The following is a 72089-nucleotide window of genomic DNA, read 5'->3' on the forward strand; positions in this document are numbered from 1 at the left end:
AAGAGTTTCCTGATATCTAAGTGAAACTTCAGCGACAGTTGGCCCTAGAATCCCATTAATGTGTCTTCTCGCCACAGTGGTCACTGATCAGAGTTTGTTCACTTTCTCTCTCAAGGGTCTTGCACACTTTGCAAGACTGCTGCTATTCCCTCCTCAGTCTTGTCTTCTCCAGGCTGAACAACCCCTCCAATTCCTTCAACCTTTTCTTGCTAAAGACAGAAAAAAATCACTGGGGACTTTGCATCTGAAGAGCGAAACATGCCTGTAGGTTATCTGCCTAGTCTAAGTGTTACCAAACAAACTACCCAGCGCTCTCAGACTGACCCTTAAAAACAGCCCCTGGTGTTATGTGTGGCACGTACTGAAGCAAATGAGCTGGCAAACCGGCTTAGAGGCTTTTGGAACATTATATCAAGAGTAAAAGCAATGGTTAGGTCAAAATATATGTACCCAAATGAAACAGTGTTCCCCACAAGGGAAGACTGGCAACAGGTGTCCAGTCCCTGGTGTCCCTGGGCTCCCTGCCTCGTCAGGTGGTACCTGAGCCTTGGGACAGCAGTTCACTGCAGGTTTCCAGCTGAGATGCTTTGACACCTTCGGGTGTGGAGAAGCCTGTCTCCCTCCCTTAGTTCCACTGGGAGCACAGGGAGAGCTGCCTCCTGCTCCAGGCACTCAGCCATGTTCCCAGAGCTCAGGGCAGATCTCCTCCCTGGGGGCAGCATCGGCCTCTGTGGCATGACTGAATTGCACTCGCCCAGAGGATGTGATGAGGTGAACCAAGGCCACGGACCACTGTAAAGCCCCAAAGTCACGAAAGTCATGCCCTTCTCAGCCCTGATGGGAGAAGAAACTGCACTAGCCAAGCACTTGAGGCATTTTCTTTGCTACCTCAGAGCACGAGGTGAAGCTATGCCTCCAGCCACCACCAGCTGCCTGAAAAAAGTGGGAGAAAGCAAATGGACAAATACAAGAAAAAAAGAAAAGAGAGCAGAGGAAAAATTATGTGAGGAGGATCCCTCCTGTCCCATGCCCTCTTCTCCCAGTCCGGTCAGGCAGTAAAGGCCTTGAAAGATGAATTTTATTTCTGTATTTGTTCCAATACAAAGTTGAAGGAGTTATGGTTGCACTAAATTCAACACAAGCAATTCCATTCTCCCCCAGGGACAGTAATATTTACACACAGACAACTTAAAAAAATAAGAAGAGATAAATCTTGTATTCTGAGTTAATGAAATCTGTAGCTTCTGTAAAGATAATAGGGCTACAGACAATAAACCAAGAAAACCGGTAAGAATTTGCAATCACAAAAAAGTTGCTGCTATGGGGAGTAACAAGGAACGAGAATCTGCTCTTATTAAAGTCCTAGCAAGGGTTTTTTCTCAGTCGTTTCACTTTGAAAACACCCTGAGAAATAAGCTAAGGCATGTTCTGACATTGAAATTCGGCAAAATGAATAGAAATTCACAATACTTTTCAGCGTCACCCAATCTGTATTTTTATTCAAGTGATCTCACTGAATAAAAACAGACAAAAGAGGAACCAGGCCCAAAGTACTGAAGTGGATAAAATAATTTAAATGCAAAGTGTAGTTTGTTAAAAGTAGAGCGCACATTTATATGTTCAGAAATGTACTCATGCTTTCAATCTCTCTCACATATTACTGAAGTATGCACTATTTTATTCAAAATGCTGTAGTCTAATTCTTTTGTTAAACTCCATTGATTTTAATAGGATATTGCTATTGTAACCAAGTGCAGAATTAGAAAAAAAAAATGTTCTAATGCAGAAATTTGCTTTTACAGACCTCTTTCAGGTGTCCTTGATTATGCTTTGCTGTGATCTTTGAAATCACCTTCCAAGCCTGCTCTGTGGAGCCTACAGGGTTGTTCCCAAGCTCCTTAGAAAAAGCTGCTTCTGGGTGTTTCTTGAAACAGGCTCCTATGGCAGTTTGCAAAGTTTGCATTTCTCAGGATAGCGAGCAGATAGGCTTAACCTGTAGATATTTATGGGTACAACAGCAGGACAGGCTTCATGGCATAAAGTCCAAGTTTTAAGTAGAACTTCTTAGTTTCTGCTCTGACCTCTTATTATGAGACCTGACAATATAGATGCAAGATCACCTAGGAAAGCAAAAGACAAATAGACTTGATAGTCCATCAGAGTGAAAATTATTTGAGAAAGGTAAAGGGTTTGAGTTATATTTAAGATGTATGGGGTTTAAAGTTCTCTCTGGCAGAATGTCAATTGTAATACATTTATAACTTGACAAAAAAAAGCATAATATAATTTTTCAGTAGTTTGAAGAATGAGGCATTGGGGAAAAATGTTTCTCCTAGAACAGAAAAAACAAAAAGCTTCTGTTACAGACCATGGGCTTTTCAAACCACAGTCACCTCATTTGCAGGAACTGATGATATCAGTGCTCTAGCATAAAAACATATTTGGGACTAGCATCAGTTTAACTTTGCTTTCTTTTATCACTGTCTTACAAAACCCAGTGCTGGGTGAAGGTTAGAAAACAATTTTAATTAGTTGTTTCAATAAGGGTATTGAGCCCATGCTTTTTATTTGGCGTTCATATCTACTCTCTGCTTCTCTCAGCAGGCAGGAACTAAAAGAAATTAGCAAAGAATAGGTCTGGAAAAATAAGTGTTTGTATGGATAAGAATATTGAAACAGAGTTATAGGTCATGTTTTAAGTGAAAAAATGTAGAAAAATGGCTTGGGAAAAAAAAGGGAAACTAAAAAGATACTGAGAGATTTTGTGAGCTTTTCTTATTTTGCAGATTTGAAACAATAATCAAAACCATTTGTCACAATGGTTAATTTCAACATTTTTCAAAGTAAAATGCTTCACTTTCCAAATGGAAATGATTTTTTTCTCCTTTGATTTCATCAAAATCACTGCATAGTTTTAAATGGACAGCACTGAAAGCACATTGACTTATGATGTTTCTGTAAAAAGAAGAAAATATCCTGTTCAGCTAGAAATAATTCGACCCCTTGATTCTGCAACATTTTCAAAAGTTTCAGTTTTTAATCTGGCCAGAAAATACTACATTGTGTAGTTGCTAATGAATTAAAAAAGTAAAATATGCTATTTTCTTAGCTGCTCATGGTAGGTGGTAGCACTTCATATCATCATGAAGAATAAAACAGGCTACACTCAGACTTATAATTTGGAAGGGGAAAAGGCACATAAAATTTCAGCATAAACCCTGCTAGTAATCAAATGTGTGGTAGAAAAAACATTTGCACTGATTTTGAAGGTAACACAAACAAAGAGGAAGTAGTGATTCACTGATACAGTTGTAACATAAGCAGTCCTGTCTTCTTCAAGGGGGAAAAAAAAAGAATTTTTTACCAGTAATTGCTAACTTTCTCTAACAAGGTGGTTAGCAATTTTATCTTGAAGTTTTGGCTTAATTCGATTAATTTGTTTAGGATAGGACAGAGTCAGTCATCTTTCCAACTTTTGCAGGATTTGGGGTAGCACTGGGAGGGAAAAAAAAAACCCATCAAAATTTTATGACTACCCCCCCCCCCACCCATTTTATGAAAACTCTTCCTGAAACATACATATTTTTTTCCAACAGTTTTCCTGTCATCCTGGTTTGAGGAATTGCACTAGTACCTCTTGGTGTAGTGGGGACTTGCAGGCACTCCTGCCCTTTATTCAATTATGGAACAGAAACTCAACCAGCAGAGACCCCATTTCAGTAAATAGTGGCATTGACCCTGCTCTGATGTTCCCCAAGTTGAGTCCTCGAGACAACTGGTAGCTGCAAGGCATAGCAAGTAGTTTGCAGATAGTCTGGGAGTCTATATCACCTGAATAGATTTTAATGAAAGAGTGATGGTAGGAATGTGGAGTGCTTTGTGAGAAATGAGCAGTTCTCTGCAACTTTTTTTTTTTTTACTTTTCACAGTATGGGTCTTGTCTTTTTTGTACACCTAATTATCTGCTTTGCATTTTCATTCATTCGTTGTTTTATCATAATTGATTTTTTATCATTGACATACAATCAAACATACCACTTGCCACAGATTTCTGGCTCATTTCTTGACAATAAATCCTCATCTTGCCCCATCCTTTTCCATGGTGGGGAGGGGTCTGAAGCTAGAAGTGGGCTGTGAAGTTCCCTGCCACAGGGCTTGATGGCATCCCCACGGGGTGCCACCTCTGTGGATGGCACTGCACAGATGTCAGACAGCAGTGGTGCAAGGAGGGTCCCTCTAAGTCTTCTTCTGTTCTCATAAAAATATAGGGCAGTGGAGTAACTAGGATATTTTGATGGGACTTCTCCCCCCCCAAGGCTGGGAGGGGTGGTGAAGAGGGAAATGAAGGAGCAGCACTCCTAGGTCTCCTCTTGTGCTTTTCCTCTCCTCAGTGCTGGAAGCTGGAGTTATAGGAAGAAAAGATGCTCTAAGAGATCTTTGATGAATATCTAGAAACTTGTTTGACAGATGCAATTAAAGCTGAAAATGCAAGTAGTAGATTCTGAAAAGAGTAGGACCAATCTAGTTTAAAGAAGAGATTTGACAAAATTATGTAATGCATGATACAAGAATAGCACTTCTGTTCAATTCTATAGTAGAAGAACAAGGCAACTTACTGTGAAATTGAAAAAAAGCCATTTTAAAACCGATAAAAGAAAATGTGTTGTTACATAGCATGCTGTTAGTCTGGAACTCCTCACAGTTCCTACCACAGGCAGCTTTTGGCTGGGCTGACCATGGCTTGCTGGAATACTGAGACAGCTGATGGTAAAATGCTGCAATAAAATTAGCACTTAAATGTGCATAGACACACACATGAATATTAAATCATATATTCTTGTCTTTTGTGATCTCCTTATTAAGAAAGGTAAGTGGATTTTGCTTTCAATGAAATATGAAATAAATCAATAAGATATGCTGCCATTCAATGCAGCTAGTCTTTGTTTCTGTGAAATGCTTGCAGAAATAGTTATTTTTCCATTCTGCTCTAATTTCAGGCCTGTTGCTTAAAATATATGTCCAAACAATTGGACAAGATGACTCAAAAACACAACCCTAGTGTTTCAGATGACAATAATAAACTCTTACAATAACAACAGACTTTTCTCTATTATTTCCTTTTCTGTGCAGGAGGCATATTATGTTATACTTCTATTTCATGTTTCTAGACTTCTATATTCAAATTTTTTACTTTATTCAAGGTTTTTTATTTTGTATGTAAAGGTTGTAGTATACATTTAAACAAAATTTTTAGAGTGGAGGAAGCAGAAAGGTATAAATCTCCAACTACCTTGACTTTCCCATGGTTAAAGCACTCTATAAGAGAGTGGCAAATCCACAATGTTCATTTCCACCAATTTTTGTTTTACACTTGTTGTGTCTCTCTGCCATTCCCTATGTTTATCTGAAGTGTCTGAACAAGACACATTGGCAACCATCTGCCATCAATTTTATTTTCATTGCACTGCACTAATAGCAAAGTTGTTTATCTTTGAGGGCTTTATTCAATAAAAAATTTGCCTAGCCGTGATTGCATGTGGGGTGGCTGTCTCTGCTGCTGAAAAGAGCTCATAGAAATAGCTTGCATTTCCATCTAGCGTAATGAAATTAAAATCCATGTCCAGCTGACTCGCGAGCCATGTGAGGTAGCTGCATGTGTGTTGGCTGAGTGTGGACCACAAGGACAAATGGCTTTTCTGCCATCGGTGGGCAATGGAATGAAACTGAGGGGCAGAGCCACAGCTGAGGTCCACCCCTGGTGCTCACCACCACCCCTGTGCATGCAGCTGAAGGTGCAGGGGCAGGAACAGCACAACGGGGGCACTGGGAGATTGCTGGGAGGGAACCTCCATTTCAGCTGCCTTCTGCCCAACCTCTGGGCTTGGAGGAGGCTAGAAATGTTCCACTATGTCCTCAGAGAAAAAAAGCCTTTTCCTTCCAATCTCTCAAGTGCCCTGCCTCAGTGAATAGTTCAACAGCTAGATGTGGCTTTTTGCCTTCTTAGTTTGTTGGTGATGTTCTTTAATTAACAGGGTGGGGCTGATTTTTTGTCCATTTCTATAACTTTCTGTGATTCAGTGTAACCATTCTAGCTTATTTTATATATACTATTGTGCAATGTACACTTAGATATTTTATTTCATTCTATTTACCTTAAAATGGAAGTCAGTTCACAGTTATTCATATAGAGCTTAATCTTCTAGTAGGTGCACGAACAATTGGCTCAGTAGAAAGGGTACTTACAGAGCACTGAGAGGGATTAAATAGACCAGAAGGCGTTCAAAGGCATTTTCTCTCACCAAGTATTTCCAGTAAAACAAACATGAAAGATGCTTTGCAAAGAGTGCTCTCAGTAACAGAAGACCTTCCTAGATGTTACCCTTTCCCACTCTGGGCTTTTGATGGGCTCTTCCATCAGCCCAGATCTGTGTTGTTTGGCAGTGCAGATGCCTGACCTGCTCATTCAGTTTGCATGGGTGTTCCCTTCTCTGCTTTGCTGAGCTTCAGTGTTTCTAAAGTGTCATTTGTCTTGGCCTGACAGACCTCTCCTGGAGCAAAGAAATGAATTAGGAAATGCCTGGAATAAGAAGTGCTTCACATGAACTGCTCTGGCAGAACTCAGGAGGTGGTAATCGCCAGGCAGGAGGGACAATAAATTTGGCTCAGTCAGTGGTCTTTTCACCAGGCAGAACAGGAGGCAGAAGGTGATGCCTGACTGTAGGTTTAGCATGGCTTTGCTGGGAGAATGTCCTGGGGAGAGCAGCCCCAAGCCATGGCTACGCTGAGACGATGCCTCTGGCCACGCTCAGGGACCAGCTAGGACTGCGATGCGTGGTGCCTGGGTCACCTGACCATACAGACATCTAGGCTCAGCTCTGGTTCAGCAGGTGTTTACACCATATAAACTGTTTGGCTGGATGGTCCCCAAATAATTTGTCATTATTTCCAGGTACATTTGCTTAAATAGAGTGAAAGGTCTGACTTCAGTAGCCTGTTGGCCAGGGAATCCTACAGTTCCCATCCTAAAGCACTCAGTTGTTAAAAATAATAAGCAGATTTAAAAGGTACGGTACTGAACTCTAACAGCATAGTGAAATTTCCAGGAAATCACCAACTGAAATAATATTTGAAAAATATTTTTTAATTTATTTTGATTTTATCATTTTATTATTTATACACTGGTGTGCAGTTCTTGGGTGCAGTCCTGCATGTTTGAAAAAATATGATCAATGGACAGCAATGAGCTGGGTCTCAATCCTGAAGTAGTTACCTCCGTGTATTATTTCTACTCTGAAACCCATGTGTTAGATTTTAGGGGGTTTAATCTGAGGCATGATTAACTGCAGAGGATGAGGTAAAGTCTAGTAAGTGGAAATGCCCTATCTTTCCATATTAATGTGTATGAATGTATTTGCCTTTCAGAGTCTCGGTGAGCATGCACATTTTGAATAAAAAAGTATACAGAAGAAATATCTAAATAAAACCAGAAAAGGATTAAGGAAGATAGACTGGCTACTCCTGTGATGTGTCTGTGGGCCCAATGTGACCCAGCTGCGCCTTAGTACCCTCCTCACAGCCTGTACTGGCAGGAGACACCTCTTGGAGCACTGCCCCGTGGGGAGAGCCACCAGTGAAGTGCACTGACCTCTTGTCCTGCTCTCTCTGCACTCAGGGATTAGGAGGAGTGGTTTGACCAGAGGGACTTAGTGCACATTTTCCAAAGGGAGAAATGGTGCGGACCACGTTAAAGCTGATTCATATTTGCATCTCTTGTGACCTTTCAGTAAGACCACTGCACACATGCTTGACCTTTCCATGGTCCAGTTGCTGCAGAGTTTGCAAAGAACGTGTTTAACTCTGCTATTTGCAACAAGAGTTGTGTATTTATAATGCAAGGTAAGGTCTTGCACAAAGACCAGAGGGCCAAGTCATCCCATGTTTTCTAGACATAGGATTGCCTTAATCTGTTTTTATAGCTATGTCTCTTAAAGTAATGTAACAATTATTTTTCAAAAATGATTGCATTAGTTCCTAGTTTGAGTCAACATAGTTGTAAAGTTGTTCTGGGTAGAACTATCCAGGCATGCAAAAATCTCCACTGAGTGTTCTTTCCTATACTATTTGCATTAAATAGGAATGCCAATAAAGTTTAATTATTAATACAGTTGATTATTAGAATGGCAATATCATGTTATATATATTACTAATTATTGTTTATTAATTACTTGGAGGAAGTATTCGTTCAGCATAACAATGATGCTGTAGTGTCTCAGGGGACCCCTTCTCAGCAGGCTCTTTCCTTGCGTTGAGTGTATCTCCATCTCCATCCTAGCCGTCCCCAACATGACCCAGACCCTCCTGACACAGAAGCTGCCTGGACACAGGACATCATAGCACATTTTCTGCTGTTACAGGGAGCAGCAATGACATCAATCTCTCTTACTTTCCTTTTGTGCCACATTATTATTGTGGCTTTTAGGAGTCCAGTGTGTGGCAACGTTTTTGCTAGATGTGCTGTGTTCACAGGTCACCTGTGCATGTTGCTTGATGATTCAAGTATCCCCTTAGCTGTCTGGAGTGAAGACTGTGGCTGGAGAAGAGAACTGAGCTTTGGCCAGGCGCTGCTTTGGTGTCCTCTTCATCCCTTTTATGTTGAAGGGTTAGTACATAGAGGGATCTAGCAGGGATTCTTGCTACCTACATAGCTACAAATACCCCGTGTCCTACTCAATGGTGAAACTGGGAGCACTAGCCAAAAGAAAAGAAATCCTTGTAATAAATGGACTCTGGAAATAAATATACTATGAAACCTTTTCTTACATAACCATAGTCTGAATTCATGTTATTGGCGAAAGGAGCTGAATGAGGAAGAATGTGGCTAATTAGACTGATGGTGGTTCATTTTGGAGCCATTTTTCTGAACAGCTGTTTGCTCTGTATTTTCACTTGGCCTTCCTGTGAAAAGCTGGTTAATGCGTATTTTTGCTGTCTCTGTCTTAGAATCACAGAATACACCTCTGGACCTGACATGATTCTTTCTTTGTATCGTTTCACTAAGGTGGCACAGCTTTGAAACACCAATGTCAAGGTATGAATTACCCAAGCAACTCATGGCTTCAAATAATTAGGTTTAGAAGAAAATTGGAAAGAACTTATGTTACATGTGCTAATAATAACAGGTCACTGAATATAAGACCAAAAGGCAATTTAATGTTTTAGTATGGAATCTGTCTTGCCTAACTCTAGCTGTCAAAGCTAAATTAGGAACACACAGGGGAACTAGACTAACAAAGATAGTCATCTAGCTTCTTTCATATAAGGGGACAGAAACCCACACCTTCACAGAGCAAGTTTTTCAAGATACTTAGATACATATTTTAAATATACTTCACTAGTAATGGAAAAACCTACCTGAGTAGCTTAGACTAGATAGATGATGAACATTTAAATTACATGTGGCAAATCTTTGTCTCACTACTGTAGTAAAGCAGATCATGTGGTAAGACAACAGCAAGTTAGTAACAGCCATTGCTAGCAGTAATAACATTGAATCATTGAGATAAGAATAATATTAAATAATGAAAGAATCAACCCTGAGAAATCTGCACAAGTGTGTCATTAACTTATCTGTTTACAGTATCTCACTCTGCATCAATATTTACACCGGGGTTCACATTCACAAAGCCTAAATATCTCTTCTGTCCGTTGCACAGACGTTGTTCTTTGCCCTTCTTGTCTGGTCAGTAGGATACAGTAGACACAGGGTGGAGATGTGTGGAAATTAGGTTATTTGAATCTGGCCATGGTGTCTAAATTGACAGAGTTATACCTGAAACACATTTAATGTGAAAAGGGGGGGATCAATGTAAGTGAAGAGACATGGGTTTTTCTTGAGAACTGAGGAATGGTCAATTAGCAGTGACTGGAGGAAACATGAAAATGCTGATGCAGAACCCAAGAAGACTTTCAAATATTTGCTGTTTTCCTGCTTTTTATTTCAGTTCTGAATATTAGGTTGCTGCAAATGAGGCACGGTAGTCAAAGCATATTACTGGACATGACACAACAGCAGATGTTTCTAGCTGCAGTGAAATTAGAAATGCTTGTTTAAAAACCTTCTCCCAACATAAGATCTAGTACTACATAGATAAAATACTCATTTTCTGGTTTCAGAATCTAGGAGCTTGACTGAGTGAATATTTGTGATGAGTTATTCAAGAGCTATTAAAAAATGACACTTAGAAAATTCTGGTGCAACAACGGGGTTGCTCAGCTCCTAGGAAACAACATTTCACCAGCACTAGATCAGCAATATGCTCTGAGCATCAAGAAGGTATGTTGCTGGTTACTTTTGCTTAGTGACTGTTTTTTTCATTGAGAGTTGGAAAGAGAATTAATGAGCCCAACGTTATTCCTTCTTGTCTTTGTAGCTGGATAAGCAGAAGGTCCTGAGACTATGGGAAAGGTGACATTTCTGTGACTTCAATTCACGGCATGGGAAGGCTGAAAATCTTTGCTTTGAGAATGGGGAGGCTATTTAAAAGCATGGTACCCAGTGCAGCTGGAATATTAAACAGATCTTGGAGATTATTGAGGGGAAAAGAAAGAAACGACAAGAAATTCTTGTGGAATGATTCTAACTTGCCTATGGGTAAGAGATGTCATTGAATTAGATGTGAATCATACGAACTCGGCACTGCACCGCACCATGACTTTTGGCCTCTGTCAAATTGCAGTGCATGCCTTTGCATTTGGTGGCTATATTTTCATGTTCCCTCTAATCAGTTCTTGTATGTCAGTCATTTTGTTATTCTATTAGAGGCTAAGCTTGAAGAGCAAGCCGTATGCAAATCCTGTGACGTTGCTGACTTTCCATCTGTGCTAGAACTAACCGACAAAGCAAGTATAATGAGTGGGGTAACCCTGCCTACTGACGGTATCACATAGCTGGAAAACATTTCTATGGCAGCCATGAGATGCAGAAATAACTAGAAAAGAAGATAATCGTATCCTCAAAATAAACACAGAGTAGAAGTCAGTGTTTCCTCCCAAGTGCTAACCTGTGGCGATTTTTAAATCTAGATTTGTGGTCCATGTAGATGGCAATCCCAACCATTGGTAAGAGTGCCTCAAGGAGAGCATGTGAGGAGGCTGCTGGACAGCTCAGCATGCCACGCGCTGTGCTCCCAGCGGCAACTCTGCCAGTCTTTGAGGGTGCTGGAGATGCAACTGCTGTTTCCTCCAGAGCAGCACTTGAAAGAAGGGCTGATTACTTCCCTCCAGCAATTAGGAGTGTTTCTCCAGAGGGATCTGCACTGTGTCAAAAAGGAAGGTACACTTTCTTCAGTGGGTGTGCTGGGCCCTCCATACTCCTTTGCTATGGTCCCCTGAGGGTGGTGGTCTTGCAGTTAATGAAGATATCTGCTGCATTTCCCACCTTTCTGTGGCTGTTTATCTCTGCCTATAGACATTCCTGGTCAATTTTGTTAACTTTTCTGTTTTCAAGGAACTTTTTCTTTTTTAAATTAACAGAATACCCAGAAGCTGGGTTCTAGGAACTATGTGCTTCTAAAAATGGATTGCAGCCCAAGAGGGTCACCTATGCAAGTGGATGGGACTTGGGAATATGAACAGAGTGGCAGACTTCCAGTACCTGCCCACTTCATCCTTTGCCTATTCTGCTTCTCTGCCAAAAACTGATGAGTCTTTTATTATTTGAAGCTAAGATAAAGAACAGAAGTCAAATGCCTAACATATTAATTTCACTTAAAAGCATGAGATAGTTTTCTGGCTGTTAATTTCCTTGAAAGAAAGACACCACAAATTTTTTAGTACTTGTTTAAGAGCAAGTTACATATTGCTCATGGAAATGACCTCTAGCGGCAATTAGCCTTTATTCCTCCTCATTTAATTCTATTCTTCTGGAGGATTGTTTCAGATATATTTGGCTTGGAGATAACCCAAACTTGGGATTTCTTGTTCTGTTTGGTCTCTTCAGATCTTGCTCTTGATGGATGTGAAATAGAACAGGTTTTCCTCTTAAATTTTTTTCCACAAATAAAAAAAAAGAAATTATAATTGTTATTGTTGTAATTTAGAGGGCGGTAAAGCATTTCCACACAGCATGTATTTTCCCAGACTCTGGCAGCAACTGAAAGGAACTGACATTTTTGTCAGCTGCCTGCTTTGAGCAAAACAGATGAAAAGAGAAGTAGCAGAAATGTCAAGTTTAGGCAACAACTGAGCCTTTCAGGGCTCTACAGTTTAGGATATCCTCTACCATGAGAACTGCCCTTCAGCAGCTCTAAGATACTGAGGTTTCTCTGCAATCTAATGACCTTGTGTATTTCTGCAATATGATGTGATTGGTGAAACCATATTTTGTGATGAACATCTGTGGTTTTTAGTGTGAACACTTCCCTCTAGTATTATGCAATTATGAGTGACTGTACCCCATTAAAGTTCAATGCCAAAGTCTAATCCTGTGGACAAGCCTCAAATCAAGGAGCTATAGCTGTTGCAGCACAATTAAGCCTTCTCTTCCGTCTGTGAATAGGCCACACAGCCGATTTTGGCCATAATACTGTACACAGGATAAAAGAGGGACCAGATGTTTCTCACATAGGTAGTTTTGCCCCCTGGTGTCTTTGCACTGTCAGACATTTTCTCTGGGATAGGTTTCACTGAAGAGTAGATCTCTGTAGTACCGATATCTACATCTGAGCTAGTCATACGGATGTACTTTGTAGTCAGCAGAGCCATCTAGGGCACATAGCATATGACCTGTATCGGACAAGTGCTTCTGTTCAGTAGCTATAAAGGAAATCTAGATAACCAGCTGAGATGCAGACATCAGCCAAAGAGAGAGATATGGTTACCTGCTGAATCTCACTGTGGGTATGCTTCCCTGCTTCTCTATTGCTCGGCTTCTGCAATTGGGAACCCGCCACATGCCCCCATCAGGGACTGAGGCTAGGAGGGTCACTTTCCACAGCTTTGTTGCTGTCAGTTGTCCCATAGAGCACAAGCACCCCCTGGCCCTGAAGACATAGTGCCCTCGGCTCTTGTGTTGATCTCCTCACAGGCTGACTTCTTTGATGATTTGCCCAGGGTACATTTGACTATGTACTTACAGTGACAGTTTCTCTGTAGAGAGTTGTGCATGTCAGTAGCACTTTGACAGAGCTCATAACAGAGCGGATCTTACACAGTTCTCCCCATATTTATGGTTTCTTGTCTCATGGTGGAGAGATGTTATAATTTGTCACAAAAGTTTTTGTGAAGTGGGATTATTTTTAAGGTTTATGTCCAGGCCCAGTACAGATGGAAGTGTATCTGATCTGCTTGTCTGGCTGATTTGCTGAAACATATTCCACCACTAATCTGGAAAGCTGAGGCTTTTCTTTTGAAAAATTGGCATGCAGAGGCAAATCTGGCCCCATCACTGCAGATGTATAAAGCACTTTGGCAGAGGGATAAATGTGGTTCTGCTGCACAGACTGTGCTGCTTCTCTCTGCAAAACACAATCCTTCTCTCTGAGGATATCTGCAAGAAAGACGGAGTGGTGCTGATGGTGGGGGGGAATTTGCAGCTTTTCACATTCACCTCCGGGACTGATTCATTGCATGAGCCCAAAGCCTGCGAGGAGAACTCTCAAACCACTTTTGCATTTAATGAAGATGAAGGGCTATTTGGAGACTTCAGAAAGAGTCATATTGTTATTAGTCAAGGATTAGAAGAAACATCTGCTGTCATTGCCTTTTTTGTACAAGACAGCATTTTGATTTTTTTCATGCCTCTAAAACACATCTCTGAAACATACCTTTAAATGTATGGAGAGTGGAGAGGGAAATCTTGTCTGAAGGCATTAACATGAGATATAACTGAGCAATGGCATTTCAGATTCCTTCTGAACAAAGGGCTGAGCAATAGAGGACAAGGCCTAGGATAGGGACAGCATTATCTCTAAGTGTCTTCTCAAATTATTCGGGGTAGAAGTGGAACAAATGCTTTTCTAATGGTGGGCTGGGAATACATAACCATTATTTTGTCCTCATGCTATTATGACCGAGGCTTAATGATTCTTCAGATGAACTCCCTCAGCTGAGAATACATTAATAAAAATGTTCTGCTTATCCGCTTTGCTGGACTTTCTAGAGCAGAAAACTAGGAATAGCTTAGTTTTTCTATTTTCCATAAAAATAAGTGGAAATAAGTTAATGTTTCTTAGAATGGGCATTGGAATCAAATCAATGAATAAAACATTGCTGTTCCTACATGGTCATGTAACTGAAAAGAATTGTGTTTTGATAGTTAACATATAAATATAAAAACATTGGAAGACAGTGATATGCTCAGGCAAACTGAGGGAATTTGGTGGTTTATGTCAAGATCTGCATTAGTGAGAAGAAATATATACAAACTTGGACTGGATGTGAAAGCACTGCCCATTACTTTGGTTAGAGCTTCAAGAGTTATCAGGCTAGGAGAAACCATCTAGCGCAAGAATCATCTCACTCGGATAGGACGGCAAGAAGTTAAATGTCCTATGCCAGTGTGAATTGCCCAGTGTGCACTTCAGAAACAATGGAAAGAAGCAGGTGTCTCCGGTAAAAAATTTCTCTGCCCTGTTTCTAGGATTAAAGGTATCCCCCTCTGGAGGTGCCTATTGTTTGTGAGTAAGGAAAGCACCTCAGCCTGAGGTGCTGAGTTTTCACTGTAAATTATATTTTTTTAGATCCCTAACTTAGGACAGCTGAATCCTACTACTAAACTAATGTGAGACGTAGGACTTCTCTGAAATTGATTTTCTGAGCTAAAGCATGTCATGGAAAAACCCAACAAATCTTGGTTTTAAAATGATCAGTCATGAAGGATCTACTGCATTTTCTAGTAAATCGATCCATCTGTTAATTGTGTTTATAGTGTTTTTAAAGCTCTTTCCTTTATTTATAGCCTGAATTAGTCTAGCTTCAACTTTTAGCTGATAGATCTTGTTAAACCCTAGCCTGCTCCAGTGAGCTATTGCATAGCTTTGTTCCCATGCAGTGCATGTGGGGATTAATCTCTTCTTAATTCACTTGTCTCAGAATCAGGTGCCTAGTCTGAACAAATCATTTAGTTTCTCCCAGTAGCCCATGGACACAGAAAATGATTTATCCAAGCTGTTTGGGACATCTATTTTATGCTGGAGCAAAAGCACCCTGGGGTGATGATACTTTCTCTTTCCATCAGTTACAGAGGGGGCCTGAAAGAGGTGGCTTACACTAGATGACACTAGATCAGCTAAGATCAGGTGGAATAAATTCTTCTCTGACATGGGCTCATGACATTTCTGACCTTTGCTTCATTAAATTAAACATACTAAGCTGCTGGAATCAGCCTTTTAAGATTGTTTTCCATTCCTTCCCCCTCTTCCCTAGTCTGTTATGTTATTCTTCATTAAACTCCCCTGAGTTTCTTAACACTGCTCTCAAAGAGTGGACACCAGAAATGGACAGTCTTCCTGCAAAATAACATACTCTCCTGCCTCTGCTTGGGATTCCCATTTGAAAATGTAAGGATCACGTTAGCACATTGCTTTGGGACCTCAGCATGAGTAGTTTTCTCCACTGACCCTCAAATCCTTTCCAAATAATCACATCCCAGAGCATCGTTCTCCATCCTGTGCACATGGCCTACATTCTTTGAAAAGATAAATCTTTTGAGGGACTAAGCTAAGCCGATTTCTTTTTAAATTCCAGATCTCAAGACACATATGGCTGACACTTTTCAGAAGGGTAATACTTCATCTGTAAAATTTGACCTTAGCTGAAATCACAGGCATGTGTCTCAGAGAGGAGACAGTATTTTGCAAACCATATAATCTCCTCTCATCTCTCACATGTGCTTTTTCCCCTCTGGATTTTCAAAGAAAATGATTGATTTTTGCCGTAAGAGTCACAGCGCAGCCACAGAAAATAGTCACAAATTAGCTGTTTGAATGCCCAACACTCTGTGCTGCAGAGGAATCTTGCAGAATTAGCCTCACGTTCACACATTCTTCATATGTGCAATGGCAGCTCTTTGGAAGGAGATCTACATTTTCTGTGCACGTAGACATCGATTTGGCTGGAATTTGATCTCAGCTGAACCAGCCTGAATCTAAAGCAACATCACTGACTGTGCAGATGTTACTCTAGGTTTACACGCTTGTAGCTTAGCCCATTCTGAAATCTCAGTCAGTCTGCATCTTCATGAACAGAGCGTATTGTTTACTGGAAGTTTGTTTGCAGAGAGAGAAAATAATATATGGGGAACACTGAAAAGTTTCTCCATTTCAGGGATGTCTTCAGAATCTTAGAAAAAATGTGTAATGTTTTCAAAGAAAGGATAAAGAGACTAATTTGGCATGCTTTATCCCAGATTGTCTTACTAAAAGTGCATGGGTATTGCTGGGGAATGCCTACGTACCTGGTGGCAGACAGACGCAACCTTACTGTTCTTCAGCTCTGGGCCAGAAGCCAGTTGTCCATTACTGTTGCTTGTGCTCGAAATACCAGGTCTTGCCACGTATTTTTATTATCTGGAATGGGGTATAAGAATAAGGAGCCCACGCTGTGAGGAAGAGATTTCAATGTTTTAAAACCACATTTTTTTAAGGAGGTCTCAAATACTCAAATGTCACTGCTATTCAAATGGAAATATATAGCTAACATCAGTCCTTAAAACTAAAACTTGTAAACACATGAAATTGATTATTCAAACTCTCGGCACCTGTTTCTGTATCTGTTCCATACTAGTGCTCCTGGAGATCTTTTCTTTTTATGTCCTTTTTCTATTGTATTCACTAAAGCCTTCTGACTATGAACAACAAAAATGTTCATATAATTCAATATGGTAATTCAGATACCTGCTTTGTACAAAATAATTGTCCTAAAACTTTTATTTTGGTTTATTTATTCACCTTCCTTTCTCTTCTTCCCATATATGGGTCTTTTATTCATCGTGGAGGCAGATCAGTTAGAGATGAAATCAATATTAAGCATTTCATTTCTAATCCATATCCCTCACAGCTTCAGACTTACTCATTTAAGACTGTATTTTATTTTAGCCATTAAGTTTTGACTGCAGTTACAGGAGGCTAACCTTAATAAAGATGGCTGAAGAATTTTCTAAAGAATAATTTTCTTTTGGAAATGCTCCAAAGAACAGATCCTTCCCAAGAATGTATCAAATGGTGAATAAATTGTAAGAGGAGAAAAAAAACCCAAAACATTAAAACTGTCATGATAGTATCCAAATGTTTTCTGCTGGATATACAGAAATACAGATTCTGGGGTTTGTTTATTTTCATTTCAATTTGCTGTATGTTCAAAGCTTGTGTATAACAATGTAGCATGAAATCTGTATTTCCTATTATGTAGTATTATATATTTTCAAAAGTATTTTGGAATTATCACAATAAAGTGCTCTTAAATCAAAATAAATTATAATAACTATTTAAATTCCTGCAGAGTGCATCCAGACAACACAAGAATGGCTCTTTTTGGACACTGGTGTGTTGAGCGAGCCAGTGCAGCAGAACAAGACCCCAGCTCCAGTAGGCTTTCAGGTATCTTGAACAGTTTCTCTGGAGTTTCCACTGGCCCGGAGACAGCCTAGCTCCGACCTGAGCAATGCCCTTGCTAAGCACCTTTTCTGACCTCAGAGACTTGTGTTTATACATTTCCTCTCCTTGTCTCATGGTAGCTTTATTCTTGATTTCTTCATTTATTGCTCTCATTCCTTTTCCCATTCCTACCTCTTCGTCCCAACCTGTTCCTCTCCCACTCCTCCTGGTCCCTCCTCCATATCTGCTCCGATGGCTGTTGGGAGAGTGATGTGCTCAGTCTTTTTCTGAGCACTGAAGAGCTGTGGGCTGCCCCGTTCCTTGCGCAGGAAGCCGGGGATCCCAGATTCCGGCTCACAGTAAGAGCTCTGGCAGTCACTTGACAGAGCAGAGAATTGGGACTGGCTCTGAAACACGTTTTCTTATTATATAAGGATTACGGCTTGAGGAAATACAATGATAGCAGGTGGCTTTAATGAAAATTGTTTTGGCATTATATGACTCAAAATCCCTAGCTCTAGCCACCATTTGCCCTCAATTATTAATATGCTAGTACCTAAACCAGGCAGATTTGAGTCAATTAGCAAGTATAACTCATAACTGACTTGGGGAGGAACAGCTTATCCACTTGAGATTCTTCCGATGTGTAACTAATAAGAAATTGTCAGCTTACATTAATTTTTACACATTTTGGCTACATCAGAGATGTAAAGGCAAAATCTAGTGTTCAGAAAGATGACATGGAGTTGAGGACTCCACAGGGAACTTAATCAATGCACACATTACATTGATCGCAAATAGTTTTTCATTGTGGCAGGCTACTGATGAGATTTTTCTCCTTGTGTAACTCTTTCAGAATAATGTGTAGGAGAAAAGATAATAGAACGGAAATTGCATCTGCAAAATACAAGAGGCAGTTGTAATATTTTGTGAAATGCTGCTCAGTGAACCGAAACCTCCCTCATAGGATGAGTTCTCTGCCTGAAAGATGCATCCAATGTGCATAAACGTAGGTGACTTTCAACCACAGGAACATGGATTATTTACAAAAGGCTGGAGTCTGATCTTAGTTACACCTGCGTGCCCTGAAATGAATTTATTCGACTCTACTGATGCAAATGAGATCTGAGTCTGGCATCATATTTAACCTGAGGAAATTGTTGCCCTTTTCTGCAAGTGTCATATTCTGAAGAGAAATTGGTAAAACTGAGTATTTTAAAAATAATTTTATTTCTTTACAAAATAACAGAAAATGCAAAACTTATCCATAGCAAAAATTTCCAGCCATCTACCTGACAGCAGGAAGCAGCTCTTCTGGATCTCTTTTTTGGCACTTGTATTAGGAAGACAAGCAGCAGGGGGTACACATTTCCAGGGGCTGGCAGAAAACACTGAGGTTGCGTCCCACTTTGGCCCTGGATGAGTCATGATGAATCAAGCTGAGGGCATGTGTACACTTTCAAAGCTGGTGCTCCCAGACCAGCCACAGTTCCCAGGCTTCTGACAGTCCTGGGTAATTTTTTGTACCCATGGTGCCACTGTGAATCAGCTCATTTACATTCTCATGTTTTATCTGTGGGAAATCAAGGCACAGATGAACTGAGTAACTTTGCCTGAAGACACACAGATAATCTCAAGATATAGGATAGTCTCAGGATAAAGGCTCATTCCTTGCTTAAAATACAGGTGCAATTCTAGCAAGGAACAAAAGAGAAGCCTAGATCAAAATACAGTCCATTTAGTTGGCACTGTTTTGTGCTCTCCAGAGTTGACTTTATCATCTACCATTCTCCCGTACAGCTTTCTGCATCACAAATGTAAAGGATGAAAAATATCATGTTACATAAAAAGACATTGTTCAGCTGAGTGCTGATAACTGTGTCCTTTTTTTTTATTCCATCGAGTATATAAAATAAATTATTTAGGAGCCCAGTCTCATGCTTCTGATGACTGAATGTGTCCTGAACACTTCAGTATAATAGAATATAAGTACGGTGGTAAATCCAAAGTTTCTCAGCCAGAGTTCATACTTGGGGTAAAAATTAAGAAGTATATTACTAGTTTTGCAAAGCTCCCTCTCGTTGTTGCTTTGCTGTCAGGATCTCAAAAGGTTACTGATTGGACTGCGAGCCCTAATTCTGCTCTCAATCTAATCTAGTTTATTGTCATTGTATTATGTTTAATAGTTTCTTCTGATGCAACCAACTGAAAGAGAACAATCAAGCCCTAAATCTGTATGAGGCTAATATATATCTTGTATTCTTTAAGAGCTCCCACTTTAAAATGAAATGTGGCAATTAGCTTTTAATAAGGTCTAATTATTTTAATAAAATACTACAGACAGATTGAGTTTTAAGATGTGTTTAACATCACAAGCTTGTTCAGAATATAATTCTGTTTTTGTTTAAATGATAACCAGCAAAACATACTTTCAATAGGTCTGAATGCTTATATATGCCGCTTACATATGCCACTTTTTAAGGATATTTTAGTATCTTCCATTTTTCCTAAAGAGGTTGGATCCCAAACAATGCCAGACAGAAAAAGTGGTAAGGAGATAACCGTAGTGAGGTGGCTCTGCCTTGCTCACCCAGCAGATTAATGTCTCCTTTTAGCAGAATTGCTATTGGAAATGTGAAAGGATTGCCTACAATATGAGGATGAAGTATTTTAGTACCTGAAAAAATATCTACTAGTTTCACTGCTAAATAGTAGACAGTCAAATGAGATGTATTATACACAGTGAAGGCAACCCTGCCTTTCAAAGCCAGCATTGTCTTTGAAAACTTGTTAAAATCACATAAATTTGGGGTGGGTGGGGAGAAGGAATAATTCAGCCTGCATTTTGGGGCACTCTGTGGTGACAGACCCACGTTTTGAGTGGGGAAACAGACCTCACTCATTTTCAGAAGTTCAGCCCAGACTGTACAGTTTCTTCCTGCTGAGTAATAGTAAATCATGCCAGCAACCGCACTGACCATGCCTCGCAGTCTTTCATGCTGGGCTACGTTCACAGCAAAGCAAACTTCAGCCTTACTGGAGGTCCCAACAGTATTTGAGAAGTTTTCCCATCTCTGTACCCCAAGGCCAAGTTAAACCTGCATGCACTGATAGAAATTATGAAATAGAGGAAGATTCATCTTGAATGATCAGCACTCACAGCTAAGACAATATCTTGGTCCAGTGACTTGGAAATATTTGAAAAGTGAACCCAAATGACACTTTGTTTGTGGAGCTGCTTCACAACAGTAACAGTACGGTCCAAGATTTTCCCAACACACTAGCGTTCAGTGAGAGACGGTTTCAGGACAAAATTGCATTCACTTCTACAATGGAGTGACCACAGTTTGTCCCCCAACTAATTAATTCGTCGTCCTATGTATGACATCTATTTCAGAGGAATGGTTGGGATAGGGCAGATTTCAGAAGTACCGTTTATATGAACCTAAGGAGCAAAGCCGAACCAAACTTCTGGGGAAAAAGGTTGTGTGCTTTCTGCTAAAATTTCCAAAGGAAAATGAAGCACACATGAACCATTTCTATTTCAGGTCACTTTTGAATAAAAGAGTTTGTATGTAATCCCAGACAATCTTCAGTAACCTGCATCCAGAGTAGGAAACATGCACCCCAAGTCATGGGGCAAGGGGGACCTATACAAACATTGCCTACATAATACTATAGGGCTGGAAAAAATCTTGCAGCTCCTCTAGTCCAACACCCTACACTGAAGAAAGATCAAAGATACCTACATCATTCCTAGAAGGTGTGTGCCTAACTTGTTTTTAAAAATCCTCTAGCAAAAAAAAAAGATGCGACAGCATCAGTCAATAGTCTCTCCCATTGTTTCACTGTCCGGCTGGCCAAAAAGCTGTTCCTATTATCTAGCCAAGGCCAGTTAACTTGTCAGCAGTGAACGGGGTCAATACAATTTGTTCTTGTCAAATCTGTCAGCTGTTTTTACCATCGTAGTATGCTCCAGGCACTTAAAAATTGGTTATCTAACCACTTGTTCCAGAATCATTCCAGGAATTGGTGTTTCACTGAATAATCTATAATTCCCTGTTTGTTTTTTAAAAGGTAGGTACTGTATTTACTTTTCTTGCATTATCTGGGACCTGCTCATGTTCCATGAGTTTTCAAAGATAACAGTGAATATTTCGGAGACTTCTTCCTATTCCTTTAAACAAGTGAAGTTGAATGTCATCAGGCCCTGATGGCCTCAATTACACTTAGCTTATCCAGACATTTTTTAACTTAATTTCTCCCTATTCTGGCTATGCTCCTATTTTCACATTAAATTTAATGTGGTTAAGTATCTGATCAGGAATTAATCTTTTTGTGTGAAGACAGTGAACACTTCAGTACTCCGTGCATTGCCTGTTAAGCAATGAACCTTTACTTTGCCCTTCTTTTGCTTCTCATGTACTTATTGTATCTTGCATATTTTTGCTGCCTTTATGTTCCAAAATAATGTTAACACCTTAACCATCTGAACTTTCTGAATTCCTTTTAAACTCATATCTAATTATGTTCCTTATTTATACTTTTTGTATGACTCCTTTTGATTTTAGGTTCTTAGAAATGTCTTGGAGCAGTTGTAATGCACTTTGCTCCCAGTTTTTTTAAGTTATCTCCTGTAAGTTTATCATTGTGCATTTGATGTAGCTCATATCACCAATTCCTACCTTTCCTGATGTGCTCTATCCCTTAGATTACCTACTTCAGAGTCTCAAGTCACACTTCTTTTTACTGATCTCTAGGCTTCTCTCATTGTCCCTTCTTCTAAAATTTAGTTCAATTCTCTTCTAGCTTTAACAGCCTCACTGATGTTGTGATTGCTAGTTTGTGGGTGACTAAATTGGAGGGTTTTGTTACTGATATTCTTAAACTGGAAAAAATGATAGAAAACTGCAGTGGCTTTGTGCTTCAGCTGGCAAAATTAAAATTGCTCACAGACAAAATATATGTATATATATTTTCATGTAAAGATTACTGACAGTCTCAGTGGATTTTTGAAACATTCAGGAGACCCTGCTTTGAATATCAAAAGACAATTTTAGACTTTGGCATAGATCGAGAGTAATGTGTCCTATGTTGTCAGACCTTACCTGGATATTTCCAAACTATTCACCTTTGCAGGGACTCCTCAGGGGTAAAAAGGCCTCTTTGGACCTCTTGGATCCTCCTTGGACCTCAGCCTGGCCATGAGCAATGCCCATGAGCAATGCCCACAAGATACAGAGAAGAGGAGATAAAGGCTGCACAGGGACAGTGCAGTTAAGTCTGGCTTAAAGTTCATGAATTCCTGTAGAAACTAAATAAAAACAAAATCTAAAAAAAAAAACCAACAAAAAACCAAACCCACAAAAACTTCCAGATTCTGCTATTATTCACAGAAGGAAGTAGAGTTGGCAGAAAGCAAAGCCTGAACTCGAGTTGTGTCAGCAGATTAATGTCAGTAATATGCCATGCATGACATATGCAATATGTCAGTGCTACTCCATGGAGCAGTCAGTCATGACAACTCTTTCTCAGCAACAAGAGGCTTTGAATCCTTACAGCCAAAATCAGCATTTCTGGCAGCCTGGAAAAGTCAGCTGGCATCAAATCTTCACGACCAGCGAGGCTCCTTTCTGGCTACTACAGCATGCAGCTCGACTTCAAGGATTGGCTTCATATGTCAGTTTTTGGAGAGTCTTTCAGCGTGGATGTTAGAGAAAAACACTTGTCATTGCTGGGAGCATGGCCTTTTGAAAGGATTCAGAGAGTTAGACTCAAATGGTCCAATATGGCAGCATTCCCACAGGCTAATGTACGTTCAATGACATTAGTCTCCCTAGTTTTCTTGTGTGGTCAGTGCAGAGAGAAAGGCTTTCTGAAGATCTAAACCATCCTCTGGAGGAAAACATTTCTCTTCAACCTAAGCATCTTAGGCTGTAGCAGCAGGCTACAGTCTGGGAGTACTTGCGTGAAATATGGTCATAGTAAGTAATGTCATCATGTATTTGAAAACACAGACATCGTATATTGATAAGTACCTACCTGTGGAAGTATTTTCTCCTTGAAGTACAATGCACACTTACTGTGCTGCAGAAAGACATTCAAAAAGCATTCATAGTGTGGAAAGATCCTAATATAATATGGGCTACTATAATGCTTCCTGTCACAAGAAATCAAAATGTTTTGCAAGTATTGATGAATCAAGCTCTGCAAAGATACTCAAAGTCGGATTTTAATGTAGGCATTATCAAAATACCATTACACAGTATTTCCACAGTGGTTATCAATAGTCACAAATTGTAGCTTACAGCTTCCTACACATACATGAATCTCCTTTTTCAGGTCCTATAAGCCTGGTCAAACTCCTCTCACAAACTTTGGGAAAGAGAAACGTTCCTTATCAGAAACATAAGGCTAATCCTACTTTGCTTTGTATCAGCATATTGGAATACCTGAAATTTGCGGCATCCCTCCATTCTGGTGACAGCTGCAGTTGGTCTGTCTGGGTGCAGTTAGCAGCCAGAAGAGCTGCGTTTCTTCTGGCCTCCATGACAACATGAGTTCGCACACGGGCTGTTCAGGGAACCGTATAGAGCCATCCTCATCTTTTATATTTAGTCTCTAGAGATGTGCACACATTTCCCCCTCTTACTGTGTCAGTTCTTCTTCTCCCACTGCAAGGGTGCAATATTAATTGGCAAAGCCGACAGAAGCACACATACGCTGTTGCAATGTCACACCCTTTAGTGAATACATCTCTAAAGCAGAAAATGTTACATTCTGTCTTTAGGGCACAATTAAGTTAGTTACTTGATTTTCTATAGAGGAAAAATAAAAATCCTAAACAATCCTACTTCAATTACAAGATTTCAGCATCTCTCCTGAAAGTTATTTATTTTTACAAGTGATGGCTTGAAGATAGTAAGAGATCTACTCAAAAGCAAAAAAACTTAAGGAAATAGCCAGGTCACTAGTCCTGTGCCACCCTTACAAATCAGGCCAATTATCCACTGGCTCTTAGGGAGATCATGGATTAATATTACCATTGTTTATCTACTGTGAGCAAAGTGGCCTGAACTCATGACATGATGACAGTTAAAGGTAACCAGAAAGCACTTCTTTTCTGTCCGTGGTAAGGTCTTCTTTTTTCTGGGATGCACGATCTGCACCTGCATTATTGAGACAACAGTTCTCTACACAGGAGGAAATCGTTAAGACAGTATGAAGATTTAATATATTTTCAAAAGCCTGAGTCCCTACCAAGGTTCAGGTACTGCTTTTGTTTTTATTTGACTCCTGTATGTTATTTTCTCACCTTTAACTCAAAGGGTAGTATCTTTCACCTGGCAAAAATTTCCATCTACAGCGTTTCTATTTTTAATAAATTGTATGGCCAGCGCAGGGAGCATCCTGTGCTCTCCACAAGAGAAGCTCATTGCCTCTGGGCGGCAAGAAAACAGCACGGCCTCTGAGCCCCAGACCTCGCTCTGCCTTTTGCATGCCATTTTGATAAGAAAAAGGGCCTCCCTCACGCATGTCATCACTATGAAATGCACCCTGCATAATACAGCAGGGGACATATCCTCACTGATAATGAAAACTAGCGTAGTCCATGATTCTTTGTAGTAGATGAACATAAATTTTGCAAGTTATGCCTTACTGAGCAAGACCTGTAGGAGAGCTACAAGTAATATACCCATAACTCTGAGTTATTCCCAGGGAGCGTGGTATTTTGTATAGGTCTAATTTGATACTATCATATATACTGCAGAGGGAGAGATTTACTTATACTTTTGAAGAATATGAAAATGGCACAGTAATGACAGAGTAGCTTTATAACCTTTCTATGCATCATGATGATGAGAATTTTAAAACTTCCTTCTATTGCATTTCTTTATTACAAAGAAATTATAAATCACCATGAATGTGCCAAGTAAACAGCACATTGATTCTTCTGGCGTGCTTTCTAACAATTTCTCCCTGCTGACTATAAAAGGAGCGGGGTCTGGCCATGCTGGAGAGCTGGCCGTGTGCATTCTTATGACTCTCAGACACTTACACAAGACGACAGGCACATGATTGAGTGGCGAATTCATCACAAGCAATCCGAATATGGCAAACAGCACTTTGCAATGGCAATTTTGCAGATGGACCACCAATGAAAATTCATTTTCTTTAATACAAAATGATAATGCCAACAGCCACAATGCTAACCCTATAATAAAATTCTTGGGGAATAAATGATGAGAATATAGCTTCTACATACCTGTAACATTTCTTAAACCAGACACAGACTCTGCCTAGGATCAAATTTTGTGGCAGACCTTGTGGATACGGGATAAAGTAATGATGTTATTCATAAAAAAAAACGTTTTCCTTGCTAGGTGAAGGGAAGAAGCCTGTTTTCACAACCGATATGAAGCAGGTGCTGTTGAAAGCCAGGCTGACTCTATATTAGGTGTGAATTAATAGGTGGGACTGCTAAAAGACAAAAACATTACAGCATTAAAGGACAAAAATGACTGTTTTTAGTAAATGTAATGATTTCTGACACTTTACTCTATTTTTTTGCTGTAATGGGAAGGAAATTTTAAGAAAATTATATACCACAAATGTAGCAACAATAATAGCTGCATGTCTAAATGTATTTTTAAAATGTGAAATGATATACAGGATGGCATACTCAACAAATCGGCTTATCTCTACAGAACATATGGATGATAGAGACCATTCACTGCAACATGATCATTTTGCTTAAATTGTATGCAGTGATTATCCATGCTTGAAAATAAACAGGGGAGTGGAGGCACATACATTGAAAAATAGATCAACTGTCTTTTTAGTATATGGATAAAAATGGAAGGAGAGGAGGTAAAATCAAGGGAAAGTTCTCTCATCCCCAAATTACAAAATTACTGATTAGATTGCAATTACAAATGTCATTCACTTGCCCTCATGAATGTTAGTTTAAAAAATAGGGTTTGAAATTATTTTAGGCAATAGCTCAAGTATATTAATTTCTGCTTTAAAAAACAAGGTCAGAGCAGCAAGTATACCCTCTGCTCTTTTGCAAAACATCTTCTTCAGCAGGATCCAGCCTTGACTGACATACTGAGCGTGTTAGTAGCAGTAGTAACACCATACCAACATTGTTCCCTCCATGGCTTAAATCAGAAAGAATCTCGCTTCTGGCACTAAAACCAAGGAGAAAAGCTTTGTTTCCCTTCCACCATTGTGGACTGCCTGGGGAAAGGCTCAAGATTTTGTTTGTTCTAATACACAGGTAAAAAATATAACAAACCCAGTGGTTTTCAGTGCTTCTGGTGCCAGGCAAAAAGAGCAAAGAGGACAAAAGTCAGATGTAGCCTGGTCTGAGGCCCTATCTAGTGCTGTAAAACCCTCTGCTCCAAGTGCAAAAGGCTAATTGAGCTGCTCCAGGCAACAGCAGTGCTTATCTGAGCTAATTTATTTTGTGCTATACTATTGCTGACAGCACCTCAGCTACGAGGGAAAGTGCTAGAAATCCTTTCATTTCTGTGAAAGGACATTTTGTCTTATGCAAAGGACAGCATTTGCACTTGCTGAGGCTTTGTGCTCTGCAGAAGGAGCAGATATCAGAGCCTCCACCCCCTTCTGGAGAGGGTGTCTAAGGTTTGCTTGGTCCTGGTGAGCATTTTGGCTTTAGGGCCAATAACGCTTGAGGAGAGAAATTGGCAGTGTACAATATTAGGCAGCTCTGAAGCAAGTATGTTCACTCCCTCCCCACAGCTCTTCCCTTCTGACGTCCCTATCAGGAATATACGCTGTAGCAGCCTGTGATGCTCCATACATAGTTCAAAAGTGCAAATAAAGTCACTGAATTCAAAAGGTGATCTGTGGTAAGGGCTAAATGAGGATTTCAATTGAGTTTGTTGATTGAGCTAATCTGATTGAAGAAAACATCTTCCCGCTTATCTAGGAAAGGTCTGCATGATGCAATTTGGCTCTAGCTTGCCAAGGAAATACTTACAGTTGATCCTGGACTGTCATCAGAAATATGCATACAGACTGGACAGCCTCTTTCTATACCAGAGTTGCTTTATGCTAACAGTGATGGTTTCCAAATCAATTTAGTTAAGTTGATGCAAGAAGTTGCATGAATAGTCTCTCCTTTAAAAAAATAAAAGGCTTAAAATATGCCATTTTAAATTAGTCAAATGAAACAGAAAACTTGAGTTAAGTTAAAACAACCTATAGGTCTATGCCTAGATAATCTCATGTTGGATTCGGTTGGATATGGTTGGACTTGATGATCTTAAAGGTCTTTTCCAACCTAAATGGTTCTATGATTCTATGTTTCCATGTTTTACCAAAGAAAACACTTGAATCCACAACTAACTTTTCCTGATATCTAGGTGTCATCAAACTGATTGTATCATTCTAGACCCTCCTCTCCTCCCCTACCAAATGTAGACTTCATTAGGAGAACTAAATGAGAAGATATTATTCCAGTGAATTAAGTTATTCTTCAAAGGAAAGGAAAATAGACTTATATAAGGAAAAAAAAATCCACCTAACATAAGGGCATAAACCAGTAATTCACAAGAAAAATATTTTCTCCACTGCATCTGTTCAGTTATTTAATATTAGAATTAGAGCTTTCTATTAAGTAAGGCAGAGAGGCATGATCCTTTTACTTATGACACGACCCCTTCAGCAAGTTTGGGATATCTCTTCTTCAAAAACAAGTACTAATACTCTTACACTTTGATTTTGTATGGATCGCTTTCATACCTGTATTACTGTCAGAACTCTGTTAACACCCAGACCCTCCAAAATACCCATGAATTCCATATTTAGGTAAATGAATAAAGTGGATCATTTTTTAATTTTTATCATGTACCCACTGAAGGCAAGAGCTCAGATACTAGCCTGTTTTTAAAATATTAGGTGAACTTTGACCAAAATTATTTCTTGCCCTTATCCTCTTCATCCTCAAATTTCTACTCTTATCCACATCTGGACATCCTGCTGGACAAACAGAAAGACATAAAAGAAACACAGGAAAATTCCTTAAATATGCACTCTTTTTCTCTCTACATATAATGATTCAAGTATTGTTTACCAGAAAGAGCAGAAAGTCAGTAAAATCTAAATTGCTCAATCTGTAAATGAAACACGTATCCTGTCTTCTCAAAAGCTACTACTTACCAATGCCAGTTCTCACCATTTAGAAGCCATTTGGAAGTAGCTGTTTTAATTAATCAATTAAAATGATCCCTTCCAGCAACTTTGCAGTACATCCAGAAACTGTCTTCAGGAAGCCAGTCTTGACACAGAGAACTACAAAGGAAGAGGCTGGAAATGGACCCTGCACCTCCCGTGGCCAAATGGTGATGGCTCACAGCCTTGATGAAGAGAGCAGAAGTGTGTGCTGGGCAGGATGGCCATTGGTTGTAGTCCACAGGGGACCGTCACTTCTGCATCACTTTAGAGATGACCACAATAGCATGCTTTGGCCCATTAAAGGCTGGTTTATTCTCACCCAGTTCAGAGACATGAGAGGTCATTAGGAATATGTTGCAGTCCAGGTATAAAAGCACTCTGAAGGAGGTTGATTTACTCTAGTAGGAAGAAATAATCTTGTGCTGTCCTAAATGAAAGCTTATGGTTTAATCACAACTTGACCTTAGGGTTTTGCTTGTTCAGAAGAACGAGCTATATAATCCATTAGTCCTTTGACGCTGTCATTAGCAGTCCTCATAAACCTGACTCTTCAAAGACACAATGCTAAGGAGTCATAGAATCATAGAATACCAGGTTGGAAGGGACCTCAAGGATCATCTGGTCCAAGATAGATACATTACTAACCTGGAGCACTGTTTGCTGAACAAGCAGGGGGTGAACATATGGGCTACAAGGACATGGTGCTGGCTCTCATAATCAACTGCAGATTAAGGGCTGGTATGAGGAAAGCACTTCAGTTCACCCTCAGCTTCCAGCTTGGTTGGCAGCTGCTCAGCATATTTGAGGGGCAGTCAGCCATTGCATGTGTTCATTGTTAGTGAGGTGGTTGCAGTCAGATGCTTAACCTTATTGAGGTCAGAAGAGATGACTAGCAGCCTTACCTCTCACCTGCCACTACAGGTGGGTAATATGGGGACAATGCGGTTGTGCAGTTGCTGTTGCTACACTCAGGACTGGCCTGAGAGGTTTCATGCTGGCCTCACACAACTGGTTTCCAATGCACTCCACAAAAGCTTATGCCTTGCAGGCATGTGCAGTACTGGAAATGCACAGATGCAAGGACATATCCTCCCAGAGCTGTCTGTGGCCATTACCCTTATTTTTGATCTGTGAGAAAGCAGGAACTGATGCAACAGGCCCTTGAGTAAGAGAAAAGCTGCTCACCACCGTTAAAGTGGTGAAAGACCTAGGTTCAAATGAGCACCATAAAAGACACAGAATTCAGCTATAGCTTAGAGCCCTGCCTATGACCTTGTGTGGCACGATCTCAGGCACTGGGAAGAAGACAAGGGAGAGCAAAACTCACCCAGTGTTGTCTGAGCTGCATGGGGAATATCTCATTCTGGGCATCTTGCAGAGGCAGTGAGTGACCCCACACCTAACCAGAGACATCTTGCCAGTGGGTCGGTACCTCTGCCTTGCTGCAAACCCATTTTAAGAGCATGGCTGGACTGGCGCCAGAGCACTCAACACCTTGCAGAACTGAGCTCACTCTGTATTAAAAATATCATTCAGCTCTTCGGTACTTGCTGGAAACAGCAACGTGAAATCCAGGACATAGACCAATGGGGATGACACGGTGATAAGACAGGCTTGCCAACGAAGGTGGGAGGGTGGACCGCACTGGAACTTCTGGTGAAGCATCTGGGCAGCCCCTTGCGACCGCCCGGGGTGCCCTGTGGCTGTGGAGCATGACAGCAGTGTTGGCACACCGCTCAGAGACCTTGGCGGGCTTGTGTTGAGGTGGGAAGGCAGGAACAGCTGAGCTGCATCGGCTTTCTGCAGCCTTCCAAGGAGAGGACTGGGATTGTAGGTTTGTGGTATTGGAGCTACGAATATTCAGTAAAGATGTTAAAAATCTTTATTAAATCTGCACCTACTGAACTCACGAGACTGTGATAACGTAAAGAACCAGCAAATAAGCCAATGGCTCCTTCAGAAGCTCCTTTACCACCTTGTTCATAATCACAGTTACAACTCTGAGCACTTTGAAGCAGTCACTAAAATACGGCCAGTTAATAATCACAGTAAATATCTGCTGTTTAGAGCAACGCTCAGCTTCTCTAGTCATCTGGCAGGATTATTCTGATCCCACAAATCCCTATGCTCTTGCTGCAGTACAGCAGCCCTGTGGAAGGCAGGCTGTGTGGGATCTCTACCTGTTTCATTTAGGACTACCATGCAGTTTTAAAATGCATACTCAGTTTGATACATGGTGTCACTGGCTTGCACTGGGAGCAGCAGTGGGGTGTACCTGCTCAGCCGTAGCTGCTAAGGAGATGTGTACATCTGCCTCCCAGCTGCACTGACAACAGCCTGTTTTCTTTGCCAGCCCAATACGGTACTGACTGTCAGCGCTCTTGTAAACACCAAAATCTGGGTCAATTAACCTCATGTATGACAACAGAGCATAATATCTGCCCAGAGCTGAAACCGATCGGTACAACTTCCTGCGGGAGTATTTGCCTCTCCGTTTCCCACTCTGCCTCACCACTGTTTCAGCCCTTTGGCTCCGGGTCACTAATCGCCTCCTTGCACAACATGGAGGACACCAACCCACCACACGTGTGGCAGAGCCCCAGATCATGCAGCTTAGTTGAATCTCTTCTATAAAAAATCTTTGAGAAGGAGACAGTGTCTTAAAAGTCAGGCTTTTGCCTCATTGACAGATGACCCAACTATATCACTGATTTTAGCAAAGACAATCAGTGGTTTTCCATCATACCTTATATATAAATATATGGATTTTGTTTTAATGCATGCATACAGATAAAAGAGAGAAAGAGCTTTATGAGAGGACACTGACCTGCTTGATAGCAGAAGCTATTTTTAAATTTACACAGATAAATGTATAAACAAAAGACCCAATCCCCTGGTGATCCTTCTCTCCTAAATATTTTTTGTCCTCCACCTAGAAAAAGAATTTCCATCTTCTGTTTCCCTGAATATCTGAATGAAAATCTCCAGCAGTTTTCTAATTCCACGTAATTTGTGCACATCACAGCAACACTGTTTCCTGATCTAATCTGTTTTCCAGATAGCTTGCTTTCAAACAATTAGCTACATCAGGATTTCTCCATAGCAAATCAATTGTTGATAGCTTTGGCTCAGCCAGATACAAGCTTCAGAATGATGACATGCCTCTCAAAAAAAATCACAAAAAATGGCAAGTGGCTGTTACAGTAAGCCTCTCAAAAATAAATTACAGTTGCCATACCATGTCACCCTTTGATTCTGATTTTGTTTATCCTTTACCCTTTCAGTATATTCCCCAAAGATAGAATGAGACAGACATGCTCCAATTACTCTTCTTCGGTAAGCTGTAATTCCTTGAAAAACTCCTTTGAAGTTGGTACTAATCAATGTGAAGAAGATTGGCAAAGTCCAGCCCAGTCCCAATGCAAGTAAGCTTAAAAAAAAAAAAGGCATATATAACAGAAAAAGAAATAGCAAATATAACAGTATGCTCATTACAATAATACAACACTTCATGCAACCTATGTTGAATGACCAGCGCAGGCCAGTCTTAGCAGGTTCATAAACTTTGACAATGATATATTTGGGCAAGGAAGGAAGCAGCACATACAAGACAAGGGCCAAGTCTAGAGAAAAGCTGTGCTTTCTGAATTCACAGTGCGTAAAATCTTCTATATTTTTCATTAAATACTCTATTTCTTCTTTTAAGAAAAATCTTTAGGAAGCAGATTTTGTAAGACTGCTGGAACCATGTCCCACTGAAAGGATTAATTGAAATATTCCCTCTATTCTGTGAAGTTTCCTCTGAAGAGAAGCTACTCACCCCTAAGATGAAGCTCAAGCCCATCACCGCATGTGATGCCAAGCGTACAGCAAGCAGCGGAGGTTAAGACAACCGATTGCAATCAATCCAGTTATTGCAGCTTAATGAGTTACTGCTGATTAGCTTGAGTCCTCATGACTGACAACTTTCATTCCTTGACTAAGGCAATTGCAAAGCTAATGTGTTAACTTTTACCTGTTTTCATTATCTGTCAATATTTATAAACAAATACAACCAGTTTACTTCTCATGAGTAATCCCATGACTATGCTTTGAATACAATGAGTACAATGCCCCCCCCCCATTTAAAGTTTTCAAGCAGTTACTGGCAAACCCATTATCAGTTAAAGGCCATAAACATTTATCCAGTGCTGCTAGGCATCCTGGTGGCAAACTGAATCTTTTTGTTCTGATCAGTCCAAGAAAACTCATGACTTTTTTCCCCTGGTGATTTTAATGCAAAGGTTTTATGAGCCTGTGAAAGGAATTGAAGGAAGCCTGGGCATTTTTCTCAGTAGCCATCTGAGTTTTCTTCTGTGCTTACTGCAGAGGAGCTGAGTTATCAGCACGACTGAGAGTGTTTTATAGGGGTCAGCCTCTGCCTCTCAGTCAGCTGTGTGCACTGAAAGAGCCTCTAAATATGTATGAGAAATTTCTGTGTATGGACCAGAGAGTAAAAGCCAAGGCTAAGCTTGCATTGAAGACATTCACATTAATGCCACGCTGTTTGCTTTTCCCAAACAAGATATCACTGTCGCATGGCCCTGCACTCACAAAGAGAGGAGACGCAGTTCAAGGACTGACAATAGATACTTTTTTTAAAACATTTTCTTGCTTTTTATTTGTTTTTCCTGATGGTTGCTACAAGCAAAGGAGGTATTCAGAAATGTAACTGCACGATACAAACACAGGCAGCAAACTAAGTTGATGGCATGAAAGGTGTATCTGAGAACACGGAGTTGACAGAATCGGAGTCAGATTTTGTTCGAGTAGTTTTTAAGATACTCTCAGCAATTATATTGTCATTAGGAAACAGTTTTACTTTCCCATTCTGACTGTGTTTTGGTTCGTGCACAGGTTCCAGGAAAACCACCCGTTTACCAGTGCTAGCCTTCTTCTCGTCGGCTGGCAGCTCTTGCGGCGGTGTGGAATTCAGTATGGATGAGTGGGCACTGCTTTGGTTCAGCTTCCTCTTCCTCCTTTTCGCCTTACATTGACACGGACAGGGGGTCAGATAGAGATACAGCAGTACTAAAACAATACTGGCTACACAGGCAGCAAGGGTGGTAAAAGCTGTATTAAATGCTTCATGAGCGTGGGACCTGTTCACTGTGAAATTGCTAACATTTATTCTAACCTCTATGGTTTCATTTAATAGTCTTTTCTTATTTATTGCGATGCAGGAATACAGCCCTGAGTCCTCTAGCTGGGCATCTGTTATCTCCAGGCTGCCGTTATGGAACACCTTAAAGTTGTCGGTCTCTCTGTCTGGCTCCAGCAATCTGTTGTCTGGACTAACCCAAACGAAGTGTGTGCCCACATCGCTGATTCTGCTGTCACAGTGTACAATCAGCCTGTCACCAACCTGGGCATCATGAATAAACCCAAAGGCTTGGAAAGAGCTGTTGACGGTGCTTTCAGAGCAATTCAGAAAGTTGTCGTGCAGTAAAGGCAGTTTATTGTAACCTCTTGGGTCTGATCGCAACAAACAGGTGTACTCGTTTTTGAAGTCCACCACTGAGCTGAAGTGCCTTTGATACCAGAAGATGAGCATGGAGTACAGCATACAGTCACAATAAAACGGGTTGCCATGAAGATAAATTCCACTAAGATGTTTGGCCGGCACTGAACTCACGCGCTGAATAGGCATCGACTGGATGTGATTAAAGGAAATGTCCAGCAACACAAGGTCTGTCAGTTTATGTTTTCCAGTGTACAAGTCCAGTGGGAAATGCGAGAGCAAGTTATAGCTCAAGTACAGTTTCTGCAATTTGTACAATCCTCCGAAGGCTGAAGACTCTATCTGTGTTATCTGATTGTTGTACAGCAGGAGAACCTCCAGTGCCCTTAGCTCCTGAAACACAGGGCTGCCCAGCGTCTTCAGGCTGTTGGATGACAAGTCTAGGTACTTCAGATTTGGGGTTGTGGAAAAGCTTCCAGTGATAATGCTGCTAATGCTATTATGATTGATTATTAAAGTGTTCAGTTTCTCAAACAGTGCCGGGACCCATTCAGGCTCCAAAAACCCAATTCTGTTATAACTCAGATCCAGCCTTTTCATACATTTATAAAGATTTCCTGGCACCCGAGAAAGGTTCTTATTGGTGCAGCTTATGATATCGCTGGCACAGATGCAGGCTGTTGGACACATCCCCGGGGCACTGCCACAAACGCTCACTGTGAAGACCAAGAGGCATGCCAGTCCTTTGCAGTTCACTTTAAAAACTCCAAGTCGAGTAGGAATTGTCCACCAGTTTAAAGACATTGTCACTGTCTCTTAGCTGTCTCCCAGTGCTCCTTGCCACAGATTATATGTGCAGTTAGCTTTGCACTAATTGCTGTCAAGAGAGGGATACAGAGGTACAGCACGTTAACATTTACAATTCATACCCTGCCTGATTTCTTACGCATGCCTTTTGAAATATACAGGGAATTAATCTTTAATGTTTCATACGGTTAATTATAAAATCTAGTTGTTCTTAGGGGATGTAAGCTTAACATTGGGTTTATGTAAACATGAAATTCTGCACCCAAGTGTACAATACAGATCACAATACAGATCAGATATTTTGTCTCTTCAAAAACAATGCAACTGTTCTTCAGTCTGGGATCAAGGAATGCAATTTCTGACAGTTCATAAAAAAAATAAATCAGAAATGTTCCTCTGTGGAACATGACTGGGCAATGGCATCCCCTACCTGTTTCCAAACCAAGCCAGACAGAAAACTCCTGGTACAGGAAAGAAACAGCCTCATCCAAAAATGCTATTTTCTTGTCTAGTGGGGAGCAGTTACAACATGTGTTTCTTCCCAATCAGAAAATGTCACACATTTTCAAGCAAAGAATTTTCTCAGACTACTTAGCTTTAAATGTCATATGAACTTCTTTCTTTTTTTTTTTCCTTTTTTTTTAAAAAAAAAAAAAATTCAGTAACTGATAGTTCAGGTAGCAACAGCCTATTTTTAAAGTTATGCAAGATGTCCAATTGGAATATTTTGTATTCTGTTCCTGCCACCTTTGCCAAAATAACTGTTGAGGAGGAAATTTTCTATGCCTGGTGCCTACCTCAGGCACAAGTTTTGGGAACTTTCAGTAAGAATGAGTCAGCCATTTCTCAAAACTTTTACTAAAGGAAAAAAATATTTTACTCATACTTAAATAGTAAGAACGAAACCAACCTTACTCTTTTCTAAGAATATTTTAGTGTCACTGTGGTTTGAAGCAGGGATGTAACATTTGGCAGGGGTGATTCTGTGCCACGGGGTATGCTTTTTGCCATCTCCTAAGAAAATGTACACATACTTAGCAGAGTAATGAACATTTCTGTTCACTCTTGCTCTCCCTCAATATCTGTTAAGAGTTTGTCAGTAAATTCCCAGGTGAATCCATATGCATTGATTATCCTCACCCCTTCACAGCTCAAAGGCGGTACTCGGCTCCCACATATTAACCTCATACGCATTTCTGCAGTCTCACCCACCTGTTGGTACAGTATCTGAGCAGGACAAACCCTGCAATATCTGCTCTGCGCTGCTGATAGCGGCTATGGCCAGGAGCTGGGAGACTGCCTGTGGGCAGCGGGGAGGAGAAAGAGCAACCTCAGATGGAAAGAAGCAGAATAAAAGGAGAAGTTGTATTCTCTGATGAGCAAGACAGATGAAGAAAGGATGAGTCTTGAGTACAAAAACATTAGAATCAAGACCTAAAGGGAGGAGGACAGGGGGGCAGAGAAGCAGCCAAAGAAGGGGAGAGAAGGAAAAGGAGGATAAGAGATGCATAGGGAAGGAAGGGCAAAACCAGGGGAGGAGGATGCTAATGGAGAATCATCATTGTTACTAATGAAGCAACTGAGGAGGAGGTAGTTTGAGGATGCAGAAGTCAGTTAAGGCATATGAGACTGGAAAAGCAGATGGGGATGGTGTAAAGGCCAAGACGAGGGTTAAGCAGAAGAGAGGGAAGAGTTTCTGGAGGTGAACCTTGGAACACACTTGTCTGGAGAATTTGCATCTGCTACTTATGGATCTAAGACTATCTATGCAATTAATTAATATATGTGAAATGCACTAATTTCCACTCCCCCTCAGTTCCTTATTCCCCTCCTCTCTAACCTTCTGCCAGTCTGACAGGCTGCTGTCTTCTGCTGACAAATCTTCTACTCTTAAGTCAAGTAGTAGAGGATGTGCTATGAATCTAAAGAGCTGAACCTTCTAAAGACCCATTAAAAGAAGAAATATGAAGGCAGCAGGATGGGAGAATTAACCTTCACAAGAATTTATATATACATTGGCTTTAAACGTTTGCATTCCCGAAAACTATATTAAGAGAATGGCAAGACTGCCAAGTCAAGTGCTCAAAAATTAAAGTGTCAGAATTAAGGTTTTCTGTGCCATTTTAGATTTTATATACAGCCCTTAGTTACATGATTGCTTAATTTTTTTCCTCAAAACCTTTCCTCACACTGCACAGGATCCAAGGAAGAACAGGGAAAATAAAGGGTGATTACATCAAGAGCTCAGTAAATGGCTATACCTGAGAACTGGAGCATATCCTAGCCTCTGCCATAGAATTCCTGTGAGATCAGGCAAATTATGTGAACTGGTGACTGCTGGAAAAAAAAAAGAACATATTACAGTCACCAGCTTGACACTTAGAAAATAAGTGTATTAAGTTTGGGAAGGTCTGATCTCAAGAAGTGCTGAGATGAGAGTCAAAATGCTATGACTCTAGCTGACACTTCTGACTATAAAGGCTTCTCCTTGCTTCCCTGTCTATGAAAGGGATATAGCAACATGATCTTAACTATAGGAATATTGTAAAAATAAATTACTTGATTAGAAAAAAAACTTATTATCAAGATTCATAAAGTTTTCCTAGGCTTTTAAGATCTTATTGAAGTATGTAACTGCATGGGGTTTTCAGTGGGAAGTTAGGAATCCAGAGGAATTATTTTTTTAACCAGTCCTAAGCGACTAACTTAGTTGGTTTTGCTAGCTAGCTAGTATTTTATGGCAACAATTAATAGATACAAGTTCTTTTAGAGGGTGAGACCTATGAAAGCATTATAGAAATGACCATCAGGAAATAATTCTGTACCTCAGTGTGGATTTGTATGGCATGCAGTACATAAGGCATAATGGAAACACACTGACAGATGAAAAAAGAATTTAATAACTGCTCATTTAGTTGGTATATTGCATGAAGCAAGGTATCTGAAAACTGCATACCATAAAACCATGTGCATGATGACTGAATTATAAGGTATCCACAAAATGGGAGACAAACTGCTCTTGTATATGTTGCCTTTCCCACTAATATTTGAATGCTTGATTTTCAACCTATGCAGCCTAATTTTTAATGTAACTGCACTTGCAAAAAGATGAATGGCACTTCCAAAAATCAGCTCCCATGCTGAATACAACTGCGACCCTGGAGATACTCCAAATGGGACATACTAGGTCAATGCTCGGTTTTGGAAGGGTTGCCAAGTTTAATACACTAAGTAGCCTTGCATGTTTATTTCTGTCCATACCTACAATTATCTCACCAATACTCTGAGCTAGTCTGCGATCAAATCCCAAGGGCAGACCAGTGGCTGGTATAAATCAGCATAACACCTTTGAGCTCTAAGGAGCAAAAACACTCTGCAAGGGCTGCAAACTGGATTGTGGATTTCCAAAGCTTGTTGAAGTTGCCGAATGTTTCAGGTAACTTCGGATAACTTGCCTTGCCTGGTGAGGCAAATCCAATTACAGACATCATAAATGTACTATGGGCCACACAAGGCTGTTTTGAGAGTATCCTGACAAGCAGAAACCTTCCTTGCCATGCCCAACTCACAGCGCGATGCTTACATTCCCAACAGGTTCTTTGCCCTTTTGGAGAGTAGGACTGTTGAGCTGCAGCTTGCCCCTCAACCTGTGTTCCCCAAAACTTCTGCATCAATTACACAGGATGGTCTGCAAAGCCAAGCACTCTCCACATAAATATTTATAACCTATGTGATCGTTTGAACTTCTTCAAAATGACTTCATAAACACTTCTGGGTTAGTAATGTGTCCGTGTTAAGCGACAAGGAAGAACAAAGCCTACAATCAGCCTTATATTAAAAAGTGGCATTTTGTTTCAGCCCAATAACATTACTTCAGGTCTTAGAAACGTACTATTTTACAAACTTCAATATTATGTATTTTCTCAAGACAGATATTGCTATTAAATACTATCAGCTAACATGTGCCAACTGACTCAGGCTAAGTACTTCACCATTATTTCTGAATGAGCTGGGTAAATAGCTTTTTTGATTTATAGTAAAGTGAAGGGCATGGTTGGGAGTTTTGTACTTGAATTCTTTTCAAAGAAATCATTTCTTTGTGGTGTTAAAGTGCAATATTTTAAGTTCACTGCCAAAAACACAGTACTCCCTGAGATGAATCATCTGTGCAGTAATGGTGCACATGCTTCTTAACTGTTGAGAAGAAACGCAGGACATGACATATCCTCATATCACAGGGAATATCCTCTGTTGTCAGGAACAGCTCAATTGACTACAGCAGATCAGCTCCTAGACAAGTTGAGGATTTGGCTCTTGGTTTTCATCTTTTTAATGTATGTGGGGTTTTTTTGGGGTTTTTTTGTTTGTTTGTTTGTTTTTTTTTTTAAGTAATGAGCACCTAGAGCTGCTTATGGAAAAGGGGAATGCCGGGCAACCGTAAACATCATCACCATCAGTTATCACTGCAAGATCAACTGATGTCCTAAACACTCATTTCTACTTTCTCTGGGCTCTCTCTCCCACTAATGCTACATTAATAATCTCTAAACCAGCTTTCTCTTCCCCTGTAAGTACCTTCGGGCTTATTGCTGTTTCTTTTGGTGAAATCTGTACACCAAGCTATCTCTCCCAGTTCATTTGAGACTTTGCTAAAAAATTCTTATGTGGTACATCTCTTAATTTAAGCAGTGAAATGTACTGGAGATCACAAGTCACCTGAATGCTTTTGTAAACACTACCATTAGTCTTTTCAATGTTAAACAAACTGGATTGATAAATGCTTTACAGTAGGAATAACATCTTCCTGTACATTGGTGATGCAAATAGTCCCACATCTGCCTGGCACTTTCTGTACCATGAAAATGCAAATATTTGCTCACAACCTATACTACTGCAGGAATACTGTTGAGCCTCTAAAGAGCTCAAACACCAGAAAATACTAAAGATCTCAGTCCGCCCTCCAGAAGGTCCACACCATTTCTGCATCTCCTAGCTTTTTCCCTTGTGCCACGTCTCCTGTGGCTGTCTCCTCTGACTCCTCTGTTCCTCAGTCTCGCCAGCTCAGAAGTCACTCACGCACCTTTGCACCTTCCCATTGAATTCCAATGCCCACACAGTTGCTCTCCCCCTCTTACCAGTCCACATATCCGATCAATCAGGGCTGTATTAGTTAAATATAATAATACATGAAATGAAACAGGGATGGCTCAGGTGTTAATAATGTTTCCTCATAGCCCTATTTTTTTTTTTTTTGGCATGGCATTTGACAAAACTTTCCTCATGAACTCAGAAGAAAAAGTGACTGTTAGAATGGGGTTTTATTAATTTATAACAACAATATTATACAAGTACAATTATTCATGCTTTTAATCCTAACTTTATGAATCCTGCTTAAGTACATGATAGAGCCATTAATTACAAACAGACTAGTGGCATCTTACATACTTAATCTTTTAAAATGTTACACTTATAAGGAAGGCCTGCATAAACTTTCATTCCTTGTGTGCGTGTATGTGGGATGCTGTCGGAGAAAATATCCCCATAGTGGCCACCTCACTCCAATCGCCAGGCTCTACTCTGCTTTTAGCACTTCTGAGTGGGAAAGGCACTCTCTGCATCAAATCTGCCTGACAGCTGTGCCCAGCATTGCTGACTGAGCAGATCTGGACTACCCAGCCATCGTAATCCATGAGATTTAGTGACATGATGGATCGGAGAGCAGAGACTTTTGGTGAGCTACATCTGGGTGATGTCTTGATACACTGGACTAAATCCCTGAACTGGGCTAAGCTGTGCTTGATGCAGGACCTAACAGTGATGAAAAAATGGCTTTACATCACCTTTGCAGCAAGCTGATCCTGAGGTCACTCTGGCAAATGGAGTAGTCTCTCTGGCCAGCACCTGGCCAGCCCTCAATAGTGCTGAATTAGAGATTAATTTGTCCTAGTAACCTTAGCCAGCTAAAACTATCTTCTCCCACTCATCCCTCACTAAAGACTGAATTTCTCTGAAGACAAATTTTATTTTTTTTTTGCACCCAGGATAACTCACTTGGCTTAAAGAAAACTGAGACACAGATGAGCAACTGGGTGACGTACCACAGTGCCTGAGTTGGACTAATCATCAGCAGTCTGTCTACGGCAGTACCAGCTACATGAAGTCAACACTCTGCAGCTCTTATCTCTCTTGACAGGGTACAAGGGAAATATGCATCAGTGAAACAATAATGCATTCTTTTTGCCATGTTACTTTGCAAATCAAGCTGCACCCTTAAACCTTGCAAATGACTTCAGTTGCTAAGGAGATCAGCAAATAATTAAGAAAAAATGCAATGATAAGTGGCAGTGCCTGTTACAGTATCGGTAACCAGTCTCTAAGCAATACCAGATCTTAGGAAAGTTTAGTTGCCCAGCGTAGGATCCTCACCGCCTCCAAAAGCTTCTCTGACGGGCTAAACTTCAGAGAAACCCCCTTGCCTAAGATGAGGGGGTGCTCCTAGCAGCCTCCCGATGGGGACTGCCCGCTGCAGCCCCTCGATCCCTACCTGCGGTCTGCGGAGGGCAAAGTTTCGGCGAGTCCGGCGGCCGGGCGGGCTAAGCCGGCATCGGTCCGGGGGCACCCACTGGCACCGCGCCGTCCCCTCGCCTCGCCCACCCACTCCCCCGAGCGGCCTCTGACCGCCTTCCCCGGGTGGGCCCGGCCACAGCCGCTCCACTCCGCGGCGGAGGAAGGGACCGCGTCTTCCCCGCCCGCTGCCGGGCTGCGCTCGCCGCCAGAGCCGAGGGCTTCGCTTGGGCGGGCTCGGGGCGGACTAAGTCCGCCCAAGCGAAGCCCCCGGCTCCGGCGGCCCCTCTCAGCCCCGGCTCCTGCCCCTCCGGACTCTACCCGTCCGCCATACCCCGGCTACCGGGTGGATGTCTGCTCCGTTACCCCGCCGGGCAGCGTTACCTGGAGCTCCCGGTGGCCGCTTCATGTCCGGGGAGCGCGATGCCGGCCCCGCCGCCGCCTCCAGCCCCGGCCCCGCATGCTCCGCTCCGCTCCGCTCCGCTGCCGCCGCCGGGGGAAGTTGGGGGCCGCCGAGAACGCGGCAGCGGCTCCGCTGCGCTTCCCCGCGGGCGCAGGCAGTGCTGGCCCGCTGCCCCCGGGGATGGAGCGGAGGCCCGGAGCCCGGTACCGGCGGCGGGTGAGGAGGGAAGGCGGGAGGTTCCCAGTAACAGCGGCGCTGGGGTTTTTATCCCCTCCTGCCTCCGCCCTCCCGGTCCCCCCTCGCTGCGCAGCGCCGGCCCCAATGCCGCTTCACCCCCGACGCGCTCCCAGGGGTTTCCGCGGCAGCGGGACGGAGCCGTCGGTGCCCCGGGGGAGGAGCGCACCGCCTGCCCCCGCTCCGCCCCTCACCTCCCCGGGGGGCCGCGGCCCCGCGCCGGGGAGCGCCCGCTGCTCCGCCCCGCTCCTCTCCGCTCCTCACCGCGCCGCTGCCCCCGCCAAGCGAGGGCAAGCTCCCCAGCTCCGGTGGGCTCAGCCCCTCCGGTGCGAACCAGCCCCGAGCCCGCCCGGCAGCTCCTCAGCGCCCGGGCTAGTGGCAGGCAGCCCGGCTCTGCAGCCGCCAGCGGGGAGGCAGGGTTTTGGGGAGGGCGCAGCAGAAGATGCGGTCCCCGTTAAATGCATCAGAACTCCCCGGGCGCGGAGATGGAACCTCAGGGTGTTCGTAAGGGGCAGATAAATTTAAACGTCGTTGTGTTAGCTCTGGAAAACAATCCTCCAGTTAATTAAATTATCAAAACCCACGGAGGCTCCGTAGTAAACTGGGCTTTGATGAAGACAAAAGAGCCTATCAAATGATACAAGGGGTTATCTAAAATTAATTGCCATGCACGCGGCTTGCCTTGACCGTGGGATCTGTGGGAGAGCTGCTGCAAGTGGGGAAGCGCAACCAGGTCAGGAAGAGGCAAAGCTGCATCTGAAAGCCTAAGAACACCCTTCCCCCTGTTACACGCTGCTGTTAACCTCCTCCAGCAAACTTTCTCACCACATTTCCGCCATAATTTAAGAGTACCCTACATTTAGAGGCTGAAACTGAACAGGAGCTAGTTTAGCAAATAACAAAGATTGTGGATTTATTGTTATCCAGACACACAGTTTATAGAATAATTCTCAGCAAACGGGCTTGTGTATTAAAGCTGCTGTAAATCACATTTTTCTTCCAAGGGCACATAGAGAAGTGATTTTTAATATGTGGCTTCGTGGCTACATATAATGCTCAAGGGTTCCTTCTTGTCCTAAAATTCATGCTACAGGCAAACTAAAATTCTTTAGTATGGTACAAGGTATCTGTTAAAGATGTGATTCAATATAGATTGAAGCCCAGTGAGCCGTGGGTGATACTGCTATTGATTTCAAAGACTTTTTGAGCACTACCTTATCATAAAAATCCAGCTTTTTGTTTATCATTGTTATTTTGTGTTGAATTTCTGCATTTCTGTGCATTTGGATGATACACCAGTGAAGTAATTTTAATCTCCAGTTATTGATTCACCGTTGATTGGTTTCAGACCCTCCATTGGAATATTCATTCATTTAAAGAAGCTTATTGTCTTCATTTAGGCTATCCATTAAACTTTTCTAGTTGCCTCAATGTATCAAAATATTGAGTGAAGTTTAAGTTGATCAGATTGCCAATCCCGTCTGAGAAAGATGATAATAACTTTTTTAGTGTCCTTCCCCTGCTATCAAAACTAAAAATGTTGAGCCTGAATTCTTCTTAAAGACCTACTTATGAAATGAAAATTCTGTCTGTAATAGCATATGGAGTAGCTGCCCATTTGTGAGTATTTTGCACACTTTCTTTAAATTAAACTGGTTTTAAAATAGTAACAATTTTAATTGCAATTTCTTCAGACCTCGGTAAGTGTGCAGCACTGGTAGGTGCAAAGTGACAGTACTGCTTGTAGCCAAATTATTTAGCCATGAGATCCGGACATAGTGACAATTACTTCGGGGAAAGCAGGACCCACATCACAGTGAAGTGTCTAATACTTAAGGCAATAAGAATTTTGTTTTCCAGTTTTATTTTTCTCGTTAATGCTGACTGGGATTTGCTTTTTATGTTGGAGATCTCAGGGCCCAGATGCTCAACAAATTGATGGAAGTTGTGATGATCCTTAGATGAGCTGCTCAGCTTACAGATAGAGGCCATCTGCCAATAAGCAGACTTTGCAGAGAAACCATGATCAAGGAATGCATCGAACGGTCTGAAAGGAGTTCAGAACCGCAGGATTCTTCTAAGTCTGGAAACAGCTGGTTGTAAGCCCAGCAATTCTTCGTTCCCACTGAATGTTGACAAGTTTGCTCATGGCATGATGCAATCTAATTCATTGTGCTATTTCACAATATAAAGGTGCTTTTGTCACTTGTTACATACTAAATTACGAGGAATATTGTTTCTTAAAATCTAATTTGGATGGGAACAATCGGTAATTAGCTTTCTTCTACAAAATAGTACTGATGTGAAAACAGTACCTATCCAAAATCTTTGTCGATCATACATGGGCACAAGCTGTGTGAAGCTGACAGTACATTAATTAGGATGTGAAACCTTTCTCTTGATAATCTGTACAAATGTAAGGTTTCTGGCATCACCAGTAGAGATTTTTATTGCAGCGAATTGCTGATAGCTGTCTCCTTCTTCCAAAACCATCAGGATCCTGCCTGTGTTTCCCTGCCCCTGTACTGAACTATCTATTAGAGCGAAAGCTTTTCAGTTCTTGTTTTCATGTCCTGTGCAGCACCAGACTGATGGGGCTTGAGAAAGGATTTTAACAATAATATTTCTCTTGTGCTCTTAAAACCCCCCACAAATACAGAAATGCCTCTAGTATCTTCAAAAAGAACTCTTTTTAGTAAAACAGCAATTTTATTACAGTTATATCATTAAAGTGATCATTAAAGGACTTTTTTTCAAAAGCAGGATCCTTATTCACCTTGGCTTCAGGGAGTTTACAGTCCCTTCATGAGCAAGCAATGTAACTGTTGGGCTAGGATCTAATTAGGAGGAGTCAAGGAGGCTGAAAGGCATATTCTCCACCTCTCCTCTTACACTCTGCTTCTGGCAAGGGCAAGGGGTTTCTGCCATAGTGCTCACACAGGAAGAAGGATTTCCAGTCTCCAGTTTAAGGTCTGGTTATATACATTATAGCCATTAGATAACATGCATTAGCAAGGGTTAGAGAGCCATCTTCCTTTTTGTGATTCCTCTCTCTTTGTTCTGAATTAATTCTGTTTCAGTGCAAGTCCAGCCTGACCATTAGGGTACTTCAGTGAGCTGGGAGATGCGGGCTGCATTCTCCAGTGCACCAACACTGAACCCCCAAAGGAAGGCAAGGAAGCAAGCTGCACAAGGACTTAAACACTAATTTGTGAGTACCTAGGGGGAAGAGTATCTCCTTGTCCCCTAATCATGTTTTAGAAGAAAGTGGTAGCTGACACTGTATTTTGAATAAAGTCTGCACCAAACAGCTTGACAACACCTAGTGGACCAAGCTCCTTAGTGGAGAACCCTGGGTTCATGGATCCTGTCTGGGCTTCGGTGTGAGAAGCAAGCAGGAATACTTGGTCCTGTCAAGGCTCTAATGATTTCTGCATGCCCTGAAGCAGAACATGACTGCTGTTCTGTCTGGGGAACTTGAGGGTCAAATCCTGCAGTGCCTCAGGGGATGAAGAGAACAAAAGGCAGGTCTGGCAGGGGTGGCAGTGGCAGGCTTGGGATTTAAAACTCTTGATGTATATCAGAAGATGAGCAGGACTGTCACCTGAGAGTTGTAATCACTCTTTTCAACACTGTTTTCTGAGCAGTTTCAAGCTGGGCCCTAAGCCCAGCTCTTCTGTTCCACCAGGACACTGCTCACCAAGCTGCTCAGTCTCCAAGGGCTCAGCTTCCTTTCTTCTTCTTTTTTTTTTTTTTTTTTTTCTGAAAAGCTCCTTTTAACTCCCACATGGGAATGAATACTATTCGTTAGACTAAGGAGAAATAAAATAAGAGAGTGATTCTTTAGCCCAAGGTGTGGAATGTGGGAGGATTGTACTCACTCCCTACCTGGGCAAGTGGTTCCTCGCTCCCCATCCTTAGACATTCAGAACTGCCTTTTCTTCCTCGCTGTCACTCAAACCTATTTTATTGCTCCCTGTTTTCAGTTTTATAGATCTGCAGGTCTGAAGGGGATGTTCAAATAGCCGTGGAGTACCACCTGTCTGCCAGTGTCATCTTTCCCCATTCTGTCTTCAGAACTGCCCCCAGCTGGTGAGTACTATTGAACAGGGAGTCTGAGTGGCTAACGTTGAGGTTCTCATTAAGGGTGAGTATACTCCAGGATAAAAGCTTTTTACTACTTATATTTATTGATTTAGCCCTGACTTCTTGCCCTTCCTCCATTCAAATGCCTCTTTAGTACCTAAAATGTAAGTTCCTCAGTTTGGCAGATTTGCTGTCACTTGCAGTCCTCTCTGATGTCTTTGCTATCTCAAGGATTTCATAAGACCGAAGATGGGAAAAAGACCAGCAGACACATCTTAAGTGTCTCTGTTAATCAAATTGATTTACTTTAAGGGTCTCCTTCCTGTGTGCTGGTGCCATCAAGTTTGTGTATAACTTACAGAACATGCAGTTTATGTACTGGATGATTTCTAAAACACTGAAAGAGCTTGTACCAAAGTATTCACCATCCACAGGTGTGTTTCATATGTGTTATGAAAAGTAAATGAACATTCTGAGATGCATTCTTATTTTGAGCTAGATTTGCCATTGAAATCTAAAAGTTTGGATACAACAGGGGTAAGTGTCACTGGCTTGTGTGTCCTTATGGATTTTTAGGGTCCTTAAGTCTTAGAGTTTGCAGATCTCAAATACACTCAGAGACATTGTTAAGCAGTCTTCAAGTCTTTGGAGCACATTTATATGCAAGGAAAGCATTGTTAAGCACTGGAGGATAATTTATTTTCATTTTCTATTCCAAAGGCAGCACTTGAGAAAATGTTACAAATTAACAGAAAGTTATTGGTTCACTGAATTTAGCCTTTAATAGTAAGAACATTTGGGAAAGTAATTTGTCATGGCCTCAAGCAGTCTCTTTTAAAGCAGTACGATAGCTTTTCTGTGATAACAGGTAGGTAACCTAACCTTTAAAATGCAGTTCTTCATGCAAATAAACCTTGCTGATGGACTTAAAAAGGTGATTTTGAATGCAGTCAGGCATTACTTATTTCTTGAGACACCATATGTCTCTCATATAGCCAAAATAAAAGCAGGAAAGCTTTTTAGAACACCAGATTCATTTTGCAGTATAATGGGCTGCAGTGAGTTACTGCAGTAACTCTAAAATAACATCTAAAGAGAGAACATGCAAGTGGATTTTCTATTAAAACTTGAATACTACCCCATGGCAATATATGAAGTATTTGTGAATAATCTCTAGATTTGCAATATCAGGCATAAGGAAAAGCAAGATGGGTGATCTCACCTTCTTGACTTTCATTGTTCACGGATACAGCACTAGAGTGGCTATACTTCTCAGGAGGTATAGTGCAAAGCCATTCTGTGGATATGCATCACGGGTAGGAGACCGAGGAGGTTCTGTGAGGTGTCCTGTATTGAGTGTGTGACTCATTTAATTGGCTCCTATCTCCTGCTCCCCCTCATACTTTTCATGGAGCTTCTGCACATTTTCTCTCCCACTCCAAGACCCCACATGCTGGATATGGCAGAACATGAATGGTCAGTCTTAAACATGATCTGTCATGTGAGTGCTCCTGATGCCTGGACTCACAGAGTGGGAGAGAGCACAGGAGGTGGTGCATTGCATAGAAAAAAGAAGAAAAAATAAAAGTAATAAAAAAGCCTCTCAGAAGGTCAGTCCCCACCTGCAGCCTTCCTCTGCATCTCTTTTTCCTCTTATGACTCAAGGTGCCAGACGTGGGCCCCTGTTCTGTGACCAGCGTGTGGAACCCCAGAGCATGGTGTCGCAGGATCCTCCAGGCTGATATGAGGACACTAGGTCTAGTACAGCAGTGCTCTGAGTTTGCTTGGGGGCAGGGGGCGGGTGTAGTTTACACAGCTGCAAAGGACAGACTATTTTCTGCACACAAATTCCTGCAAAAGGTGGTGACAGATCTATAACTCCTCATGATAATGCATTATGGCTACAAGGCAACTGAAATACTGTTTGGGAGATGTGAACCAATGTTATAGTTTCACCTTTTATGAAACAACAAACTGAAGCTCCTAACAATTGCTATGACACCTTCCCCCCAGCCAGTGGGTATCCTTTTTAAAGCAGATATTTTACTACTAGCATTTAGCAAGCAGTTGCCAAATAACATAGGAAAACTATGTAGGAAAGAAAGAAAATTGTATATTACTTTGGTGAACAACACTTACTTTGCAAAGGCTTTTATGATCCATATTAATCCAGCCTGAAACTGCTCTGACTGCTTCAACTAACAACAGGAATGAGCACAACCATCCATTATCATTAGTGACTTTTTGGGGAAAAAAAAAAAAAAAAGGATATAAGGAAAAATTCTGTTGGGAACAGGCACTGTGATCCTGGACATGAATGCAGCTTCCCTGCTTTTTTCTTTTGGCAATATATGGGCTGGAAATAAAAGGACACATTGCCTATTATTTATAACCATGCATCTTGGAATCAGCAAGGGTTACTGTAAGGGTAGAATTTCGTTTACATGCAGAATCGTGTTCAGTATGCTGCTCATTCTTTCTGTTACAGCCATAAACCAGCACGGTCCGATGCAGCAACGTGTCTCCATAATGACCATGTATTGCCTTCTCATTTGCAGTGCCTGTGGGAGTGCTGGGGTGGCCTCTCACACTGAGCATGCCTCTGACCCATCTCAGATTTTGCAGAGAACCTTTCTGTTCTTCCTGATCCTTAGATTTCAGGACTGAAATTATTGCAATATTGTTCACCACAGTTTCCTCTGAAGTTTATTTGTGTTTGCAGAAACTGGAATTCCCTGTCCTGCTCTCTCGGTCTGGCTTGTGTCTTGTCTGAATGTTTGGGTTTTGAAAAATGGAGAACTGAGAAAAATTAACATACTCAGAATAATCTCAAAATATTTCAAAACAGCTTGTCCTTTGAACTTCAAATATAGCTGGAAAAAGCTTGACACGTCTAGAACATGAGACCAATTTTTAAAGTGGAGGAAAAATTATTATCCAGCAAATAAAGCAGAGAAGCATCTTTTGATCTTGTGCAAAGAAAAAAATTGCTGCAATTGGAAGCTTCCACAAGCCATTGCTGTAGTCACCACCTGCAGTAACATTAAGTAAAGCAGAAATGTTTGGGAGCATGGGTAGAGACTGACCCTCTCTGCCTCCTGGTTCATTTCTATTCTCATTTTGATGTCCTGAAAAAGCAATTAGTTCTTTCAAATCCTTAAACAAGAAAACTTTTTTTTAATCTTTGTGTCTTGCACTTGATTACAAGCTCCAATTGAAGATTTTCATATGACTGGAGCATCTGCTAGGTATCCTGTCCAGATGGAATTTCTCATGTTCACTTGCTCGATTCTTCTTCCCACAGTCAACATTCGTTTGTTACTTCTCCTTTACCCAGGTGATCATTTTTATGAAGCTTGTAGGTCTACCATTATGTCTGAGTCTTCCACTCCTCTATAAGTTTGGCTGAAACTCGAAGTTGCTGCGGAGACAGACAGCTACACAGACAGACAGACAGCCTGTCTGCATAAGCCTCTTTTACTTGAGGCACCATGTTAGAAACAGAACAGCTGAGCATAGGATTATAGCGCCCAGGCCCTGAAGAAGGAAAAGTGGGAGATCCTGTGCATTGTCTCTGCCATTTGTGCCTTTAAGCATGGAGGACTGTAGTCAGCTGTGTTAATGGTTATGTGCATACAGTATAATTGATTTCAGCAGGTACTTTCACTTAGGAGCCAGTATAGCCTCATTTACGGCTGATCTAATTGATAAGAGGCTGAGCAGAGTTACATTGGTAGGTATTACTGAAGTTAAAAAGGTATTGGATAATGCTGGTAAATGACACTTTAGAGTCCTCTGACCTGCTTGATTCAAAAAGCTTTAAAAATGCAAGGCAGAATGGACAGCCCTCCATCCATTATTCATTCAGGTAAACTCATCCCATCATTATCACTGTTCCCTGAACTGATATTATTTTTTCTTTTCTTGGCCTATATTTTTGGCTATAAGGCTTTTCAGATCTACCGCAAATTTAAAATGCAAAATCTGAGGCTGCCTAAGATCATGATAGTATCTAAGTAACGATTTTTTTTGCCCAGGACAAACACATCTCTATCATTCATGTTGGTAAGTAACCAGAGGGAAGAGATTTGTAAAGCAGCAAATTTTGATGTCAGAAGAATGTCAGATCTGCCTTCAGCTGATTTTTTGTAAGTTTATTATTGTATGAACTACTGTGTTCAAGGAAACAGAAAAAAAATCAGTGTGCTGTTTTGTTTGTATTAAGTAAAATACTTTAAATAGGACGCCTGCATTCCAAGCAGTGGAAATAAAATGCCATTTTAACCTGTGGAAGGAGTTTTGCTCTTCTGCCCCTAGAACTAGATCAGTTTTTATCAGATAAAGCCTTTATTATTTGATCAACTCCCTGTGCCCTCGCAGACGGCCGTGTTTTTCCGGCAGACATCTGACTGCTAGAAGCTTGAAAAACAACACATGGTGAGGTAAAATAACTGCTGTGCTTTAACCAGCCAAGTCTGCTTTTCTGTTGCTGTAAACTCCTGTTCTTTTGGCTACAGAGAGCATCTGCTTTTAATGAACACAAATAAGCCAATAAAATTCATATGTATGTTATTACGAGGTTTCCCTCCCTTTCTACGTAAATATGATTAGCATTTTGAACTCCAAATACCTTCTTTGGAGTTTAAATATAGCTCCCTGTTTTTCTAGCATTGCTACAATAATTAAGATCATACATATTGGGAGAAGCTGCAAGGAGATGACAATTCAGGCATCTTTTCTGGTTATTCTTGGCCTCACATAAATGCATTAATACCTCTCTCTCTGGATTTGCTAGTGCTGATTTCTGTATTCCTGTTTGTATTCAGTAGCATGTCACGAAGGCTGGTGTGAGTGGAGACAATGGTAAGATTAAGATCCAAGTAACAATCTGAGCCTGTTTTTACTAGTAGTTCCTTTTTTGGCAATTAAAATGCAGAGGGGAATTTTCCTAACTCATAGAACTAAATTTTGAGAGTCAGTTGTTTTTTTATATTGTCTTTTTCATCTTTGGCCATTGCTACCTTTCTCATCTTGAACAGTCAGTACCAGCACATTTTCTTTTATCCTTTTGTTGCTTATGAGTTTAGTGATGTGATCCATGGCTTGGACCCAGCCAAACATCAAAGCATGTCCTCAGGTAGTATGTATGAATAGTTTTACTGAGGCTATTGGGTCATCTATGCTTTTTATTCCTTAGCTTGGTTAGTGCCATCAGTAGCTTCAGGATGATTTCATCTTTGCATTTCTACAGATCTTTTGGGTGGGAAACTGGGAAGATACAGTCAGTACTCACCCTATTTTCAAACCTTGCCTATTCACCTCTGGTGGTGAGTTTCCAGTGGTCATCTACTTCTCTCGCACTCTTCTGTATCCTGTCATAATTGTGGAGGAATAGTCCAGTTGTTTTTGAAGGCAATATAATTTGGTATGTTATATAAAAATATGTATAGTATATTTGGCAAAGCTCCTGTAACAACTAACATCAGCTGAGCCTAGCCAGTGCTTGTGAGACATGCACATTCCCATTCAGAGCTTTTATATAGATGAAGGCATATAAAAAATTTATTTTAGCCAGACTTGATTTTCAGTTTGCTTTGGACTGACAGTACATGGCTGGTGGGTACTTGATGTTAGAGAGCAAGTATGTTCTCATGTAAACTTGTGGTCCAGATTATTAGTTTGTCATATCAATTCTCAAGCAGCAACCAAGGGATTAATTTTAGACGGGCTGGTAACACCATATTTTGTTAAGGTCACTGAATACTTCCCATTGTAAGTCCCTGGTTTTGGTCGCTTATAACCTTGTGAAAATTTCACAGTTGGAGCAAAAATATTCCACACTGGCTATTTGCCTCAGCTGATGTTTGATTAGGAAGTGTCAGGCATTTCTGAAATGTTCTGAAATATGTCTAGAAAAAAAGAAAAAGTGAACAACTGGTATTGCCTGTGTTAGCAGAAGTTAACAGAGGTGGGTGTGAGAGGAAAAAGATAATGGAAAAAAATAGTAGCCAATACTGTAACTGATGATTATTGTAAACATGCACAGAAAAAGGTTATAAACTAAAGTAAATATAGATAAGCTTATTTTTGGTTGACATTGTGTCTCAGCTCATGTGAATCAGAAACTCTGCTGAAACACATTTATAAAAAAAGTCAGGGAATCATGGAATACTTAAGATAGGAGGGAACTCCTGGAGGTCATCTCGTCCAACCTCCCTGCTCAAAGCAGAGGCAACTTTGAAGTCAGATCGTGTTTCTCAGGGTCTTGCCTAGTTCCAGCTTCTCTGAGCAACCCTTCCCCATGTTCCTCTTCAGCTTGTTCAAGTTGAGAAAATCTAGATCCCCATTCCCCGGCAGATATGATTGACAAGTTTCCTCCTGAGTGGAAAACCTCTGAATCACTCAAAGCTGCTTAGTAACATTGGGTAAAATTGTTAATTTCAGTGTAGATACTGGCAGTGGCTGCCAGCTTTCTGTGAGCTTTCTGACAGGGATTTTCTGTGAGACAGTCACTTGTCTAAAATGAAGTGTACAGGTAGCCTACAGCATCTGTCTGGAGTTACAGAGCTTTCTTCTGTATTTCCCTTATTTCTGCTGCAGCCCAAAATGTACTTTTTCTTCTATCTTCTCTCCCTTCCCCCAGTTTATGTGTTTCTAATCTAATGGGAAAGAGATTTTACTAAAAACTAAGCTTTTGTTCAGCTAAGCCTGGCTCTGTGTAAAAGAGCCACCTCCTGCTCCTAATAGCCACCCCGCTCAGCCTGAGGATTTAACCTGGCAGAACTCAAGGTTCTCAGGGAAATCAGCTTTACAATTCATCTTCACATTCACCCAAGCACTTCACAAAGCACAGCAAGTTATCAAAGATTTTTTAAAAGTTAAAATCACCCCACATTGCAAAAAGGAAAAAAAAAAGTTGGAAAAACTAGTTTTGTCCCTATCTCAGTTATACAAACCAATTAAGAATGTTTGAAAATCTAGAGCAATATTTTGATTAGCAGTATTTGCTTGTTTCAAAGTTGTATGACAAAGCCTCCTAGGTAAAAAAGAATGTGTATGTGTCTTGCATCCAAAAATAATTAAAATTTGCAAGTAGGGGCAATATTTATGTCAGCAGCAGTTTTGGTTATGGCAGTATACCATCTGGTGTGTGGGATCAGCAGCACAAAGTCATTTGTCAGATATTGTACAAACTAGCAGGCTTCTTTTGTGTTTGTGATTTTTGCCCATTTGCCCATGCCTCCATGTAGAGTAGAGTCTAAATGGATGGAAACAAATCAGGAAAAACAACCTTGCTAAGCTTCTCTTTGTAAGTGTAAGGTGATGAATACAGATTTCCTTGTGTGGGTTTCATTAACACAGATTCTTTAAGCAAGTTTGCTAAGGCAATAAGGGCTATGCAATCACTCTGTCCATGTGTCTGTGTACCTCCGTTCCATGAGAACAAAGTTTTACTCCGCTGTCCAATCTTAATCACATTTCTCAGATGAACAGACCTTTTGTTATTAAGTTACTAAAATTTAGTGTGTGTTGCAGCTGGGTAAGAGAAACCCTCCTTGGGAGAAAACCTGCAAGTTGCCTGCTCTGTTTGGCCTGTTGCTGGCCAGTCACCAGATGTACGCTGCTCAGCAATTCAGCACAGCAAAGCCGGGAACTAGCCCTAGTACCAGGCTTGGAGGACGCAGATAGTGAGGGGTTGTGGGGGGAGATGGGTGGCACTGTGGCAGGTGAAGGGGGCTCATCACAAGGAGAGAAGCTGGAGTTAGTACAACGGGGAAATACAGCATTGCAAGATCCATAAGAAACAAAGCCTCACAAATTCTTCTGTTGAAGGAACTTGATACTTTGTAATTTAAAAGTGATATACCAAATTGCAGCCATGGTGATATTTTATAGTGAGCTACCCATTATGGTTAAATACAATTCTAGAAGCCTCCTTGCAGTTTTGAACTCTGAACTCTGATCTGAAGCTCTGCTGGACTTTCTGTGAAGGCACAGTTCTGCTTTTAAGGAGTTTGCGTTTGGCCTGGGAGCAGTACACTCATTCCAAACTGTTTAGCATGCTGTGTGGTAGTAAATTCTTGCTCTGAAACACTTAATTCACAATGACATTTATGCACTTTATAAGCATTTATAACCTAAAAAAGCCTTTTCCTCTATGGTCACAAAAAAATTGCAGATATGACTGATGAATCATTTCTGGTAGTGAAATGGTTGTTGTGGCATTAGATTGTCTTGTTTCATCTTTGAAGTCCTTTTCTTCTAGCTTTGAGAGTTCTCCAGTCAACTTTCAGAATAGTTATGTGAAGCCAGGAAAGTCCCTCCGGAACCATCCAAGGTTCAAGTAAGGCAGGAGGATCTACCTTCCCCTCGGGCAAAACCTCCACTTTCAGGTAATGACACTTTTAGGGCCAACTACCCCGGGAGAAAGAAAAACAACATGGAGAAAGCTGAAGTGAACAAAGTTGAAAACCCTTGACTGGGGAAATGCCCTCAACTCTTCACAGTCAAGTCATAAAGAAAATACTGCAAAGGAATTGCTTTTGTGACAAACATGGGTTACTTTCTCATAGGCAGTCAGAGAGGGCAATGTCCTTTGCAAGTACTGTGTTTTGTGCCAGACACCCTGAGACCATTCAGTGTAGTTTTGGAACTTTTCAGGATGAAAGAATGAGAAAAGAATCGATTGTTTAACTTTTCTTAAATGCTGTTTGATTTGCATAGCTCAGCATTTGTTCCTGTCAAGAGCAGTATAATACTGATATTGCTTAGCTCTTATATATCAATATCTATGCATGGTTTTGCAAGAATTTTATGAAGATGGGTCCTATGACTATTGTCATTTCACAGATGAAAAGTATGAAGAACAGAGACAGATAATGACAGACCTTCTAAATGACCTCAGGTAAATGGGAAAACCAGAAGTATATACATTTATTGTCTCTTTCCTCACCGTTTCCCCCCTAGATTTATGTAATAGTTGCTTCTACTTTGAGGTGAGAAATGTAACTTCTAAAGGGCTTTTTGAACCATGTGTTCTATGTTGCAGTGCCAATTCTTTCCTTGAAGGTTAATAAAGTGATCTAATTTATTTTACATGTATTAAGAGCTGAAGACTCTGGAAAATGAGGGCTGAATGCAGCACAAAAACTAGTATCATCTCCTCCCTGAGTAGGTTTTGCTTTGGTGTCTCTGTTCTGGAGTGAAATGAGTATGTAACTAAATGTCTGAAATGAGCTTTGCACAGAAATGAAAACAGCAGGCCTCCTCTTTAATGCAGGGTAAACATTTTTTTTAGAAAGACTTGATTTCCTTTTAAATATCTACAAATTAAATGTTAATTTCCCAAATTTAAAGCTAATATTTACTATAATCAAAATTATCATCAGTCAGTACTAAATTTCCAAGAACACAGACATTCACATAATGCCTGATCAAATATGGTGACGTAAATGAAAACCATTTGACTCAAAAGGAGCAGAACCAGTGGCAGGATCATTTCTGTGACACTCAACAATTAACTATTTCTTTACTACATACACTTCAGGGAAAGAAGGGACTGCAGTGCCTTCTTGTGTTGTCTATGCAAACAAGCAGAGAGATTCACACGAGTACCCCTGCAATAACAGTTACTTGTAAGATGTGTTTTCAAGCAATGTATTCAGGCACAATTTATCAATAGTAAGAAATGGAGTGTCCACCACTTCCCATGATAGTTTGTTTCAATATTTACTCATCCTACCCATAGTAACCGCTGGGTTTTTTCACTTTGATTTGCTATGGTTTCTTTTTCATTTATTGGCTCTGGTTTTGCCTTTGACATTTTACAGATAGGCATGGAAGACGAAGGCCTTCCAAGATGCTAAGAATTCAGCATGACCCTGACGAAAACCCATGTCAAAATCCATTATTATGCTTTTCTGCTGCATCATGCCAACGCATGACTCAGTAAGCCATCTCTGGTTAGGAATTTAGCTTCAAGGTTGAGTATGTTTGAGTAGGAACAAAAAGCCCATTTGCGTGTAATAAATAAAAAAGCTATTTCTATTTTATGATTAATTAAAAATTGATCTAGCTTTGCTTAGGAGTAATAAACATTCCTGAGATGGAGTCTTTCTGAAAAAGAGTGGAACATGCAATTGCGAGAAATTATTTTGATTTTGAAATTGTGTGTTTATCCTGGATATGTCTAACATGCATATAATTTGATTCAAGCTTAGTGCAAGCCAGAATTAGAACAGCAGATTGCTTACTTTTCGGAAGAAGTGTAATCCAGGGCTTTACTGCTTACATTATTTGTGTAATTAGAAAAAGGCTATGGTTGATGTCACTGGTTTAATCTCCAACAAACTGGAGCATTTGATAACCTACTGACATTGAAGTCCAGAAGATTGTAGGGCATGCTTTAGCTAATCTACGGCCAAAAGAATAATAGATTTGTCTTTTTACAGTGTTATCATAATATTGCAACTGGAAATGAAAAAACAGTTTCTTAATTATTTAATTTATTTGATTACTTGTTTGGAAAGTCAATATTTTTGTTCAAAGGCAAAGAAAAGCATATTTTTATTCAATGTGAGGATTGTGTCTAATATTTACAGAACAGCAGTTCAACATCTGGACTCTCAGAGAAAAGTCTGCTTATTTCACTTTCAGATCTGGTCTAGTGATAAGTTCTCAGTTATCACAATACACACTTCAGCCTTTGTCTGCCCTATGCGTGTTAATCAAATTTAATCTAAATAATTTAATTCACTGATAATAAATCATGATTTAAATCAGTGATCAGGAAAACTTAAATTAAGTATTTTTTTAACATTTTTTGCATATTTACATTTCAATTAAGGTTCTGTGTACCAGCATTCCCAATATAAATAATTTGACTCCTGATTTCAGTTAAATTTAACTTTTACCCTTGAAGATTCACCTTGACATATAAAAGATAAGATAAAATCTCTTTAAGTTGAACAACTTCTACAGTGTTACACGTATTTATAAATGCTTTTTAAGTGTTTCCAACATAGAAAAAGGTAAATAATATCTTTCTTGATTACTAAGTAACAAATATATATATTGGAAGTTGTGGCAAGGGGCATTTGATTGGAAATTAGGATCCACTTACACGCAAGCCAGATTTCCTTTCTATTGAATTAGAAACCCTTCTTCACTTCTTTAATAAAAGCAATAAAAATATCAGGTGCTTAAATTGCTCTGTCATATGGAAGAAATACTAGCTGTGCTTAATGGTTTAACTGAATCAGGAGATGACCAAGTCTTTCGAAGATGTAGAATTAATAGATCCTCTCCATCCCATTTTTATTTCTGAACTGTAAGAAGAATACGAGATTTATCACTTTCTTGACTTTTGTTTTTTTCAGCCAAATAATCTGATTCACAGGCAAAAAGACAATGTCCTGAAAAAATGATTTAACTTTTTAGTCTCTTCCTGTTCTAGACAATTAGCCAACATTTTCTATCATTTTCAACTTTCTTTAAAATTCCTGCAAACTTGTACTACTTCAATGACTAATATTTGCTATGGTTGGTATGACTAATGGGTAGTAACTTGGGGCATAGCAGTGTTTTCCTCTTCTGTTTTTAGACATTAAATTTAGTACTTTATTTTTGGATTAGTGCAAGCACTTTCTTGATCTACCTCTTTGCAAACTGCGATATAACTTCAAACTTTGGCAGTTCCTCCTGTGCAATTTTTTTGGAGGTCTTTCTACATCTCGGCAGTGTTCTCAGTAGATTGAATCCAGCCATCACCTAAAGTTTGTTTGATAGTAAATAAAATATGAGAGTATTGATAGAGAATAGCTAGCAAGTATTTTCCAAGTAACACATGCAGTCAATAATCTTTCCAATATACATATTAATAACACAAAGACAGATTCATGACAATTATTAAGTTTCAATTAGTGCTGTATTTTATGATAAGAGCTGAGAGGAAATCTATGAATGTGCTTCAGAACAAAGAATAAGCAGTTGATTCAATTAATTCACCTATGCCAACACTGTTTCCTAACCCTTGCTTTCAAAAGAATAATTATTCTAATGTAATTTCATTTTTCTTGCATGTTTTTTGAACATTTGCATTTGCCATAGAATGAAATGCACATTTCATTTTTTTTAACCTAATTACACTGGAACTGCTTGAGAATTCTCCATACGGGATTTTTTTGGGCCTTTGTCTGTGCTATAGAAACACGCTCTGAATAATGACAAAAGACTGTGATAAACAAAAACCAGAAATGAAACCAAATGTGAGCTTGTTAAGCAAAGAAAAAGAAATTGATGCTGGTTGGAAAAAAATGAGAAATATTAGTGTTTTGTCCATTACTGTGATTCAGCTCCTCAATCAATTACATGGAACTGTATCATTGTTATGAAGCTAGAGTTGACATAAAAGATGAAAGGTATTTTGCCACTGAGTCTGTACCAAGTTCAAAAAGCACCCTCCATCCAGGAAATGGGGAATGGCTCTTTGATGCTATAAACATGGCTATTTATTAATTAATGTATTTTAGGTTTTATTACATCTTAATAAAGGTCATCATAATTTTAATTTTTTTAAAACACATTTATAAAATAGAAACTATAATTAACCTAAAATGTATTTAAATAAAAGTAGAGGAACATGACAGTTTATTAGTAACACTGACAATTTTAATCTATTAGGAGTCTAACAAAATAATGGTCGAGCAACTTGGGCCAGGCAGTGTAGTTTTAATTCTAAGTAATGCAAGACTGATGCATTCTGCAAGATGCATGGGGGCTCTTGAAATTTCATCTCTTGGTATGTACTCTGTGAGGGACCATTACTAATTTCAAGTATTAATCTAAAAATGGGGGGTATGGATTTTGTAGATTGAATTATGGATTGAATTCAGTTGCTGATAAAATACTGCATATATTCATTTGACTAGAAATGCTCATTTCTGCTTAAATTCTAGTATACAGAAGACATATAAAGGTGATTTTTTCCCAAAGGCCAGTAGAAGATCATTTGTATCTTAGATATACACAAAATATTGTAATGCAGATAGCAAAGTGAACAATCTCCTCCAGAAAAAAACAACTTTGTTCTTATGTCGCTTTTATATGAAGATAAAATATTCTGGGGAAGGAGCCTTTATTATAGCCTCTCCCTTACTTCCAAAAGAAGCGAAAGTTGCAAGAGGAGAATGAGAAGCCCCTTAAGGTATGGCATCTTATCACCAACTTACCTGTTAGCTGCTTTTACAAAGACAGTGGTGTCCCTCCTTCCTCACCCATCTGGCTGTACCTCCCTGCTGCTTCCCTCCAGCTGGGTCTAGTGCTTGTCCAGCCCTCTGAAGGCTGGGTTAGCTTCTCAAACCATCAGCAAACTAACCCAGGGGAAAAAAAATCTGTTGCTTCCAAAGCCTGCTGTTTCAGCGAGCTGAACTGAATTACTGAGGAGTTAGACAAGCACCAATGCACTGGGAAAATGAGAAGGAAGGGTACACAGTAAAAGTAGGCTGTGAGATTGGATTGAATATCACAAAACTTAATTCTCTGAGCCCTGAAGTAGAGCCTGCAGCAAGGGATGTGTGCTCTAGAGTGTGGACAAGTGCCTCTCCAGCACCTATGGGCTGTGGGCTGCTGCTGAAGTTAGTTACAGAGGGAAACCTGTGCTTGTATGACAGATATTTATTACTTGTTCTCAGTCTTTCTTTCCCTTCTAGCTTATGCAGCCAACCATAACCCAGAAGTAGGCTGGTGGTAGAGTGGAAATAGTAAAGCTAAAATATGTTAGAAGACAGGAACCAATCTGCAGGGTGTTGTGGCCAGGTGTCTCTTTGGACGTGTGTATTTGGGAAAGTGAATTCAGACCAAAATATCTACGACCCTAAAGCTCAGAGACAGACAGGTTGTGTTGACTAAGGCTGGATTTGGCTGAATCAGGAGAAACACTTCATGACAGCCTGCTTTTTGAGTGAGCTTGTGTTCAGCTGTATGGAAAAAATACAGACAAGGCAAGGATATAATTGTCAGGAAACTCGAAAGGGAGATTGCACAAAGGAGTACTTCAAAGGCAGTACAAGAAAATCCAACTGTATATATACACAGCTTGACTTCTTGCCACCTCTGCATCTGGAGCATCCCTGTAAATAATTCCTGAGTAGAGACCTTGGCATTCTTTTGTGTTATTTATTATACAAAATGCAGTTCATGAACCACTGGGGAGAACGAGTTTGGTGCTGCATCAGAGGGACTAGACTGAGCATAAAGTAGGAAGACCGTATAGTTCAACGTGTTTGTCATGGATAAATATCAGCATTCACGTTCCACTGAACATACATTCACAATTCCACTGAACTTGTGATTAAAATGCTATTTGCAACTGGGCAATAATAGAATCACAGAATCATAGAATTGTTTGGGTTGGAAAAGACCTTTAAGATCATCAAGTCCAACCGTTAACCTAACACTGCCAAGTCCACCACTAAACCATGTCCCTAAGCTCCACATCTACACATCTTTTTAAATACCTCCAGGGATGGGGACTCAACCACTTCCCTGGGCAGCCTGATTCAATGCTTGACGACCCTTTCGGTGAAGAAATTTTCTTCCTAATATCCAACCTAAACCTCCCCTGGGGCAGCTTGAGGCCATCTCCTCTTGTCCTATCGCTTGTTACTTGGGAGAAGAGACTGACCCCCACCTCGCTACAACCTCCTTTCAGGTAGTTATAGAGAGCAATAAGGTCTCCCCTCAACCTCCTCTTCTCCAGACTAAACAACCCCAGCTCCCTCAGCCGCTCCTCATAAGACTTGTTCTCTAGACACTTCACCAGCTTTCTTGCCCGTCTTTGGACACACTCCAGCACCTCAATGTCCTTCTTGTAGTGAGGGGCCCAAAACTGAACACAGTATTCAAGGTGTGGTCTCACCAGTGCTGAGTACAGGGGGACGATCACTTCCCTAGTTCTGCTGGCCACACTATTTCTGATACAAGCCAGGATGTTCTTGGCCTTCTTGGCCACCTGAGCACACTTGCTGGCTCATGTTCAGGTGGCTGCCAACCAACACCCCGAGGTTCTTTTCTGCCAGGCAGCTCTCTAGCCACTCCTCCCCAAGCCTGTAGCATTGCATGGGGTTGTTGTGACCCAAGTGCAGGATCTGGCATTTAGCCTTGTTGAACCTCATGCAGTTGGCCTCAGCCCATCGATCCAGCCTGTCCAGGTCCCTCTGTAGGGCCTTCCTACCCTCCAGCAGATTGACACTTCCACCCAACTTGGTGTCATCTGCAAACTTACTGAGGGTGCACTTGATCCCCTCATCCAGATCATTGATAAAGATATTGAACAGAACTGGCCCCAATACTGAGCCCTGGGGAACACGGCTTGTGACCAGCTGCCAACTGGATTTAACTCCATTCACCCCAACTCTTTGGGCCTGGCCATCCAGCCACTTTTTTACCCAGCAAAGAGTCTGCCCATCAAAGCCATGAAGAGCCAGCTTCTCCAGGAGAATGCTATATGGTATGTATAGATTACATACCAAAAAAGTAAGCAGTTTTCGGTTGGCTAAAGCTATATGCTGACAGCAGCATGAATTGCAGTAGCTCTATATGAAGAGAATGAAAGTATTGCTCTTTCTGAAGCAATGTTTAAATTGTTTACAATTGTAAACATTCAAACTTTCAAATAAAACATTTTGGTCAACAAAAAAGTATTTTAGATTGCCCATTAAACCAAAACCAAAATGCTTGAACACCTGTAACGTTCTTGCCAATGGAGCATTTCTGTGCTGGGAACTTTGTATTATATGAGATTTTGAAATGTCTTTCTGTCTTTTTCTTTGAGTTTCTCAAAGCTTCTGTTTTTTCCTCCTGGAAACACTCTACATGGTGCAGAGGTGTGGAGATCCAGAGAAGGAAGCTTCTGCAGATTTATCTACAAGGATTCCTTCAACCAGAAGCTGAAAGTAGCCCTCCATCAGTTAGGCTTTTCTGTACGTATGTGCTGTAGGACAAACTGAGCAAGACTCTGCAGCATACAGTGAATGCTGCAGGATTTCTTCTGCCCTGGTCTCTGCCCTTTGCACACGCTGTGGGAGGATACCTCTGACCTGGAGTGAAATGGTTTGGGCTGGAGTCCAAGCTGTGAGTCTGGGAATGAGGAATGAGAGAGGGAATGAGGAGGAAGAGAAAGCATGGGAAGTGAGATATGTTATGAGAAAGCTGGTAACTATTGGTCTGTAGTTATTAAAGGTAGGATTGTAAAGCCTCTTTGGAGGGAAAATGCAGAGCTGAGCAGAAAATGAAAGCTGTTCTAGCTAAAGCCCTATGAGGGAAAAGCAGGAGCTAAAAACTGAGCTTTTATCGATCTGCAAGCTGAAAGCTTGCTTCCCCTGTCTTTGTAATACTAAGATGGGTTGGAAAATCTGCTAAGCATATTGTCAGCAAAATATTCTAACGTATTATTGATCATAGGTAAAGTAGTCCTTGTGTTGAGAGTGTCTTTGTATCAGGAGAAACATTTTTTTTACTTTTTAGGGGAAAAGGAAGACAATGGGCCTCTCAAAAGAGTTCAATGCCCTAAGCTTTACAAAAACAGGAGGGGAATACTGAGAGAATTCTATCACATTTGCAATAGAAAATGCTATTAAGGGTGGAAAGACAGGTAAATTAAAAGCTTCAGAAGAGCTGTTCAAATTGAATGAGATACTTAGCTAAAATGCAGATCCTCTCCCTTAAGAAAAACAGCTTTCTTCGTTTTATAATCTTTCTTGGGAAAATTAGTCAAGACTTGTCACCTGATACCTTTCTATTTTTACTGCTTAACAGAGCCACAGTTAAGAGCAGGAATGGTGAAGTTTAATCTTTAGAACCAAATTCTTGTCTTAATTGTACACTAATGCACCATCTGCATTGATGTAGACTCTGAATACATGCTAGTGTCGACTTTCATTTATTTGTTTTAGAATTTGGAAAGTTGTTAGGCAATGTCTGCAGGTATTACATACATTGCTATGTACGTAATAAATATTTAGGCTGTATTGTCTACTGGTAAAGGCAATAAATTAGAAATATTTTGCTCAGTTCTATTAATAGCAATGGAAGACTTCAATGAGCTGGCAGTAAAAATAGTGTACATTTCAACACTGTTCATCTTGCGATGTTTTAGACTACCTGCATTGCATGCACAGTGTCTCAGCTTCTGATATAGGTGCTGTGAATGTTGGTTTTGATCAAAAGGACTTTTTTTTCCCTTGAAATTTGGTGCAGTTTATCATCTTATGTCCTGAAGTCTCTAAAATACCTTACATTTCTGTTTGCCTAGGAAAACGCCTTGGGCGGTGAATCAGGTGGAACAATAAGTTATAATTTCATCTCACAGAACATTTTCAAGAAATATTTATCTCATTAGAAAGCTTTGAAGTTGTCAGAAAGGGAGACCACCATTAACGGGAGAGCAGGAGCCGTCAAAATCTGAATGGTTATAGGAGCTTTTGCATTCTCGATCTCCAGCACTGTAACAAAGATGTAGTCCCGTTTGAAGGCTTGCAGTCTGAAAACCACTGTATGCTGTACTTTAATGGCATGGCTCAATCCTAGATTGGGCCACCCCTTTTTATCTGTTTCTGGGAATGGTCCAAAAGACTTTCCTTATAATATCTATCATCTGTGATGAGCTTAGAGGTTGGAAATCTTTCAATTAAACTGGGAAGGAACTAGCCAACATGTTGTGCGTAGTAACTTAGAAGTGGGTTATTGCTTTGTTTTGGGATATTTGTACTTGGGAAAGACTGAATGTAGTTTTGGGTATTTCATACATTTTTAGAAGTATCTTAAATAGTAAAATTAGTATATGTTGAAATAATGTGGTTTACCTTACCATTGGATCAACTAAGAACATGCACATACTCATTTATGGATCAGTGATCAGCTGATCAGCAGGTACATGTTCAGTGCCTTAATGTAATGTATACATACGCTTAATCACCTTTAAAATAGCTTAACTCCATCAGAGAGTGCTACAGAACCGTAATTACCAGGCAGTGTCTGAGCCTTTGGCCACCACTATGAAATACAATCTTCCATACAGATAATATTCTGCAAGACTGTTTCCAGCAATGGTTCCTATTTGCAAATGTAACAGATTAAAGTAAAATATGCTTCTCTGGATCAAAAGCCAATCAAAATCCCTTCTGCTAATGAGAGACGAGACCAGAATAGGAGGAAACATATTGTGAACAGTCATCAATTAATTAAGAAAAAATGTCTGATTTGGGGATTGAGCCAGACGTGCTGTGAATGGAGTTGTCAGGCACAAGTGGTGCTAAGTAATGCTAGTAGGAGAGAAAGGGGAAGCTATAATCATCCTAGTCTCTGATATGTCTTCTAGCGGTCTGATCATAACTAGTTGGCTAAAGATCTGTCTGGCTCTGGAAGAAGTTACATAATGTAGACTAATCCTTTCAGTAAACAGGTAAAAAGACAGGTTATGCAATGTTTTGATCACATTCATTCAGCTCGAGAGGGACTGTAATACTGTAAAAAAGAAATAGAAATCAGTGCAACAGAAATCAGTTGAGATATCAACTTTAGGAGCATTTTCCTTTCTAGAATATGAACCTGATAATGAAGTATTAGAACACTTGGATCACAACAGTGTGTCCCAGACCTGGTTGCCTGCTAAAGAAACTAGGTCTCCTCTACGGTAATTAAAGCCCCTGGTAGACATAAACTTGACAGTACTGCTAATTACCCAACTTTGTTCACTGAAAGGGAGCTAGTTGCCTATAAAACATAATAAGTGTAATATAATAGAAATGACAAAGACTCAAGGTCCAAGAGAAAAAGAATACATTTGGGATTAGGAGTGCAAACGTCTTTGTATAGTTTCTCCTTGTATTTATGTAGACCTGAAATTCGTTCAGCAGCCAATTGTGGCGAGCAAAGAGCTAATGTGACTCATGAACACTAGCCCTCCTTGGCTTGATTTTGTTTTTCTCTCGGAGTACTTCCTTTTCATTAGTGATACCAGTGAACCAGTATTGTGTGCTTAGCTCTGCTGCTCCTCATCATGCCCAAATGATGAGTCAGGCTATAAGAATCAGGCTGGCCTTGCTTAATAAAACATGATTTTTTTGTAAATCTTTCTGCCTGTTTTGTCTTTTACTAATAATGAAGTATTCATAACAAGTAACAATTTTTTTTCTCTTTTTTTTTTTTTTTAATTACCATAAGCCAAGAGCAGGAAGAATTAATAATTGGATAAGGGATTCACATGTCAGGTTTGAATGTCTTCAAGCGTTCTGTAAGTGACTGATTGTACCCACACACTCATCTGCATTTTTAAACATTTTTATTTCATATTCGGTAGAAACAGTATTGTTTATTTCCTAAAGGATGAGCAATTAGGAATGAGTATAATTAATACACATGACTTTTTTTCCTGGCTCTTATTGCAGTTCCAACAAGCCATCCACATCTATGCTTCAGTAGGTTTTATGAAACGTTTGCAAATGACAGGCAGATGGCCTCTTTGGGTTGCTGTATTAAACAGTGAAGATTAATATTGCCACTCTTCATGCAGTATGTTCAGTCACATCTTGTCTGCCAGAAACTGGTTGTTTTCAGTGCCTGTCTATAAATACTTATGGTCTGCTCTATAATTGAACAAATAAACAAACAAACAAGCTTGAATAATATTCTTAAGAAATCTCTTAACATCCTTAAGAAATCTATCTATAAATAAACAACCTTTCTGATAAAGTAGCAAGAACCTATCCATCCTTACTGAATTTATACATAATCCTTATTTTTTTTAAGAGACCACAGCACATTTGTATGGTTTTACTGTCTGGTTCCTATTGAGGAAGACAATGTTTATTGTGAGAGCTTGTGAACTTAGGGAAAATAGCATATGACCATATGTTAAGGGTATCAACTGACAGCCATAAGAATTATTTCATATCAGCTCCCTGTGTAGCAGCATTTTTATAAAAGGTAGCTCTTTCACCTAAAATTTGACTTCCCAGCACTTGAAGAAAGTAAACCTACATTGTCCTTAGGCTGGAAATAGGATGGAATTGGATGTTTCTAGATTTTCAACACTTTGGAGCATACTTGGCTAAGGTAAAGTGTGGATTTATACCTAACTACTGCCCTGCCTTGACTTCCCAAAGTGAAAGAGCTCCAGATGATTCCCATTTAGAAACAGGAATTTCTAAAGAATAAAACTGTCCATGGAAGTTGTTTAGTATATCTTATTTAGTGTCATATCTTAATCTCTGTTAATCATTGATTAGAAAACTAGCTGTAAGTGTCATCTTTGCTCCCACTTCTGTATAGAATTATACACACTTAACATAGATTAAGTAACAATCATTTAATCTCTTCTGCATCCCTGAGGAAAAACTGTCTGGCTGAATTATTTTGATACAGTCATTGACATGATTTTTATCCACTTAATTTCATTTTTCTGTTTTAAATGACAGCAAAGAAATAATTTTTATGTCTTATTACTTTGAAGGTATTGTATCTATGTCATTCAGTAAACATCTACCATGCTGAACTATCCCTTTAGAGATGATAAAAGTATCTGAAAAGCTGCCTCATGCTGTATTCTGCAGCTCATTGCTTTTCTCTTTTATGTATAGTCTTGCTCATGCTGATCAGTGGGTTCATTGTCTGTGATACTACAAACACCTTCATCTTTCAGTCTCTCTACAGCTAGTCACAAGCCTTCCTCGAGCAATATTCAATTATAAAGACTTCATGAATAAAAAGCTGAATTGGCCAAATAAAGTTGTCTGTGAAAACTATATGTTGGAAAGTGCCAGATACTTTATTTACTTTGGCATTTTATCATAGGTTATTTTTCCTGAGGAGTTCATTAATTGGCTTTGACTGGGTAATATGAAGATTCTTGGCATTGTTATTAGTACTCAAGATATGAAAATTGGGTCTAACCTCAAAGAAGTAAATTAAAAGAAAAAAAAGAAAATAATTACAGTGTTATTAGATGTGTGCTACTGTTTATAATACTGTGGCAAATCTTGCTACTTTGTTCAGTTGTATTGTTCTGAACTGGAAGATCAAGATCAGAAAGTGTGTGTTTTAAGAATATGGAGTAGTTTATACTGCACAGTGGACATCTCCAAAACACTGCTCACAGCATGAGGTCCACTGATATCACTGAGCCCATGTAATGGCCAATTATGCCCTCCTTGAAGTCATTTGTGTGTTATTGAACTTCTGGAGGGAGTCAGTGCTTAAGATATGAAAGGGAACCAGATTCGAAGTGGAGGAGTAAGAAGAAAATGGCCAAATGTCTAAGAAAATGAAAACTTGGCTTTAGCAGATGTAAACTACTTCATTTTTTATGCAGGCGTTTGCAGACTGCAGGACCTTGTTTATTGATGTTATGGCCCAGGATTGCACAGTGGCTTTGTTTGAAAGTAACAATGATTTCTTCAGAAGAGGGAAGATGAATCTCCTTCTGAAGGTGATGCTAACTATAAAGAAAGCCTGAGAAATGACACTAGACTAGACTTCTAGCTTGCAGGCAGCTGAAATTAGATGAGGTGATCTTTTTTTTTCAGTCATCCTAAAAATAAAAGAATAAAAAATAGAGAGCAAAAAATGCCATGATCTCTGTGCTTTTCTTTTAAAATAGTACCTTATTTAATCTTATCACTCTGAAATAAAAGAATGCAAAACCTTCAAACATATTATGATTGTTTTGTTTCATTAATAAATTACTCTCACTGTTAAGAATGCCTTTATTTTAAAACTGAATGTAGCTTACACCAGCTTTCAGATCTGGTTAGATCTCATCTGTTAAAGGGCTCTTTGATTCAACAGACAACTTTCTGTCACATGTATAAGTATCTGATGTTTTATAAGCTTATTCAGTTTATACATTACAATCCTTACATCAGGGGCACCACCCTTAGGTCGTTTTGGTATGTCCATACGTCCTGTAGCTGTAACTTTCTGGTTTTTTTTAAACAGAAGTTCTGGGAAGCTCTTTTAAGTCTAAACTGTTTGTTCTACTAATACCTAAAAAATTAATCTTTCTTCTACTAAAATAAACATGACATAAACACAGTTAAGTACACAGCTGGGAAAACAACTTTGAATGAAAGAAGGTAAATCATTCTAAGTTTTCTGTGGTTAAAAACCATCAGTGTTGCTCATTTTAATGACATTTTTTTTTTATAATTAGAAAGTAGTTCTTCCTAAAGATAGATGGTTTCATTACATTTGCTTGAATAGCCTGACTAATTTGATTTCATGCCATATTTAGCAACATATGTTGCTAAAAATAATAATGATCAAGCTATAGCAATTTAGCTATATTTTGACAACCTTAATGTCATATATATACATACATATATATATAATGATCTGCATAGTATTTTTAAGTCCTAAATGGAGTTCAGTGTCCTTAGTGTGCATCAAGTCATTCATCATGAATCTGATTCAAAGTTCACTGTGATCTGTACATTTCCTTTAGTGAGATTTGAATTGTGCACTCGTGTGAAATCCATTTAATTTTCACAACTTGATCTTGCATTAGGCTTTTATTCATATGGATATAAATGCCTGTGATGATAAATATTGAAGAAGGACTGACACTTCAAGCAATAAAGTAAAATAAAAAAACTCCACACTAGTTACACGGTACCCAAGTAAGAATAAAAGCAACTGAGATAGTCTGTTTGATTTATCAAGAAAAAGGTATAAGAAAGAGAAAGTATTTTCACTTGCATCTGATAGCCGACTAATACCTTTTCTTATATATATTTGTTGGATTATCTTTTTGTCTTTTGAAATTGTTCCATGACTGTTGTGTATGTGGCTTACTTATAGCGAATTTTATTACAGAGCCTCATCTTCCCAGTAGTTCTTCTGACTGTTATTTCTGGGTGTTATCTGAGAGTGCAGATAAATTAAAGACTTACATTCAAGGAACAGTATAGTAAAGGGGGCATGCTTATCAAGTGTGCATGTTGTATATCTGAAAGCAAAAAACAGCTCTCATAAAACATCAGATTTCTCTTGTTGCTGCAGTCAGTTCACCTTTAGAAGTGCAGAAGCTTGATTGCTTGATTATGGCTCACTGCAGTGGTTAAAACAACTCTGGGGCAAATAGGTTTTCCTTTTTAAAAAGAAAAAAAAAAGAGCTGAAAGGAAAAAGAAAATTGAAAAATCCAAAATTGTTCTGAATTTAAGGGTGGTTTCTTTAGCAAAATGGGCTGTTCTTGGAAAAGTAGTATTCAAACAAATGTACACTGTGAAGCCTATTTGGAGACGAGTGGGTATCTCTGTATCCAGCACACTGAAAGTTCCTGCCTATACTTTCTGTCTAACTACTCCTTTTTTCTCATCTGCATATGTCACATAATTTCCAGCCTGTTTATATCCATAATCAGAAAGTGCATAACATAGTCAACCCTTGAGTAAATGTGTGTGCAAAAATGCTTCAACCTGTATTAAATAACAACGCAACCAATTTTATTTTTTATTTTTATAAACAAGTAAATCAGGTTATGAAGCTGTGTAGTCTAAAAATTAGTTTATAAATAAGAAAGGAAATCTAAAAAAAAAATTAAAAAACAGTTTGAATACCATTATGTCTTATAATACTTAGATAATATTAATGCTAAAAAGGCCAATTGTACTTTTTCAGTTTAGCGTCCTGATTTAAGAAACATCAACATACTTCTTCTTTAGATGACCTGGGCATTACTCCTAAGATGCTGTGAAGTGCATCTGTGCATTCATAGAATGTGAAAAACACATGGATTACTGTGATTTTAGAAGTATTCTTAAGTGCTGAAACTTTAATTAAAGAAAAGTCTACATGAGTTTTGTATGGAATGTAAAATATGTGGTAGCAAAATGCTCTTTGAAATGCATATTTAACTCACTTGCAAGCAAAGCAGGCTTATTACAAAACCACCTCTCTTCCAGCAGCTCCTCAATTGTGCTCTGTGGGCCACCAGTCATCAGTCATCTGCAGAATGTTCTGTGGGATGCTCTCTGGAGAGAGCAGGGGATTGTGTGGTGTTCATTCACTTTGTTTCCATTTTTTTAATTGCACGAAAAGAAGTAAAAAAATCTGTCAGTACTTTCCCAGTGCAGTCTAGCTGCACTGTAACAAACCCCAGGGAGTCATGGAGAACTTCATCCTAACAGGGCTGGTTTGGCAATTTGCTGCACTGAAATAGTGAAGAAACATCCGATTTCAACTACCCAGTAATAAGTTGCGCTTTTATGGTAATTACTTCACGCTGCTCAGTATTTAAAAGGTGCTTTAAAAAGAAAACAATGAGGAAATGAAAAAGGAAAAAATGTGCATTTAGAGGCTAAATCTGGCATGCTGTGATAAAGACAAGGAAAATCGGACTTGTATCTAGATCAACATTCTATAAGCATACACTCCAATATGGCTGATGACCAAGGAGAGCATGCCTTCTCACTGTTGAAATTGTTAAAAATAGGGGGAGGGTGTGACTTGTTTTAAATGAAGTTAGTCAGTGTTTGATTTCCTTGTAAACATATAACGTAGCTGTGAATGGGGTGGAATTAATTTTCTGTTAAAAGAAGACTGTGGTTGCCTTGATTTGTAGAGAAGGGGGTCCGCAGACAATGTTTTTCTTCTGATGTCAGCTATGTTACAAAGCTTATGATTCCCTGTTTTACTCCCCATTGCATCATCCTATAGTATATACTAACAGGGTAAATTCATGGCCCCCATTAAAAGTCAGCAGAGACAACATTTATGCCAGAGATCTGTTTAGTTACTCTTAATCTCAATAGGCTGCCCTAATTGGTTTATTCAGGCAAAATCAACAAGCATAACTCTTTTTTTTTATACTGTCTAGTGATTGTTGCTTCACTTTAATGTAATTTTAGTTAAATTTAATTTCAAGCCATCTCAGCTGAATTACTAAATAATAACATTAAAAGCAAAACAAACCTGGAAAAAGAGATACACACTCAGATCTTGTTCTGACTGCAATTCAAGAAAGCTAAAACCAGACAATAAAAGAGCTTGTAATTATTTGAAACAAAGATATGTCTTTGAATATACTAGATGTAGGTATTAAAGCCTGGGTATTAATATTGGACATATGCAGACAGGCATCTGCTTCCATTTGCTCCAATCACTTTAACAACATCTAATAGTGGGCACTAGCAACTTTATACAAATTCATTATTTTGGATGTCTTTTTAATATCAACATTTATTATCAAAATATCTGTTAAAGTAGGCATGCCATGGTTCTATTATCCGGCATATTCTAGTTGAGCAGGGTAACTTTTACTCCTTCATAGTATAATAACCATAAATATTTACTATTTCCATTTACTAGTTCCAGACTTTATGGTTTGTTCAGCATTCCAGCCATGATTCACTGAATTCTTTGGTAGGGAGCTTAGTAGCAGCTTGATAGACAGAGGAATTAAAGGCAGTTTTCTACTTCAGTCTTTGATGTAGCCATGGTGTCACTGGTTTTCCCTCTTTCTCTGGGCACAAAGGAGCTGGAGAACTGGCTTAACACTGAGATATACTGTGAAGATATGTATGGGGGACTGACATTTCTAGAAGGCACACAATGTAGATCTCCTCCTCCTGCCGTCAAGCATGGGAGGCATTCCTGGGGGAAACGAGGTGGGAGTGCATTAGTGGGAGCAGCCTCCCGGGGTCA

General features: G+C 40.1%; 1 protein-coding gene across 4 annotated transcripts; it reads right to left on the reverse strand.

Annotated features, from left to right (window-relative positions):
- Positions 1–33437: 33437 nt before the first annotated feature.
- On the reverse strand, positions 33438–42456 carry AMIGO2 (adhesion molecule with Ig like domain 2). 4 transcript variants are annotated; one of them, XM_087766275.1, is made up of 4 exons: positions 42052–42456; positions 37365–37440; positions 36316–36403; positions 33438–35173 (listed from the first exon to the last, which is right to left on the reverse strand). In XM_087766275.1, exon 4 carries the CDS (start codon positions 35098–35100, stop codon positions 33535–33537), a length of 1566 nt encoding a protein of 521 aa, XP_087622401.1. In that variant the 5' UTR covers positions 35101–35173; positions 36316–36403; positions 37365–37440; positions 42052–42456; the 3' UTR covers positions 33438–33534. The 4 variants fall into 4 exon arrangements, with proteins under 4 accessions (XP_087622401.1, XP_087622400.1, XP_087622402.1 ...); XM_087766274.1 differs by having other exon boundaries at positions 36316–36475; XM_087766276.1 differs by lacking the exon at positions 36316–36403.
- Positions 42457–72089: the final 29633 nt, after the last annotated feature.

The sequence above is a fragment of the Nipponia nippon genome, unplaced genomic scaffold (assembly GCF_047370975.1).
Source record: "Nipponia nippon isolate SJK-2023a ecotype South Korea unplaced genomic scaffold, ASM4737097v1 scaffold_3, whole genome shotgun sequence".
Lineage (NCBI taxonomy): Eukaryota > Metazoa > Chordata > Aves > Pelecaniformes > Threskiornithidae > Nipponia > Nipponia nippon.

Excerpts from the sequence above, each read along its gene's own strand:
- AMIGO2 (XM_087766273.1), bottom strand. The coding sequence starts at position 35,100 with ATGTCTTTAAACTGGTGGACAATTCCTACTCGACTTGGAGTTTTTAAA.